This window comes from Medicago sativa, chromosome 2 (genome assembly GCF_051527215.1).
Source record: "Medicago sativa cultivar Bolivia chromosome 2, Bolivia_mono, whole genome shotgun sequence".
Classification (NCBI taxonomy): Eukaryota; Viridiplantae; Streptophyta; class Magnoliopsida; order Fabales; family Fabaceae; genus Medicago; species Medicago sativa.
This window is the reverse complement of record NC_140750.1, coordinates 82,608,411-82,680,499: the sequence shown is the minus strand read 5'-3', so window position 1 is coordinate 82,680,499 and position 72,089 is coordinate 82,608,411. Positions and strand designations below refer to the sequence as shown.

At 33.6% G+C, this 72,089-nt stretch overlaps 3 protein-coding genes, 2 long non-coding RNA genes and 1 pseudogene across 10 annotated transcripts; 3 read left to right on the top strand and 3 right to left on the bottom strand.

Moving 5' to 3' along the window:
• Positions 1 to 34,530: 34,530 nt before the first annotated feature.
• Positions 34,531 to 35,975, top strand: LOC146951554 (transcription factor bHLH18-like). Its single transcript, XM_085747565.1, has 6 exons — positions 34,531 to 34,569; positions 34,739 to 34,902; positions 34,955 to 35,126; positions 35,238 to 35,465; positions 35,526 to 35,606; positions 35,781 to 35,975. The coding sequence occupies exons 1-6, from the start codon at positions 34,531 to 34,533 to the stop codon at positions 35,871 to 35,873; spliced, it is 777 nt and encodes a 258-aa protein (XP_085603691.1). The 3' UTR covers positions 35,874 to 35,975.
• An 11,046-nt stretch (positions 35,976 to 47,021) lies between these two features.
• LOC146951553 (transcription factor bHLH18-like) lies at positions 47,022 to 48,788 on the top strand. The gene is made up of 4 exons (XM_085747564.1): positions 47,022 to 47,210; positions 47,389 to 47,817; positions 47,948 to 48,310; positions 48,474 to 48,788. The coding sequence occupies exons 1-4, from the start codon at positions 47,172 to 47,174 to the stop codon at positions 48,564 to 48,566; spliced, it is 924 nt and encodes a 307-aa protein (XP_085603690.1). The 5' UTR covers positions 47,022 to 47,171; the 3' UTR covers positions 48,567 to 48,788.
• A 784-nt stretch (positions 48,789 to 49,572) lies between these two features.
• Positions 49,573 to 53,625, bottom strand: LOC146951552 (BRAP2 RING ZnF UBP domain-containing protein 2-like; annotated as a pseudogene). Its single transcript, XR_015027939.1, has 11 exons — positions 53,450 to 53,625; positions 53,148 to 53,372; positions 52,731 to 52,845; positions 52,135 to 52,232; positions 51,765 to 51,871; positions 51,402 to 51,636; positions 51,122 to 51,175; positions 50,882 to 51,025; positions 50,585 to 50,649; positions 50,316 to 50,370; positions 49,573 to 50,169 (listed from the first exon to the last, which is right to left on the bottom strand). The product of XR_015027939.1 is annotated as a BRAP2 RING ZnF UBP domain-containing protein 2-like (transcript).
• Positions 53,626 to 54,836: 1,211 nt separating this feature from the next.
• LOC146951550 (uncharacterized) lies at positions 54,837 to 59,097 on the bottom strand. 5 transcript variants are annotated; one of them, XR_015027944.1, is made up of 6 exons: positions 58,625 to 59,097; positions 57,395 to 57,590; positions 57,169 to 57,269; positions 56,942 to 57,065; positions 56,217 to 56,333; positions 54,837 to 54,975 (listed from the first exon to the last, which is right to left on the bottom strand). It is a non-coding gene; the product is annotated as an uncharacterized LOC146951550 (long non-coding RNA). The 5 variants fall into 5 exon arrangements; XR_015027941.1 differs by lacking the exon at positions 54,837 to 54,975 and adding an exon at positions 55,145 to 55,467 and having other exon boundaries at positions 56,942 to 57,068; XR_015027943.1 differs by lacking the exon at positions 54,837 to 54,975 and adding an exon at positions 55,334 to 55,467.
• On the top strand, positions 55,076 to 56,476 carry LOC146951551 (uncharacterized). Its single transcript, XR_015027945.1, has 4 exons — positions 55,076 to 55,212; positions 55,323 to 55,416; positions 55,573 to 55,690; positions 56,240 to 56,476. It is a non-coding gene; the product is annotated as an uncharacterized LOC146951551 (long non-coding RNA).
• A 5,430-nt stretch (positions 59,098 to 64,527) lies between the features above and the next one.
• Positions 64,528 to 71,448, bottom strand: IMD2 (isopropylmalate dehydrogenase 2). The gene is made up of 11 exons (XM_085747563.1): positions 71,212 to 71,448; positions 70,993 to 71,122; positions 70,792 to 70,903; positions 68,854 to 68,929; positions 68,588 to 68,676; positions 68,246 to 68,332; positions 66,984 to 67,100; positions 66,744 to 66,851; positions 66,548 to 66,601; positions 66,311 to 66,463; positions 64,528 to 64,940 (listed from the first exon to the last, which is right to left on the bottom strand). Exons 1-11 carry the CDS (start codon positions 71,420 to 71,422, stop codon positions 64,860 to 64,862), a joined length of 1,218 nt encoding a protein of 405 aa, XP_085603689.1. The 5' UTR covers positions 71,423 to 71,448; the 3' UTR covers positions 64,528 to 64,859.
• Between the last annotated feature and the right edge of the window lie 641 nt (positions 71,449 to 72,089).

Below are 72,089 nucleotides of genomic sequence, written 5' to 3'. Positions count from 1 at the left end.
GGATGATCTGTGGTCAATGGCAAGAATGAAAAAACAGAATGAAAATGAAAATTTGAAAAAATGCAAATGAAAAGCTCGCTAAGTTGAAAACCCGAAAGAGCGACTTAGGCAAAAATGAGCACCCCGCTGATTGACAACCTATGAAGACAATTCAGGCAAAAATGGGGCAATGAAAAGAATCTATTCCCGGTGAATCGAAAACCCGAAAGGACGGTTCAGGCAAAAATGGGATTGAAAAATGAAAATTGAAAAATGAAAGAACGAAAGAATGAAAAGCATTGACCACAGATGCGAACATCCAATGTTTACCCAGCACTGACACGCCTAACAGCGGCGACCTGTATTCAAGAATTTTCCAAGGGTTCCTCCTCTACAAGTTTTATTGCCCTCAGCCATGGTTTTGATACGTCTTTCAACGACGATCTCTCCAAAGAGGATTTTCATGTGTTTATGTTATAGCACGAGCCACTACGTGCCCAATATTCCAATGTTTTGTCTGTCCCTGTGAAACTTCTCTGTCAAACTATAAACCAATCATGCATTTCAAGCATTCATACATGCATAATCATGCATTTTATGTGCTCATACATTTAATAATCTTGTTATACCATACATACATGTTGCATTCTCAATCTCCACTTTCAATCCAGTTCAATCTCCACTTTCAATCCAGTTCAATCTCAACTTTCGATCCAGTTCAATCTCAACTTTCCATTCAACTCAGTCTTCACTTTCAATTCAACTCAATCTTCATTTTCAATCAATCTCAACTTTCAATTCAATTCAATTCAACTCAATTTCAATTTAACTCAATTTCAATCTCCAATTCAACTCAATTTCAACTCTCCAATTCAATGTCTATGTCTCTGACTATTTTCAACTTCCAATGTCTCTTTCAATATCAACTTTCAATTCAATTCAATGTCTCAGTAAATGTTAATTCACTCTCAATTTGCTTTTGGGCCAACAATAATGGTTATGTCTATTTTCAAATCAAATCAATGTCAACTTACTCTCAATTTGTATCTTTTCAAATCAAACTTCCAATTTGTATCTTGCTATATGTCTTGTTATTGGTCAAGTGGCTAGTTCGATCCAAAGAACAGCTTGTACCTGCTTATATACCTATGTTTCCGGTCAAACGGCAAGTTCGATCCAAAGAACAGTTTGTACCCTACTTATGTTTGTTATTGGTCAAACGACAAGTTCGATCCAAAGAACAGTTTGCACCTATCTACATGTTGTGATACTGATCAAGCAGCAAGTTCGATCCAAAGAACAGCTTGTATCAACCTTTTGTCTATGTCTCCAGGTCAAATGGCAAGTTCGATCCAAAGAACAGTTTGTACCTGCCTATCTGTTTGTGTTTTCAATCAAGCGACAAGTTCGATCCAAAGAACAGCTTGTATCTTTCTATATGTCTATGTTTCCGGTCAAGTGACAGGTTCGATCCTAAGAACAACTTGTACCTGTCTCACATTTCTATTCCCAGTCAAGCGGCAAGTTCGATCCAAAGAACAACTTGTACCCATCTCCTGTTTGTATTCCATGGTCAAGTGGCGAGTTCGATCCAAAGAACAGCTTGTACCTATCTTTTGTCCCGTAGTTTGTCTACACTGTCAATGTCTACCTAAATCCCCAGTGATATGACATGCTTTGTAGGCTCCAGTTGTTTGTCTTGCATTCATAATCAAAATGTTGCATGGCATTCATATTTTGAAAATCTGAGAGCGTATTTTTATGCCCAAAAACAGTGCAAATGTTAATATTTAAGTATCTTCGTCCCGTCAAATCAAAGACTTCGTCTCTTGACTCTCCGGACAAAGAAACTTAAATAGGGGCAGCTGTTATACCCTAATTTTGGACCTAAAAATACTAGCTCAATTCTTCTTTTCTTGCACTTCAAGTCACTTGATGTGTCTCTGATCAATTGCATCTTTCTCTGCATCTTATTTCAATGATATTTGTAAAATTCATGAAAAAGGGTATTTTAGTCATTTCCTGCATTCAAACTCATTTTAGTCCTTGAAAATTGTTTGAGTCCTTTCAATTGGTTGGTGTAAGTCCTTGTTTCAATCTCATGTTAAAATCCATTTCAAAAATCACATTTGAAGTCATTTTGAGTCAGTTTAGTCCCTAAGGGCATTTTGGTCATTTCTCATGAAATTTTGACAGAGAGAGGTTACTTTGAAGTACCTCATTTGTGTAATTAGTTCATTTTAGTCCTTTGGTCGATTCTATTTTTAGTTTCACTTTACGTTAATTTTCAATTTACTCTTTTAATCAATTTTAGTTTTAATTGCATTTTAGTCCTCAAAGTCTTGTTATTTGCATTTTGGTCCTTTGTAGTTTGTTACTTTGCAAGTCAAAGTTGGTTAGGGTCCAAGTGCCACATGGCATCATATCATTGGGCAAGCATCCCTTTCATCACCTATAAAGGTCAAACCCATGGGTCAAGGTCAACACACTAATTCTTTTCCAATCATTTTCACAAAAAAATCACAAAACTTTTCCCTCAATTTTCCCTCCCACTTTCATCCCTAACCACCTCCATCACCACCTCTAACAAACTTTCTCATCCTCTATCTCCACCCTAACAAACTCTAACCACCTCCTCCTTCATCCCTAACAACCTCCCACCACCACCAAAACCACCACAAATCACTACAATTCTCCATAACCACTGCCACAACATCCTCCAACCTCTACAATCCTCATCCATAACCGATTCCACCTTCAATTTCGACAATCGCAGCTGATTCATCTATCATTTTTCATCATTCCGGAATCGAATTCACCAATGGTTTCACCTCAATCATCGCCGTAACGCCGGAAAATGAATCAAGCAGCCGTTTCGTGTTTTCAATCAAGCAACAACAAGCAAAGCTGAAACAGATCCCTGCAAGGTAGACTGATTTGTGGTTCTTGAACTCGGATTTGAAGAACGTTCGAAACGGTGAATCAGATCGACAGAAAGAAGGGACGAAACCGAATTCAAGGCACGCCGGTTCAAGTCGAATTACAGAACAGAGAGGTAGAACAAAGTGAACGGGAACGCGAATCGGAACGGAGCTAAATCAAAGAACCGCAGAAAACTTTCCGGATCGGTAACATAAGGTTCAAGCTAACGCACATATTCGTAAAGCCACGAAGAAGAAGCATCAGATCGGTATTTTTTCCTCCCTTTCCCTCTTTGATTATCTCGAATCTGTGCATCTTGAATTTGAATTCAGTTTTCAAAACTTTTCTGAAAAATTGGTGTGAAAATCGGGACTAGGAGGAGAAAAGAGTGTTGGATGTGTAGGTTTTTTTCGAGAAGGTGTTTCTTGAAAGATTCCGGCGACGGCACCGGAGGTTTGGCCGGAGTCCTCGTCGGAAAATTGGAGAAGAAGGAGTGTTTGAGTTTTCTGTTTGTTTGCGTGTTTGTGTTTTTAAGAGCTGTATCCTCTTGTGATTCCATGCATGCCGTCCACCACGTTACCATGCTCCTCACCTTATTGCGACCGTTAGATCACGGGTTGATCCATTTGGATCAATCCGATGGTCCCTGTAACGTTTGGTTTGGACTGGGTATTGCATGTTTGGGTTGGGCCTTGTGTTACTTCTTTTCATTGATTTTCTTGCTGTTTACACACTGTCAATTTCTGGTTGCACCGTTGCTATGCTAAAAACTTTGCAAAAAAAAATCCAAACAAATTTCTCTTGATCTTCTTAATGCTTTTTGATTGTTTCGTGATAATTTTTGAGTGTCAATCTTGGTTAAAAATGCATGAAAAATATTTTGTGTTGATTACGTCTACGTGTTGATTTTGCTAAAGAATTTGTAAAAAAAAAACCTTTTGTGTGAATTTTCTTGCAATTAATTTTGGTATTTGAAATTTGTTTCTATGATATTTTGTATGCTGAAAATTGTTAGAGAAAATACATGGAGAAATTGTTTGAATTTTGTGTTGTTTTGTCCAATTTTGTGAAGTTTTTTGCATGATTTAATTCCAATTGTTTGGTTCATAATAATTGTGGTTTGTTGAATAATTTTGGAGTATTGTTTGGTGATTGATTTGGTGTTTTGGTGCTGGTTTGTGATATGTGATAATTGATTCCTTATATGGCAAGTTACTTGATTCTTTAATATGTGAATTAGTGCGAAATAGGCTTAATAAAATGCCATAGTCCTTGACTTGTGTTTCTCATAACTCTCACATTGGGGCTGAACATAAAACCCCTTTGAAAAATGTCAAAATGTGAGAGTTATGGGTCTCTTGCTTGCTTTGGAATTTTGGTATTTTATTAAGTGCATTTTTGCTACTTTTTTCTTGCATTTTTACCATGTTTTATGCTTTATTTCCTTGCCAATTTTTCTACTATCCTATGCCTATTATTACTAACCATTTGTTCATTGTTTCATAAGCATCTTCCATCACTTTCATCTTCATCTCAATTCTTCATTTCTTTCCCTTTACACTTTTATGTTGCTTTAAATTTCATTTATGTGGGATTAAGCTCCCACAAGGAAGTAGTGTGTATGTAGGGAAATGATGTAATATGGACTATGGACTATGGACACTAAAAACTCACACATGCACACACCTCACTTTAGATGTATGGCTAGGATATGCATGTTTAGATGTATGGTTAGGTAATTGCATGTTTAGATGTATGCTTAGGTTTTACACTTAGAGAAAATTCCAATTTTCCAAACAAAAAACTTGAACCATCTCACTCAATTTTTTTTTCCAAATAAACTCTTGGAACACATTCCAAGTGAATTTTTCTCTTTATTTTCTTAATAAAAGCATCAATGAAACTAATTCCCACTTGGACTTGTTTTTGCAAATAACTAATTCCAACTTCACTTTTTCCTTAATCTCATGCCCTTGGAGGCCTCCTATCTCTTCTTTCAAATTCCATTTTCAAACTTAAAATCAACCAACAAAAACAAAAACGTTTTTTGGAAGAGAACTACGGTGGATTTGATCCCTTAAAAGGGTACGTAGGCAAGGAATCAAAATTCCTTCAATTCAAATAAAATAAAAATTCAAACATCTTCTTCTCCCTCCAATTCTTCACGTAGAAAACTCTTAGGTTTAAATATCATTTTCCAAATAGCATTTAAAAATAAAGCGCGCGCGTAGAAAGTAAAGACGGTTCCTATAGGATACTATAGTCGTTATGGGTGCCTAACACCTTCCCGTAGCGAAAACAACTCTCGGACCTCGATTCTCAAGGGTTTTGCTTATTTTTTCCCTTCCCAAGAAAAAAATGAGATATCAAAGGTTAAAAAGGTTCAAACGTAATCAATGTTTGACACCCGAAAACCAAGATAAAACACTCATGACTGAAAATTTATTATCATTGACTAATCTAACCGATCATGTATTCCTCTCACCTCACCACAAATATTTATTCATCTTTTTTAAAAGTAGTAAAAAGTGTAAAAAAAAAAAAAAAAGTTGACAAATGGACACATGAGTGTTTATCCAAGCGCCTCAGAAGAAAAATAACAACAATATATCTTCAAACAAAAAAGAAAAACTATGTTCTTACACGACCATGACATGTAGAGGTGTTCATGTCCAATCCAATTCAATGCAAACCGTAAAAACCAAACCAAAAAAACCGCAATTTTAAATGGATTGGATTGGTTTTCGGTTCCCTTTGTATAAACCGATCCAATGTATATATATTATTATTATTATTATTATATGAATTTTTTATAAATGCTTCCTTAATTTACAATCTTGTAACTATTTTCTAGACTTGTTCTTTAATAATGTTGATTTTTTTTCTTTCTTTTAAGAAATATTATTAATTTATGATTTTGTAACTATTTTACTTAACCTACTATTTTATTTTCTACTTATTCATCTTTTTCGTAATCTTACATTTTTATGAAATATCATAAAATAATATATTTTCTTAAGAGAAAATGAAAAATTATACAACAATGAAAACCGAAAACCAATCTAATCCAAACCAAAATTTTTTGGATCGGATTGGATTGAATTTGATTTTAAAACCAAACCAACTGGATGAACAAATAACAAAACCGGAGTAATTGGATCAGATGATTTTTCCTCCCAAAACCGAACCAATCCAATCCGCGAACACCCCTAATGACATGTCCAACAAGAACACAATTGTTAGAGAATCCATAATTGAGAAATTCTTTTTTTACTTAAATGAATATAATGTGTACACATCACTCTTTTACAGTTTTTTAATGGTAGTATTGAATAAGCGTTCAATTTCTACAGTTCAGTACCTCACACAATTTTTTTTAAAGGAAACTCATTAAATATAAATTACCTATTAATAACTATATATCGTACATTTTATTTTTTTAATATTAAAATATGTGAGACCCACGATAAAGAAAATGTTTATTTAAGACACTCAACCAATTAAATACTCAAAAAACTCCCTCTAATTGTGGTGTCTAATAGTAATAGGTATTTCTTTTCCCTTTCAAAATAAATAAATAAATAAATAGGTATCTATTTTCATGGAGTTAAGTATCACCATTGTAGAGATTAAGCATGGCAATGGGACGGGGTGGGAACGGGTTTTACCTTCTCCGTTCTCATATCGCACTCTCATATACTTACATGTTACACTACCCATACCCCACAAGAGGTGAGAAATCGAATCACATCCTCGTCTCTGACGGGTTTGGTATCCCCGTCTCATCCCCATCCCCGCGGTGGATAATTGTTTTTAATAAAAATAAAAGTATTTTTCAGCCCCGAGTGAAATGTTGTAATGCATTATCTAACAAATAGATGATGGTAATCGATGACTATAGTGACGGAGAAGAGAGGCCGAGAGTGTGAGATATGGATGGAGAAAAGAGAGTACTTTGATAAGTGAGTGTTATCTGAAATACTGAGATTTTAACTGTGTAAGTGAAATGATTTAGGGTTTGGGTTTCTATTTATATAAAAGGGGTAATAAAATGAATTTTTCTACATTCGAGACAGGTTTGAGTATGAGTTCAGGGTGGGTACTTATATCCATGTTACCCATCCAGTGTCCGTGTTTTTAAATCGGGGAAAACCCAAACTCATACTCAAACCTAGTCAAAACAAAGAAAATATGTCGAATTAAGTTTAATTCGGGTGGTATATGTAGCTATGAGTTTTGTTGTCATGTCTATTGTAGATGATCTAAACTCCCGAGAAGTTAAACACACCACTAATGTTAATCGAAATTGAGACTCTTAGATTTGAGTCAATTCCATTGAAGTTTAACACCTTCAATAACTAACTTGATGCACATTCATTTTTTGTAGATTAAAAAACATATAATTAATTACTTGCTTCCTGTAGAAACCAAGTAGTAGCCGATCAAATAGAATTAATTCTCTCTCATCACCCTACAACCCACCCGCAATCAACCCATCAAACTGTTGAGCACTCTTTGGACCATGATTAATCGAAGCACTAGATATGCCTACCCAACAAAAAACTGAACTGGATATGTATTTGTCACAATAAAAGATGTTTGAAATTTTACAGATATCGTAAAATAGAAGTTAATAAAATCTTGAGGAAGGTTGATGGTAATCCTTCTATTTTTTTTTTTTGTTAAGTAACCTAATAACTAAATTCGTATTTGGGGTTCAAACTTCAACTCCTACGTATAATGTCATTGATAGCTATCAATTGAGCTGCACTTACGAAACAGTGATGCTTCTATTTACTATACTGAAAAAGCGAGTAATGCTTCAGAGTAAACAATTGATAGATATTCTTAAAAAAATATTTTTGTTAAAAAAATTAAACGAGTTATTTTAAACACCTATTGATCAAATTTAAAGAATGAGTAAGTTAAAACTGGGGGAAAAATTCATATAAAATTAAGAAAATGGGAAAATAAACAACGTGCAAATAAAAGAATTTCATTTTAGAAAGCAGTATGGTAGTCTGTATGATAGTGACACTACAACTGCATTGGTGATGGCATGGCCAATGTAATGTTGCCTTTTACCAAGCAAAGTACCACTGCTGCTGAATTTCTAGATGACAACAATGTGACTGCACACTAATTTCATTGCCACGTTTCAATGATTCACGTTCAGCATTATGGTACCACTGGTACTTCATTATAACCAGACATCGATTAGATATATAGGCAAATGTTAGCTTTCAGTGTACATGCATGTGAATGAAAATAAAAGAATCGTTACAAGAAATTTAAAGGTAGTCAAAAGTAAGATTTTTATGTTTCGCTTTTAACCAATCAAAAGATTGAGCCTTAACGTTGTAAAGCAAGTGATGAATAAAATTATGTGAGTTCTTGAAGATTTTGGCATTTATTTCTTTTCATAAGACCCAAGCTGAAGAAAACCAAACTAAACGAGTAATGTCTTTCTTTCGTTTAGAAAAACCACCAAAGGAACCAAACCGAGCTATATGATCTGAAATGATAAGCGGAGTAACCAAGACAAAGCCTAACCAATCGTATACAGCTAACCAAATTTGACAGAAAAAGTTCCAATGAAGAAATAGATGAGCAGCATCCTCTAGATTCCCACAGCCCCACACACATCATTGAGAAGTAACCCGAAGCACCCCCTTCACTTTATTAAATTGCCGTTTGTTGGTAAGTGGTTGAGAAGAAGGCGCCACACAAAAAGATTGACTTTGAGAGGTGCATTTGTGTTCCAAGAAACATGGATGTCATCGACATTGACATGATGAGTAGAAGATTGTTGGAGTAGATTGTAGGCACTCTTGACGGTGTAAGATGTTGAAGTGTGAAGATTCCATTGCCACATGTCAGTAATATCATCCTGCAAAATAATTGAGTTCAAACAAGCATTATGTAACACCCCGTTTTCCCAACATGTAAAATAATACATAATAATCAGAGTATTCGACTTAAAACAGGATGTCACATTTCTTTAAAATATCCTCAAATATAAATAGAGTTAAAATCTACTCTTTATTTCAAACACCTGCTGTCTATAAATTCAAATATGTCGCAGCGGAAAAATTCTTAATATTTAAACAAGTACTTGGCACTAAAAGGCCTCAACATAAGCAACTTATTAAACAATCCTTTGCAAAGGTTCATCAACATAATTCATAAAGACACGTAACAAAAGGAAATAAAGTAAAGAAACTCACATCAACATGTATTCTTGGTTATCTGCACGTTACCCACGTAGAGGCAACATTCAAACAGAAGGGGTGAAATTCACATTCAATAATAATAAGCATATAATCCATCAACAGAATTTAACAACATAAACAACAAAAATTAACAAGGTTAATGCTTCACATAATTCTTCAATAATAACTCATTAATGATATTGACAACTTGACAACACGACAACAACATCGACAACTCAACTTCAACGACAAATGCAACGACAACTTCATCAACTTGACATCAACGACAAATGCAACGACAACTTCATCAACTTGACATCATAATATGCATGTGGTACCAATCAGGGCATCAAGCCCCCAACTCATAGAACATAGGCTCTCAACGTGGTATGAATGATTAAACATTCTTCAGGGAATCAAGCCCCCAACTTTATTTATTAAACAGGGCATCAAGTCCCCAACTTAAAATATTCAACAACATATACATTCACATAATAATTCATCAATCATGAACAACATCATTAACCTCATATTGATCAATCATAAACAACATCATATAATATCGTATTAAACAACAACAATTCATCATACATCTTCGTAAAAACATATTAAATTATCCACAAAAGATATTCACGTCAAACCAAGTTAGATTCATCACAACATAGGTTAAATACTCTTAAACACTTTAATTGAACCTATAGTACACAAGCTTTGAAGTTTGGAGACAATCCATAAGTGTTGCTTTAACTTGGAAATAATTATGTTGAATTTCTATAAAGTTTTACTAAGACCCACTTGGAGTATTTTTATCATAACTCAAAATCTAGAAATCATTTTCAAGCCAAACCAAGACCATTGGAAAGTTAACACAATTATCTAAAACTTTCATGTTTACACCAAAAGCCAATTTGAAATTCTAACGCACTTGTTTTAATATGTTCTGTCAGATATTTTAACGTTTGCGATGTTCCGATTAATGTTTCAACATCATGCGATAAACATAAATAAAACAAGAAAATAAAGTGCAGAAAAGTAAAGAACACAGGAAGTTTGTTGACCCAGTTCAGCACAACACGCTTACATCTAGGGGCTACCAAGCCAGGAAGGAAATCCACTAGTGTAGTCCTTATTCAATAGCTCTCAGCAAACTCCTCGTTTACACTATATGACCTAGGACCTACCCGTCTAGACTTCAAACTAGGAACTCCTAGATCTGAGATCCCATCTCACTATCCTAATGGTCAGTCACTGCCCCAGTGACCTATCAGACCTCAAACACAACAGATTAGAAGTTACCTTCCAACACAAACAACCAAACCTTGTTTCACAACTTCGGTTTGATGCACAAGAGTATCAATACTCAGAAAACCAGTCCTAAACAAGTATCTAACACGACACTAGAAAGAACACACAATAGATTCTAGACTTGCATCACAAACGACACAAGAACAGGATACATGAAGACTCAAACCCAAAAGATCTAAACTTTTTAGTATGACGGCTTGAATGAGCAATTAGGTCTTGAAGTCTTCCTTTTATACTGAAGCAGCTTGGGCTAAATAATCATTGGGCTTCAGTAAACTTGCAGATCGGTTCAGCAAACATGCAAAACAGAATCAGAAACAATTCTGGAAAGTCCTAATATGTCGGAACCTATTTAGAAACATTCCAGATCGTAACAAATATTTCCTAAAATAAAATATCTATTTTAGTAATATTCCACAGCTAATTCTTATAAGATATGCGTGTTACTTGGTCAGTAAGTAAAGGAAAACGATAAAATATGCGCGTACAGATAAGGCAGAAACCCAGGCACACTGAACCGTGCCAGGATGTTGCAACATTGTATCCAACATCTCACAGAGCTGCCTAACCACATGCTGGAACATTGGTTCCAACTTACAGAACAAGGATATTTGTTTTAGCAACACTGCAGCCAACACAAATACCCAACAATCTCCCCCTTTGGCAAATTTTTGGCTAAAACAAATGAAGGCCAATACTTATGTAACAGAGGGATACAAAGATACCATTCCTTCAAGAGCATGAGCACACACCAATGAAGAAACAACTAGCACACAGAATCCAAAGAGACACCATAGATACACTTCCTCAAGTCATCACGAACACATATTCAAGAAGAAGAAGTAGCAGATAGTATCACTCTAGAGAAAGCAGAAAGTGTGCATACATAGAATACCTCACGTATCTTCAATCTCAGCATATGCTGGCAGTGGTATTACACTGGATCAGAGACATGCAGCAGCGGATCAGATCAGTAGCATAGTCTCAAGAGCTGAGGAATAAATTCCTAAGCTACAACTAGGGAACATAAGTTCTTGTACAAAAGATGAAGAGAGAACCAGTTTCTCTCAAGAGCAGAGGAAAAATAAATTCCAATGCTACAGTCAAGGAAGATAACTTCCAACACAGAAGTAGAGAGAAGCAAGATCTCTCAAGAGCAGAGGAAAATCAAGTTCCAATGCTACAGACATAGGATGTTCCAACACCCTTTAGCACATCAGACAGGAGAACCTGTCACACATAGAGGCAAGGGAAAAAATAAATTTCCCATACCTACAGAGTACTGTCACTCACCAACCATAGAAGCACAAAAACCTAAATTCCTACACTTACATGTGACAGACTTGGATGTCTTCAGAGAACTATCACTAGCAGCATGAAGAAGTCAGGAAACACAAATTCCCAAACTTACATGTGATAGATACAGATGTTTAAACTTCTGACTCAACATCCTTCACCCAGCTTGGTTCAATCACAAGCACACATAGAAGTATCACTCCCCCTGAATATAATATCTCATGAATGACTACTTACAGGAATATTCCATTACTCCCCCTGAATACATGCATACAGAAAATCTGAACAGATAAACTCCTAATGCATAAACATAAAAGATTCAGGATCTGGACATAGACATTCAAGGAATATTCACAAGCTAGCAGGCTATCAGCAGATACATGCTAGCAGACCTATCAAAGGTCACACACAACAACTTGACTTTAAGAAGTCATTCAGACATGTTCCATAATATAAAGAAGTAGCAGGAAACATGTACACTGAGAATCCTAAGAAAAGTAAATTCTCAGAATTACACCAAGATGTTGCAGCGAAAGTGCCAACATCTGCACAGAGTCTCACAGACATGTTCCAACCTTGGATAGAGCATTTGCAGGGAACATGTACAGCATCTGAGAGAACCAGAATCTCAGAAGCACAGAGATGTTCTAGCACAAGTGCTAACATCTACACCAATCTTCATAGACATGTTTCAACATATCAGAGAATGTCAGCAAGGAACATGTACAAACCAAAATTACTGAGACAGATTCTCAGATTAACATGAAGACCTAGCAAATCACTAAGATGTTGCAACATGAGGGCCAACATGGTTGCAAAATAAATGCAACAACATAGAACAGCAGGCACAGTAATAAAACGGGCATATAGATACATGCAAAAAAGTGCACATATATATAATGGGAGTATAGTCAAAGAAACATCAATTTTTCTCCCCCTTTTTAACCACAAAATATGCCAAACAGAGAGGAATATCACCAGAGAGAGACCAGAAGAATGATTTCAGAAATACAGAGTACTAGTAGAATACCAACAAAGACCCAGAGTGGTAAGGTATTACAAATCAACATAGGCATACACAGGTGCACAAAAATTCAGGGCATAGCCCACAAAATAAAGATTGACAAAAAAAATCATTCAGCAGTTCCATAACTGCTATCAGAGTCCCTTTTGTTGTGCTCATAATCATTATCTGCTTCATCTGCTCCTTCATCTTCCTTCAGTTCATCTATATCTGCACTTTCTCCTTCCAGGGAGTGAATCATCAGTTCAAACTGAGTTTTCCTTTTATCCATCATGACACAAGTGTCTTTGAGAGCAGCTATAATCTCTTGTTTTGTCATCAGCCCTGCAGTAGGTACATTCCCATATGTTCCAACAAAGTCTGGAACATGACTGGACTCAAACAACCTAGAGTCAATAGTAAGAGGAGATTCCCTCTTCTTTGGAGTGTCAGCAGCAGTTACCAAACTAGGATGTTGTTCTATCATAATATTGCATAACAAAGTGGGAAAGGCTATACGAAAATTAACAGCATCAGTCTTAGCATGCTTGACAGTTTGCTCAAAGACATATTTTCCAATGTTCATTCTAGTTCCAGTGCCCACAGAGTAAATGAATTTTCCCAATCCTGTAGCAACATCAGAGGTGTGGGTGGTAGGAACCCAGTTCACAGCCGCAATCCTGTTCAAGATAGCATACTTTACTGACAGTTTTCCAGATGAGATTTTTTTCTTCTTTGGCCAAACCAGAATCTGATTTGCAGTGATCTCCTTACACACTTGGCTGTCTGTTATCTCTAGTTTAGGAACGTTGGTTTCTTCAACACCAAGAAATTTGTTAATAATGCTTGGAGAGAAGTTGACACATTCTCCTCGTACAAACACTTTTTGATATTCCCTGCTAAGGGGATCATCACAATCATCAGAGATGTTCACCAGGAATTCCTTTACAAGCTTCTCAAAGCAATCATCAAGATGGCACACTGACTTTATTAGACCTGCTTCTTTAATGAGCTCCATTACAACCTTAATTCCTAGAGCCTTTTTACCTAGTTCTCTTTCCAACGTCAGTCTCCTATGATAGATAAATTTCCATCTTAGTGCATTTTTCGGCAGATGAAAGGAAACTTTGTCAATAGGTACACTTGCCACGGTCTGCAGAGTCTTTTTCCCAGCTGTCTTCTTATTTTTACAGAGGGCGATGTTTAGAACATCCTCCTTAACATTGTATTCAGACTCACTTGATGACACAACCTTCCTCTTCCTCATCTTTCCAGCAGTAGAGTTCACTTTTACTTTACTCCAACCTTTCTTGGGGCCTACACCATCAATCTTTTTCTTAGTTTTGTGAGTTTCTACCTTAGTGGTAATTGCCTTTCCTGTATTACTCCTTAGCCTCTTGGCTGCACTCACTACTTCTATCTCAGTAAGTGAAACATCTTCAGAGACAACATCATCAGCCATCACCAAGTCTTCATCACTTTTATTTCCATTCACATTTTCTTTTGGATCAACCTCAGCATTAGTATGTCCCTCTTCCTCAGGAGATGATTTCTCAGTTGAATGTTCAGAAGAAATTCCCTTTGTAGAGTCAGTCTCCTGCCTAGACTTATCTTCCTCTACGATTACATCATCATTAACCTGTTTGTTTTGTTGACTTTGGGATGTTTCAACATTCGGTTCAACCTCCTTTTGTTCATCAGTCTTCTCAGAGGTGTATTGATTTGAGTCAGCCTCAGTGTTAGGATCATCCATATTTAAGTGTCCTGGACTATTTCTCACAGTATTTAGGTCCTCTATTCCTAGATTTTTATCGGATTCAGAAGTAAGAGATTTTAAAATTTCGCCAGGGTTACCTTTTTCAACCTCAAAAGAGGAAGCATCAGCAGTAGTTTTGACGATCCCTTCAGCATCAATACTGTTAGCATCCTTCACAAAAGTCTCAACTTTGGGTTTGTCAGCAGTAGTAACAAAGGGAGTTGCTTGGTCAACCATACATAAGGTTGTCACAGGTGTTCCCACATTAGATTTCTCACTTTTCTTCTTCTTTGGACTGGATTTAGTGGGTGATTTCCATTTAACCTTTCTGGGCAGAATAGTAGTGATTGGTTCGACCATCATAGGAACTGAAGTGTTGGTTTCTTGGTGTTCAGAGGCCATGGCTTGTTTGAGTATAGGGCGTGAGTTTTTGCTGGTCTGAAGTTGTTGGTTCTGATTGGTGAAGATGTGTGGATGAGCTGTTTGAAAAGGGTAAAATGCAAAAGGCTGTATGTGTTTGAACTCAAGAGGATTGAGAGAGAAGGCAGTGATAGGAGAGGAGTTTTTGTGTGTTGTTGTTGGCGTGTTTATGTGGGTTTGGGACAGAAAAATCGGATTAGTGTGTCCTAATGAGTGTGGAACCATGTGCACCAAGTTTTTCAACTTCTTATGTGGACAGATTTCAAATTTATCATTCAGATCAACAGGTTGCCTTTCTTTCAAGTTTTTGGCTGCAATACTACTTGATTGTTCCTTATGAGTACAGAAGAACTGATTAACCTTCTTATCATACATTCTATCAGGATGTGGCCTATTATATTTATTGAAGGTGATTAGATGTTCCAACATCATGTTCGATGTAACGCCCTCCTTTTTATTTAATTATTTTAAATGAGTTTTAGAATATATTTATATGATTAGTGTGATTTATAAGATTGATGTGATTGATATGATTTTAGAGAAATTTATGAGACGTTGTGACTTATTTTATTGTTTAATAAAATAAGATTCGAAAATAAAATAAATATTAAGTTGTGGGGTTATTTTGTGTAGAAATATATTTGTTATTTAATGAAGAGATATATTTGTTATTTTGTGTAGAAATATATTTTGTTATTTTGTGTAGAAATATATATATTATTTGGTGTAGAAATATATTTGTTATTTTGTGTAGAAATATATATGTTATTTAGTGCAGAAATATATTTGTTATTTTGTGTGAAAATATATATGTTATCTAGTGTAGAAATATATTTATTATTCAATGAAGAGTTATATTTGTTATTTGGTGTTAAAATATTATATACATATATATTTTGATGAAATATGCTATTATTTGTTATATGGTGTATTATTATATATTTAGTGGAAGACTATATTTAGTAGATAAATATTATTTATTAGAATATGAGGATTATTAGTGTGAGTGGATTTGGGGGTTAGAATATAAAGAAGAATAAGTTGTTGGGACTAAATAGATTTGGGAAGAATATTTTAGTATTATAAATAGAGAAGCTTAGGTTAGAAAGAGTTTACCGGAAACCGCTTTTTGGAAAAGAGGAGAACAAGAAAGAAGAGAAGAGGAGAGAAAAGTCAAGAGAAGAGGAGAAGACCTTAGGAAAGAAGAACGTTGCCGCTGATTCAGGAATTAATCTAAGGTGAGGGTGAGACTATCTTGCATTAATATTAAGTTGTTAAATCATTAGATTACATCTAACAAGTTGGGGAGAGTTTGTGAGAATTTGAGAATTAGGGTTTTGAGAGAGATTTGATGATTAGATGATGAAAACTTGTTGAATTGATGTAGAAATTGTATACAGTCCTTAGATAACCCATAGGATGATTATTGGATGTAGTTTTGAGGTTAAAACCATGGAATTGGATGAGATGTTGGTGAGTTTAAGAATTAGGGTTTAATAATTGTAATAGGTTGTTAATAGATTTGAGAACCCTTTGAATTTGCATACAGTAAGTTGATGAATAATTAGTGTTCTAATGATAGGGCAATCATAGGGTAATGATTAGGGTCAAGTTTGGAGAGTATTGGATCGAATAAAAAGTGGAAAAGATTTCCCCAAAGCGAAATCGCAGTTGAACTGCGATTTTGCTGTCAATGTGCAAAACGCGTTTTTATTGTCTCAGTTTGACAAGTTTTAGTTCCAAACTGGGTTTAGGTGTAAACACGAAAGTTGTAGGTATGGATGTTAGCTTTCTAATGCCATTGGTCTCACGTCAATAGGATTTATAAAACTTGAGTTATGGTCAAATTACTGCACGTAGATCACAGTGAATTTTTATGGACTTTCAGCACAACTTTTCCGAATTTAAAATAAAAACTGGTATTGATCGGTACAGAATTGGTCTTAGGAGTAAACATGAAAGTTTTAGATAATTTTGTTAGCTTTCTAGTGGCTTTGGTTTGACGTGAAAATGATGTTTGGTCTGTGAGTTATGATGAAAATACTACAAGGAGGTATTAGCAAAATTGTACGGTGACAGCATTCTCTGTTTCTTGTTTTTGCGTTTTGTTCATATGTTTCTGTTTTGAATTGATCTTTGTTGTAAACATGAAAGTTGTTGATATTTGTGATATCTTTCCAGTAGCTTTGGTTTGACATGAAAATAGGTTGTGGATAATTTATTATGTTTTTACAAAGATACATAATGAATTATTGTCGATGTTTAAATACGATGTTATATGAAGTTGTTTATGATTGATGAATATTATGTTTTAAGATGTTGTTTATTATCATTTGATATTGTTATATTATGATATGACATGAATTATTTATGTGATCCATATGTTGTCAAGATGCTAAGATGTTAAGATGTTAAGACGTTAAGATGATAAGAGTTGTTAAGTCGTCGAGTCGTTATGAAGTCATCAAGTTGTTAAGATGTTATGTTGTCAAGATGTCAAGATGTTAGGATGTCATAGATGTTCACGTTGTTGTTCAAGTTGTAGGAAGAGTGTGTCGTTGCATAGTCAGTGATGGGGGCTTAATGCCCGACAGGTTCTTTATGACCTTAGCGATGGGGGCTTAATGCCCGACAGGTTCTTTATGACCTTAGCGATGGGGGCTTAATGCCCGACAGGTCCAAATATGACCTTAGCGAAGGGGGCTTAATGCCCTGGTGGTACCACATGCATGTTGAAGTTGACTAAGTTGTTGTTGAAGTTGTTGTTGCATTGTAGAGTCGTCATAACTTATATTTAATGATGATTTAATGATGATATTCGATGATGGTATTTGATTGTGATTATGATTTAATGATGATGTTGTTTATGAAGTTGATTATTGAACTTGAATATGAAGTTGTTATGATAAGATGCTATGTGATTTACGATATGCTGATATGTGAATTATGATAAGATGTTACGTGAGTTATAATTATGTGGGTATATGGAATTGATTACGAATTTGATTATGAAGTTATTTTCGGTAATGCTATGTTTTGATAATGATACTTATGTGAATTACATGATTATGCTTATGATTGATATTGATGCTATGTGATGATTGTTGGTGACTATTATTTGATGTTATATAATGATGTTTAAGATTAGTAATTGATGATATATGAAAATGTTTATGATTAGTGTTATGATAGTTTATGACTAATGTAGGAAGATTAATGATACTAGTTAAGGAAGTTTAAGTTGTTAGATATGATTAATGAGTTATAAGATGTTTAAGTTGTTGAATGTACTTTATATGATTTATATGTTTAATATTTTTTGTTTTGAGAAATCTCACCCCTCTGCTTGGAAATGTTGCTCTTCGTATGGGTAACTTGCAGGTAATCAAAATTAGAGGCGTCTTGAGTAGACTCCTCACATGTGTGTCTAGGTGCTCTGATACGTAACGGGATGGGACTTGACTTTACTTCTATTCCTTATGTATTGTTTATGAACTTTTATGAATAAATATTGAACTAAGACTTATGAGATTTTCTGATGAGGCCTGCGTGCCAAAGACTTTTTATGTTGAATGATCTAATTCCGCTGCGAAGTTTTGAATTACTTATGTTAAATGATTTTGAAGAATAAATTGTTATTTATTCAGTTTATGAATTTTTAAGAAGTGTAGCATTCCGTTTAAAGTTGAATTACTCTGATTTTTAAGTATGAAATTTTTATGTTGGGAAAACGGGGTGTTACAATTGGTATCAGAGCAGGTTGGTCCGTCCGGCCAAGTAGATGAGTCGTTGTGTCGTGTCGTTATGTTTTCTAGTTAGTAGTTATGTTTTTTTTATGTGATCATGTTTAACTGACTAACTTGATGTGGTTTTTGTGTTTTGTTTGAAGAAGTAATGACTAAATTTATTTTCTATTGTGCTTGAATTTCGAGGACGAAATTCCTTTAAGTTGGGGAGAGTTGTAACGCCCTCCTTTTTATTTAATTATTTTAAATGAGTTTTAGAATATATTTATATGATTAGTGTGATTTATAAGATTTATGTGATTGATATGATTTTAGAGAAATTTATGAGACGTTGTGACTTATTTTATTGTTTAATAAAATAAGATTCGAAAATAAAATAAATATTAAGTTGTGGGGTTATTTTGTGTAGAAATATATTTGTTATTTAATGAAGAGATATATTTGTTATTTTGTGTAGAAATATATTTTGTTATTTTGTGTAGAAATATATATATTATTTGGTGTAGAAATATATTTGTTATTTTGTGTAGAAATATATATGTTATTTAGTGTAGAAATATATTTGTTATTTTGTGTGAAAATATATATGTTATCTAGTGTAGAAATATATTTATTATTCAATGAAGAGTTATATTTGTTATTTGGTGTTAAAATATTATATACATATATATTTTGATGAAATATGCTATTATTTGTTATATGGTGTATTATTATATATTTAGTGGAAGACTATATTTAGTAGATAAATATTATTTATTAGAATATGAGGATTATTAGTGTGAGTGGATTTGGGGGTTAGAATATAAAGAAGAATAAGTTGTTGGGACTAAATAGATTTGGGAAGAATATTTTAGTATTATAAATAGAGAAGCTTAGGTTAGAAAGAGTTTACCGGAAACCGCTTTTTGGAAAAGAGGAGAACAAGAAAGAAGAGAAGAGGAGAGAAAAGTTAAGAGAAGAGGAGAAGACCTTAGGAAAGAAGAACGTTGCCGCTGATTCAGGAATTAATCTAAGGTGAGGGTGAGACTATCTTGCATTAATATTAAGTTGTTAAATCATTAGATTACATCTAACAAGTTGGGGAGAGTTTGTGAGAATTTGAGAATTAGGGTTTTGAGAGAGATTTGATGATTAGATGATGAAAACTTGTTGAATTGATGTAGAAATTGTATACAGTCCTTAGATAACCCATAGGATGATTATTGGATGTAGTTTTGAGGTTAAAACCATGGAATTGGATGAGATGTTGGTGAGTTTAAGAATTAGGGTTTAATAATTGTAATAGGTTGTTAATAGATTTGAGAACCCTTTGAATTTGCATACAGTAAGTTGATGAATAATTAGTGTTCTAATGATAGTGCAATCATAGGGTAATGATTAGGGTCAAGTTTGGAGAGTATTGGATCGAATAAGAAGTGGAAAAGATTTCCCCAAAGCGAAATCGCAGCTGAACTGCGATTTTGCTGTCAATGTGCAAAACGCGTTTTTATTGTCTCAGTTTGACAAGTTTTAGTTCCAAACTGGGTTTAGGTGTAAACACGAAAGTTGTAGGTATGAATGTTAGCTTTCTAATGCCATTGGTCTCACGTCAATAGGATTTATAAAACTTGAGTTATGGTCAAATTACTGCACGTAGGTCACAGTGAATTTTTATGGACTTTCAGCACAACTTTTCCGAATTTAAAATAAAAACTGGTATTGATCGGTACAGAATTGGTCTTAGGAGTAAACATGAAAGTTTTAGATAATTTTGTTAGCTTTCTAGTGGCTTTGGTTTGACGTGAAAATGATGTTTGGTCTGTGAGTTATGATGAAAATACTACAGGGAGGTCTTAGCAAAATTGTACGGTGACAGCATTCTCTGTTTCTTGTTTTTGCGTTTTGTTCATATGTTTCTGTTTTGAATTGATCTTTGTTGTAAACATGAAAGTTGTTGATATTTGTGATATCTTTCCAGTAGCTTTGGTTTGACATGAAAATAGGTTGTGGATAATTTATTATGTTTTTACAAAGATACATAATGAATTATTGTCGATGTTTAAATACGATGTTATATGAAGTTGTTTATGATTGATGAATATTATGTTTTAAGATGTTGTTTATTATCATTTGATATTGTTATATTATGATATGACATGAATTATTTATGTGATCCATATGTTGTCAAGATGCTAAGATGTTAAGATGTTAAGACGTTAAGATGATAAGAGTTGTTAAGTCGTCGAGTCGTTATGAAGTCATCAAGTTGTTAAGATGTTATGTTGTCAAGATGTCAAGATGTTAGGATGTCATAGATGTTCACGTTGTTGTTCAAGTTGTAGGAAGAGTGTGTCGTTGCATAGTCAGTGATGGGGGCTTAATGCCCGACAGGTTCTTTATGACCTTAGCGATGGGGGCTTAATGCCCGACAGGTTCTTTATGACCTTAGCGATGGGGGCTTAATGCCCGACAGGTCCAAATATGACCTTAGCGAAGGGGGCTTAATGCCCTGGTGGTACCACATGCATGTTGAAGTTGACTAAGTTGTTGTTGAAGTTGTTGTTGCATTGTAGAGTCGTCATAACTTATATTTAATGATGATTTAATGATGATATTCGATGATGGTATTTGATTGTGATTATGATTTAATGATGATGTTGTTTATGAAGTTGATTATTGAACTTGAATATGAAGTTGTTATGATAAGATGCTATGTGATTTACGATATGCTGATATGTGAATTATGATAAGATGTTACGTGAGTTATAATTATGTGGGTATATGGAATTGATTACGAATTTGATTATGAAGTTATTTTCGGTAATGCTATGTTTTGATAATGATACTTATGTGAATTACATGATTATGCTTATGATTGATATTGATGCTATGTGATGATTGTTGGTGACTATTATTTGATGTTATATAATGATGTTTAAGATTAGTAATTGATGATATATGAAAATGTTTATGATTAGTGTTATGATAGTTTATGACTAATGTAGGAAGATTAATGATACTAGTTAAGGAAGTTTAAGTTGTTAGATATGATTAATGAGTTATAAGATGTTTAAGTTGTTGAATGTACTTTATATGATTTATATGTTTAATATTTTTTGTTTTGAGAAATCTCACCCCTCTGCTTGGAAATGTTGCTCTTCGTATGGGTAACTTGCAGGTAATCAAAATTAGAGGCGTCTTGAGTAGACTCCTCACATGTGTGTCTAGGTGCTCTGATACGTAACGGGATGGGACTTGACTTTACTTCTATTCCTTATGTATTGTTTATGAACTTTTATGAATAAATATTGAACTAAGACTTATGAGATTTTCTGATGAGGCCTGCGTGCCAAAGACTTTTTATGTTGAATGATCTAATTCCGCTGCGAAGTTTTGAATTACTTATGTTAAATGATTTTGAAGAATAAATTGTTATTTATTCAGTTTATGAATTTTTAAGAAGTGTAGCATTCCGTTTAAAGTTGAATTACTCTGATTTTTAAGTATGAAATTTTTATGTTGGGAAAACGGGGTGTTACAATTGGTATCAGAGCAGGTTGGTCCGTCCGGCCAAGTAGATGAGTCGTTGTGTCGTGTCGTTATGTTTTCTAGTTAGTAGTTATGTTTTTTTTATGTGATCATGTTTAACTGACTAACTTGATGTGGTTTTTGTGTTTTGTTTGAAGAAGTAATGACTAAATTTATTTTCTATTGTGCTTGAATTTCGAGGACGAAATTCCTTTAAGTTGGGGAGAGTTGTAACGCCCTCCTTTTTATTTAATTATTTTAAATGAGTTTTAGAATATATTTATATGATTAGTGTGATTTATAAGATTTATGTGATTGATATGATTTTAGAGAAATTTATGAGACGTTGTGACTTATTTTATTGTTTAATAAAATAAGATTCGAAAATAAAATAAATATTAAGTTGTGGGGTTATTTTGTGTAGAAATATATTTGTTATTTAATGAAGAGATATATTTGTTATTTTGTGTAGAAATATATTTTGTTATTTTGTGTAGAAATATATATATTATTTGGTGTAGAAATATATTTGTTATTTTGTGTAGAAATATATATGTTATTTAGTGTAGAAATATATTTGTTATTTTGTGTGAAAATATATATGTTATCTAGTGTAGAAATATATTTATTATTCAATGAAGAGTTATATTTGTTATTTGGTGTTAAAATATTATATACATATATATTTTGATGAAATATGCTATTATTTGTTATATGGTGTATTATTATATATTTAGTGGAAGACTATATTTAGTAGATAAATATTATTTATTAGAATATGAGGATTATTAGTGTGAGTGGATTTGGGGGTTAGAATATAAAGAAGAATAAGTTGTTGGGACTAAATAGATTTGGGAAGAATATTTTAGTATTATAAATAGAGAAGCTTAGGTTAGAAAGAGTTTACCGGAAACCGCTTTTTGGAAAAGAGGAGAACAAGAAAGAAGAGAAGAGGAGAGAAAAGTTAAGAGAAGAGGAGAAGACCTTAGGAAAGAAGAACGTTGCCGCTGATTCAGGAATTAATCTAAGGTGAGGGTGAGACTATCTTGCATTAATATTAAGTTGTTAAATCATTAGATTACATCTAACAAGTTGGGGAGAGTTTGTGAGAATTTGAGAATTAGGGTTTTGAGAGAGATTTGATGATTAGATGATGAAAACTTGTTGAATTGATGTAGAAATTGTATACAGTCCTTAGATAACCCATAGGATGATTATTGGATGTAGTTTTGAGGTTAAAACCATGGAATTGGATGAGATGTTGGTGAGTTTAAGAATTAGGGTTTAATAATTGTAATAGGTTGTTAATAGATTTGAGAACCCTTTGAATTTGCATACAGTAAGTTGATGAATAATTAGTGTTCTAATGATAGTGCAATCATAGGGTAATGATTAGGGTCAAGTTTGGAGAGTATTGGATCGAATAAGAAGTGGAAAAGATTTCCCCAAAGCGAAATCGCAGCTGAACTGCGATTTTGCTGTCAATGTGCAAAACGCGTTTTTATTGTCTCAGTTTGACAAGTTTTAGTTCCAAACTGGGTTTAGGTGTAAACACGAAAGTTGTAGGTATGAATGTTAGCTTTCTAATGCCATTGGTCTCACGTCAATAGGATTTATAAAACTTGAGTTATGGTCAAATTACTGCACGTAGGTCACAGTGAATTTTTATGGACTTTCAGCACAACTTTTCCGAATTTAAAATAAAAACTGGTATTGATCGGTACAGAATTGGTCTTAGGAGTAAACATGAAAGTTTTAGATAATTTTGTTAGCTTTCTAGTGGCTTTGGTTTGACGTGAAAATGATGTTTGGTCTGTGAGTTATGATGAAAATACTACAGGGAGGTCTTAGCAAAATTGTACGGTGACAGCATTCTCTGTTTCTTGTTTTTGCGTTTTGTTCATATGTTTCTGTTTTGAATTGATCTTTGTTGTAAACATGAAAGTTGTTGATATTTGTGATATCTTTCCAGTAGCTTTGGTTTGACATGAAAATAGGTTGTGGATAATTTATTATGTTTTTACAAAGATACATAATGAATTATTGTCGATGTTTAAATACGATGTTATATGAAGTTGTTTATGATTGATGAATATTATGTTTTAAGATGTTGTTTATTATCATTTGATATTGTTATATTATGATATGACATGAATTATTTATGTGATCCATATGTTGTCAAGATGCTAAGATGTTAAGATGTTAAGACGTTAAGATGATAAGAGTTGTTAAGTCGTCGAGTCGTTATGAAGTCATCAAGTTGTTAAGATGTTATGTTGTCAAGATGTCAAGATGTTAGGATGTCATAGATGTTCACGTTGTTGTTCAAGTTGTAGGAAGAGTGTGTCGTTGCATAGTCAGTGATGGGGGCTTAATGCCCGACAGGTTCTTTATGACCTTAGCGATGGGGGCTTAATGCCCGACAGGTTCTTTATGACCTTAGCGATGGGGGCTTAATGCCCGACAGGTCCAAATATGACCTTAGCGAAGGGGGCTTAATGCCCTGGTGGTACCACATGCATGTTGAAGTTGACTAAGTTGTTGTTGAAGTTGTTGTTGCATTGTAGAGTCGTCATAACTTATATTTAATGATGATTTAATGATGATATTCGATGATGGTATTTGATTGTGATTATGATTTAATGATGATGTTGTTTATGAAGTTGATTATTGAACTTGAATATGAAGTTGTTATGATAAGATGCTATGTGATTTACGATATGCTGATATGTGAATTATGATAAGATGTTACGTGAGTTATAATTATGTGGGTATATGGAATTGATTACGAATTTGATTATGAAGTTATTTTCGGTAATGCTATGTTTTGATAATGATACTTATGTGAATTACATGATTATGCTTATGATTGATATTGATGCTATGTGATGATTGTTGGTGACTATTATTTGATGTTATATAATGATGTTTAAGATTAGTAATTGATGATATATGAAAATGTTTATGATTAGTGTTATGATAGTTTATGACTAATGTAGGAAGATTAATGATACTAGTTAAGGAAGTTTAAGTTGTTAGATATGATTAATGAGTTATAAGATGTTTAAGTTGTTGAATGTACTTTATATGATTTATATGTTTAATATTTTTTGTTTTGAGAAATCTCACCCCTCTGCTTGGAAATGTTGCTCTTCGTATGGGTAACTTGCAGGTAATCAAAATTAGAGGCGTCTTGAGTAGACTCCTCACATGTGTGTCTAGGTGCTCTGATACGTAACGGGATGGGACTTGACTTTACTTCTATTCCTTATGTATTGTTTATGAACTTTTATGAATAAATATTGAACTAAGACTTATGAGATTTTCTGATGAGGCCTGCGTGCCAAAGACTTTTTATGTTGAATGATCTAATTCCGCTGCGAAGTTTTGAATTACTTATGTTAAATGATTTTGAAGAATAAATTGTTATTTATTCAGTTTATGAATTTTTAAGAAGTGTAGCATTCCGTTTAAAGTTGAATTACTCTGATTTTTAAGTATGAAATTTTTATGTTGGGAAAACGGGGTGTTACATTCGACATACCAGTTAAGTTACCTGTCAGACCTATTCCTTGTGGTGCCCGCAAACAGTTATTTTCCTCAGAGTTTACACCCCTTGGTGCTACATCTTTTTCAATATGGGGCAACATACATTCACCAAAGATTGGAGTTATTTTACCAGTTTCCCTTTTTACATGCTTCATAGCTAGACTAAGATGAGAGTTCAACAGAGTTACCTTGTGGTTTAATTCTGAAATTTTAGCTTGATGATTGATCCTATCATTCTCCAATTTACTAGTGATATTTCTCTGCTCCTCAAGTTGTCTGCATGCGTTGTAGTTTCTTTCAGTGAGACATTTGTAGGATGCAATGAGTTCAGCAACACCCAAGTCTTCTACACATGAGTTAACATCAGGAACAATTTTACTAGTCAAAGCTGCTATGTGCTTAGCAGATTCTCTTTCTCCATCTTCTTCAGATTCATCATCATCAGACCAGGAGGCAGTCAGACTTTTCTTCTGCTTCTTCAGAAATGTGGCACATTCTGTTCTGATATGTCCATACCCTTCACATTCATAACATTGAACTCCTTTGTAGTGAGAGTCCACTTCATCAGGTCTTGCCACCTTCTCTTTACTAGACTGATTGTCAATGTTGGGGCAGATGTTCTGACCATTTGGCCTGGACCTTCTATCAACTCTTCTTAATATCTTCTTAAACTGTTTCCAAAGAAGTGCCAGAGACTCTGCCATGTCTTCATCATCTTCAAAATTTGCTTGTTCATCATCAGAACTCACACTGGAAATAAAGGCAATTCCCTTCCCCTTTTTGTCAGTCTTACTGTTTACAGTAATTTCAAAGTTTTGCAGTGAACCTATTAATTCATCAACCTTCAGGCTAGAAATGTCCTGAGCCTCCTCAATAGCTGTAACTTTCATGTCAAATCTCTTAGGTAGAGATCTGAGAATTTTCCTCACAAGCTTTTCATCAGAGATTTTCTCTCCAAGGGACTCAAACGAATTTGCAATGTCTAGGATATTTAAGTGATAATCCTGAATGCTCTCATCTTCTAACATTTTCAGATTCTCAAATTTAGTGGTAAGAAGTTGGATTTTAGCACTTTTTACCTTAGTTGTGCCTTCATGAGCAGTTTTGAGAATCTCCCAAGCATCCTTAGCCACAGTGCATTGCTTGATCAGTCTGAACATATTTTTGTCCACACCATTGAACAGAGCATTCAAAGCTTTTGAGTTTCCAAGAGCCAATTCATCTTCATCAGCACTCCATTCTTCTTCAGGTTTCAACACATCAGTCCTGTTGCCATCAGCATCAAGTTGTACAGGATGTTCCCAACCTCTCAGAACTGCCTTCTGTGTTTTGCTGTCAATAGATTTGAGGAAGGCACTCATGCGTGATTTCCAGTAATCATAGTTTGAGCCATCCAACAAAGGGGGCCTGTTAACAAATCCACCTTCCTTGTCCATAGTGCTAGAATATAACTCCCTGGAGCTCACCCTAAAACAGGCAGGGTGCCTGCTCTGATGCCAATTGAAATTCCGGTAGACTAGCTTTCATGTGTTTTATACGATGTTATGAACAGAATGTCAAGTAAGATGTTTTAACATCGAGCTAGCAGAAAACAGACAGATCAAGACAAGTATAACAGATGTAGAATTTTAGCACGTTAATTATAAGATGTTTTTATGTGATGTTTCAAATTCAGATGCGCAGAAGGCAGATGTTCCGTTTAATGTTCCAACATCGTGCAAGCAGTAAACATAAACAAACAGCAAAATAAATGACAGGAAAGTAAAAGGCACAAAGAGTTTGTTGACCCAGTTCAGCACAACACGCTTACATCTGGGGGCTACCAAGCCAGGAAGGAAATCCACTAGTGTAGTCCTTATTCAATAGCTCTCAGCAAACTCCTCGTTTACACTATATGACCTAGGACCTACATGTCTAGACTTCAACCTAGGAACTCCTAGATCTGAGATCCCATCTCACTATCCTAATGGTCAGTCACTGCCCCAGTGACCTATCAGACCTCAAACACAACATATTAGAAGTTACCTTCCAACACAAACAACCAAACCTTGTTTCACAACTTCGGTTTGATGCACAAGAGTATCAATACTCAGAAAACCAGTCCTAAACAAGTATCTAACACGACACTAGAAAGAACACACAATAGATTCTAGACTTGCATCACAAACGACACAAGAACAGAATACATGAAGACTCAAACCCAAAAGATCTAAACTTTTTAGTATGACGGCTTGAATGAGCAATTAGGTCTTGAAGTCTTCCTTTTATACTGAAGCAGCTTGGGCTAAATAATCATTGGGCTTCAGTAAACTTGCAGATCGGTTCAGCAAACCTACAAAACAAAATCAGAAACAATTCTGGAAAGTCCTAATATGTCAGAACCTATTTAGAAACATTTCAGATCGTAACAAATATTTCCTAAAATAAAATATCTATTTTAGTAATATTCCAAAGCTGATTCTTATAAGATATGCGCGTTACTTGGTCAGTAAGTAAAGGAAATATGGTTTCCTTAAACAATAAAATACGCGCGTACAGATAAGGCAGAAACCCAGACACACTGAATCGTGCCAGGATGTTGGAACATTGTATCCAACATCTCACAGAGCTGCCTAACCACATGCTGGAACAATGGTTCCAACTTACAGAACAAGGATATTTGTTTTAGCAACAATGCAGCCAACACAAATACCCAACACAATTCAAAATAGAAACATGTGAAAAAGACGCAAAAACATGAAACAAGGTATGTTGTCACTGTGCAATTTCGCTAAGACCTCCTTGGAGTATTTCCATCATAACTCAAAAACCAAAAATCATTTTCACGTCAAACCAAAGTCACTGGAAAGCTAACAAAATTATCTAAAACTTTCATGTTTACACCAAAAGCTAATTCAAAACATAAACGTGTGAAAGGATGCAAAAACATGAAACAGGGTATGCTGTCAGAGGTAGTTCTCGGGAAAACTCCATTTTTCACCCAAAAACCCAAATTTCATCTACCCAAATCCCAAATTTGATAGGAAACTTAACCTATGATTATTCTACAACCTGAACATCAATTATACACAAATTCAATGGATTTTCTACTCTATTAACAACCAATTACGACTTCAAAACCTAATTCCCAAATTCACAAATTCACAAATTCACAAACAACAACATGCTAAACTCAATTTCAGAATTATACAACCTAAAATTAGAGAAAGTTAATCCCACCCTTACCTTAGATTGATTGATTGCAAGGTTTCTACAGACTTCTCTTCTCTGACTCTTATCTTCTATAGGTTTCTCCTCTTTCTCTAGGTTTCTCCTCTTTCTCCAAAACAGTTTTGCACGTAATATAATTTTCTAACTCTAGCTCTCCTTTTTATATAAACCTTAACCTATTTATTTTTTCTTAATTCCAATTCTGCCCCAAAGTCTCTTTATTCTAAATAATTATATTTCTCCACTAAATATATTCTTCCACTAAATATATTCTTCCACTAAATATATTTCTTCCACTAAATATATTCTTCCACTAAATATATTTCTCCACTAAATATATTCATCCACTAAATATAAAAATAGGGGCTACTAATAAATATCAACACGCAACAAAATATCACTAATCAAATATACCAATTAAATTATAAAAAGACTCTAAACTCAATCAAATAAATAAATAATAAAATAGGGCGTTACACACTACACTCCCTCAGTTGCTCCTCCTCCTATGCCCTTTAAAGGCATGCGTCACTTCCAAGCCTCTCCACTCTCACCCCACCCTAAGTGCTCCATTTCAACCACCATAGTCATCTTGGTATCAAAAAGCTCAAAAAGGCGGTTGAACCTATATTTCAAAGTCACCCTTTCCATCCAAGGATCTCACCAAAATAGAAAGGAGTTGCCATCACACATCTCACCCACACGGTTATCGTCAATCCAACTCCCTAAAGTTGTACCAACACCTCAGCCATTACTTCCTAAATTACGCCACCACATCGAACCCCTCCCACCATCCTTATGAACAAAAAGGCTATCTTCTCCAAACCTTGCTTCCAACACTCTAAACCACAAACTATCTCGCTACATGTTATACCTGAGGATGAGCGGGGGGTCTATTTATGGAGACCCAATGGCAGCCCATATTAGGATACATTTCCTAGTTCTATAGAAATTGTGTTGCAAAAGGAAGAAAGAGATCATGATCAAATCTTGCACGTTCTTAGCTATTATTCAAAATAAATAAAAATAGACAATTAAGATTTCTTATAGAATGGTTTGGTGTGAGGATAGAGAAAAGGGAGGTGCATCTCCAAAATAATTTTTTTACCTAGTAATAAAGGAAACCCAATTTATAAGCTCACCACTTTAGCTGGTTTACTATTTATAACCCTACCTATGAATAATTAACAAAAATTGACAACTTCTAAATCAATTAAATACTTCAAAGTCAACCCACAGATCACACTCAAATAAATAAAATAAGGAATATGTTATTATAATTTAAATAAAATATAGTGTATTACAATAGTGGTAGCATAACTAGTATTGAATATACTTTGATACCATATTATATATTTATATTGTGTTTAACTCATTCTTATAAAATCGAATTGCAAAATGATTCGTATATATAAACTCATTTCTAGGTCTTATCTTATAAATTGTGAAACTCTTAACATGTTGATACAAATACACATATTAGACAACACATCATTTGTTCAACTCATAAAATTTAAATATTTTTATATGGGTTAAATTTAATAATATAATTTTGTAGCAACAACCAAAAACCTTGAACCTTCCTTAAAAAAAATAAACATCTTTGATCCTATAATATAAATTTAATTTACAAATAAATATGTTTTTTTTTGACAATACAAATAAATATGTTGTCACCTCTTTGATGTATTATTCTACAAATACATTTTTCATCACTCGACACTAATATATCTCTTTTGGTATTTTCCCCTTGTCTATCATGAAAGGCTGTCTAAAAGTGAAATAATTTTTTTCAACAAAGTTTTTTTTTTTTAGTCAGGTAGTCTAATGGCTAGAATTAACCTTATAAGGTGAATAAGTGGGGTGTCCGGGTTTAAACCCCGGCCCCTGCATATAATAATGCATTGTCCTACCAACTGAGCTATGCTCACGGGACTTTTTCAACAAAGATTTAGTTAAAAAAAGAATAAATTTTGATGTCACCAAAAAATTTATATGAGATATTTACTGAATTAACGTTATCAATTGAGTGAGCTTTAGAGATAAAAGTGATATGCCATTGTATCCAAGAGACATTTGATGATAATTTTAATTATACAAATGGTTTCCTGCAAACCTAAAAAGAGCTAAAATAATTTAATTTAAATTAACAAAACACGGGGTGTTTTACTTATAAAGTGATCAAATAGTTTTTGTTTGTTACACAATCAACGAGACAAAAAATATGGGTCAAATTCAGAAATTTATTTCTTCTTTGATCATCATTATATTCCTAATTTTGGTTGTAACATGCAACTGTAAGTTATTTTTTTACAATAACTCCAAATTATTGTTTATTATTTATGTTTCTTCTAGTCATACTCATTTATCCTTATTTTACATCACAGGTATAAAAAGAGTTGTTCCCAACTGCCGAACAATAGCGGATTGTCCAGATAATATGTGCAGCCATCCTAAACAGGTGTATTGCATAGGATATAGATGTTATTGCCTTAAGTAAGCATAACAATTAATTAAGTTAAAAAATGTTTTTACGGTACTTCTATGCTTATAATTTGTTTTATATGTAATAGCTTTGCTACTATTTTTTTTATTTATAATAAAAAGCTTTACTAGCATTATTATTTTTCTCGCACTTTGATTCATCGTATGCTTCTGTAATGTATTTTTTGACAAAACTGTAATGTATTTTAATGTATTTTACAATGTTCATTTGCACTTTGATTTATGCTTTTGTATACAATCAATTTCTTTTGACAAGCTCAAAAGCGTGTTATTTTTTTATGTTTTTGAAAGGAAAAAACTTGTTGTTATATTATGCAAGTGTTGTCCTTATCTTACAAACAGGTTTTGTAGAGTTGTGTTAAACTTAGTCACAAATTTTAAGATGTTATTAGAGTCAATCAGAAATTTGTTTGACCAATGGCTATCAGCTTTTCCCTATCGGACCACTTGGGTCACGCTCTAGATGTTCAATCCAGAGTATGAGAAGTGTGGTAAGAGTCTCACTCTGAAAATGGTATAGCATGAACAAATGTTTATAAGTCACGTCAGTCTTCCCACGTGGGTACGGGACAGACACAAGTATCATATTCATCATGATGTCTACTTCTTCATAATTTTTTCAGCCAAAGCAATTGCTTGAAGATAAGCAAGGATTCAAGAATTAATGGGGAAATATAATAAGTTATAAGTTGGAATTTATTTGTTTTTATGTCTTTGTTTGATAGGTTAATTTAGTATGTTTCCTTTGGTTTCAGTTCTATTTTAATACCTATTACCCAAAAAAAAAGGTTATAGTTTACTATCTTTTTGTTTTAGATCATATTGCTTCTAACTTCTACGTTAGATGTTTTAGATCATACAAATATTGCTTCAAGGTAGATGCCTTGTTTCATATAACTGCTGTTGGCCTAAATGTTCGACCTTGTAAAATTTGTGGCGTTGTTGATCATATGATTGTTGAATGCCAAGTTGGAATGTCTTCAAATGGACAGTCTAGCAATGTGACGAGTTTAAGAATCAAAACCAATCAATGAATGAAGCTCTTAAGCAATTAACATCTAAGGTAGATTCCATAATCTCAAGGCTTTAATCTTATTGCAAATTGTAATCCAACAACTCTATCAAGAATCATCGGTTTCGTGAATAATCACATTAAAAATAGTTCATCGGTATTCATAACAAAGTTCTCGTAGGAACAATGTTATATTACGAGATATAATAGTGCGTTTGCGGTCTCATGGACGTTTGACAAGTGTATCAAATTGTTCAAGTAATAATAGTGATAAATACGATTGTCTCCACTAGGATTGTGATTAATTAAATAATTCGGCAATCATGATTTTACTTAGGTGATAGAAAATGGGGCTTTGCAAATTAAATGGAATAATGGTTTTTGGCTGGATTTTTCATTATACCCATTATATATACCATTCATTTGAATGATTAACCGTTGAGAGAGAGCGATTAACCGTTGAGAGAGTGAACTGGAAAATTGGTGGAGACCATTCAAAAACTTTGTAAATTGGAGTTAAATTAGTTTCTCTGTTAAAAAATACTATCAAACAAAGTGACTAACGCGTGTCCCCGTATAAAAATGTTAGAGATTAATTTGAATATTATTTTTTATTAATGTTAGATTAATTTAAATTAGTTTCTTTCATATTACATTCTAATAAAACCCCATTTTTCTTCTTTTCTCATCTTCTTCTCTATAGATCTGTACTGTTAACACCACTAGTGCATCATGTAGTTGCATATATGCTTGTGCATGGCATTGTAAATCGTTCAAGGGTTAGTAATACTCCAATTACAATTTATCTTCTCAAAATGGAACTTCTAACAAACATGGAATTGGTAATAATGATATAGTAAAGTACAAAAGGTAGGAATTTTACAGCACACAAAGAATGCAAAAATCCATGTCCCCACTAAAAAAAGAATTTTTCATATCCAAGATCTTGGATCAAATCAAGAGAAGATATCATGTGCACATATAGTTACTGCTCTAAACATGTACTTTATAGAGAATGCCTAAATAAGCTTCTTCATGTGGGAAATATGGCCCGATATATTCAAAAGCTGTTACAACTAATTAACCATGCATGCAATCTATCAAGTTTATTTCCTCGCTCTATACTATTGAATGTAGCGTGTCATCATCATTCATAAATTTAGTAATCGAGTCTCCAACAAGACACTTATACCATAAGTTCATCTCTATCGTTCAATTGAATTTGGTTATACAATTATAATCGAAGTGATGATAATTTGTTGTGTCATTTTTAATAGGAAAATGCTACTTCTCAATAAAAATAGCTTCAAGAATTTTTCAAGAAATAGTTGGCAAATTTTAATTGGATGATTTATTTGTCCACTTCCTATTTTTCAGCTACACCTCCTTCAATTGTGGCAAATAGTGCATTGTGATTGACTATTCTTTATTCTTGAAGAATTCTTGATGTTATTTTTCTAGAGATATAACATTGCTCTAATAATGGTTTTGAATCTCATTCCTAAAAACTAGCTCAAGTGACACGTACCTACATTTAACGTTGCCATCTAACATCACAGGAATCTTGACTATGTAGGATTGTAATTAATACAACTTAAATAATACTATATATAAATGAGATACATGATTTTGGGATGATTTTTACACTTTCATTTTTATCCTTTTAACTATTATAATTACAATGTTATCCCTTTTACTTTTTATTTAAATTATTAATTAAAAAAGGAAAATGCTACTTCTCAAGAAAAATAGCTTCAAGAATTTTTCAAGAAATAGTATATCCGATTAAAATGGAAGGAACACTACAAATTTAAATTATTAATTAAAAAAAACTCCATTAAAATAGGAACAACACAATTGCAATATGAATTATATTTGATGACGCTATTAAAAAAACTTGTTTTAATCTTATTTTTTAAAATATTTTGGCATAATATATGTCAAAATTGTGGATAGACTGACATGTTAGTGTCCCTCTTTACACTGGTGTGTTATAAAAGATATGAGACAAGGATTTTTTTATTCAACCAGAATTTAAGCTAGGGCATCATAGCTCCCTTCAGAGAGAATCTGCTACAGCATCAAACCTTGATATCCTAATCCAAATAATGGAAGAGAATCCATGGGGGAATTGGTCTTACGATTTGGTAATAGTACGTGATATGCAATAACAAGCCTTTTTTTTTTTTTTTTTGGCAACAAGCCATATTGTACATTGTATATTTTATGTATATATAGATCATTGTATGAACTTCTCTACTAACTATAAAAACTACCACTTGATTAATTATTGTTTTACAAATTAATCGTTCTTAGGAAATGGAAGAACATTTGTGTCACACAAACAGCACATTTGATGAAGAGTTCCTCAGAGATATCCTGTATCAGACTCCACAAGATCAATTCAGTGTCCCTATTGCCACAACTGGCCTAGTAAACAACTCATCCATCTATGTGTCACATTATTCAACTCAACATGCTGAAGAAAATCCAACCAACTCATTATCAATATTCAATACCAACAATTGAACAACACCATGATTCTTTGCCTTTGTCATCATCAACGGATAACCAAAGGTCGAATTCAAAGAAGCCTCGAAGCGCTTCTGAGACATTAGATCACATAATGTCGGAGAGGAATAGGAGACAACTACTTACAAGTAAGATCATAGAACTTTCGGCCTTTATACCTGGATTGAAGAAGGTTAGTATATAATATATATTATATTAAACCTGGATGAATGAGTAAATTTTTATAGTAGTTATCATTGGATAGAATAGAAGCTACAATAAAAATTATCTAATGGCTGTGTAGATTGATAAGGTTCATGTGGTAACGGAAGCTATCAATTACGTGAAACGACTTGAAGAACGTTTGAAGGAGCTAGAAGAAGACGTTAAGAAGAAAGATGCAGGATCATTGAGCACCATAACAAGATCTCGTGTTCTAATTAACAAAGACACTGCAATCGGTGAAATGAACACTGAAGAATGGCGAAATGAATCACTTCTAGAGGTTGAAGCTAGGGTTCTTGGGAAGGAAGTGTTAATCAAGATTCATTGTGGGATGCAAGAAGAGATTGTGGTCAATATAATGTTGCAGCTTCAAATTCTTCATCTCTCCATAACAAGTACCAATGTCTTGCCATTTGGAAATACTCTTGACATCACCATTATTGCCCAGGCAAGTAATTACCAAAAAACTATAATATATATATAATTTCATGGAAGAAATTTAAGAAGCATGGTTCTAACTCAAGTTTGATTGTTATCCAAATTTTTATATATATATATATATATATATATATATATATATATATATATATATATATATATATATATATATATATATACACAGATGGGTGATAAATACAAGTTGACCGTGAAGGAACTAGTGAAAAAACTAAGAGTAGTGGCTACGTTGCAGGCATGTGGTGATGTGCAACAATGAAGTGTGCATTTAGTATTTGGGATTTGAGAAGGTTCGATTAAAGCCATTGCTAATCAATTTGGATTTTTGGTGTGCAGGTTTAGGCTATGCTCTTGAATAAATTTTGGCAGATTCAAAAGAAAATAATGTGTGTTCATCGTTTGATGCTTTGTAGTTTGTTGTAATATGTACTATCATCGTATTGGATGAAGATCGTCAAATTAAATAATAAAGATTTTTTAAGATTTGAAAAGTAATTGAACATTTACAGAACATGACGTGGGGATCCCTTTCTGTATAGAGGAAGCTAGCTGCATGGCCCATGCTGGCGACGCAAGTGAAAATTCATGTACTTTAATGCAAAGGAAAGTAAAACATGAACAAAATAATAGAGTATTAAAAAACATGTGTTTGTATAGGCTGGTCATATATATCTTGCAGATGTGTGTTTTCTTTTTCTTCCAAGCACATACATAATTTAAAAGTAGCCTCTCCCACCTATTCAATTAAAAAAAAAAAAACTCCAGTAGTATTTATCTCATGCCTGGGGGTAGAATAGCAAGCTAATCCAATCAAACTATAAACTTGTAGTAAAAAACATTCTTTTTTTTTAAGAAGCCAAATGCATTATATAATTAAGCACAAGATGTGCCTACAGAGGACCAATACAATGAGTCAAATCAACAAACAAAATATAAACAAAAAGAAACATGAGCGACATCTACCAAGAGGAGAACCCCATGCAGAGGGACGGCGCAGAGCACCAAATATGAAAATCAAAAGAAATACTTGGCTTATTCGCCTTCAGTCACCACCAAGAATGAAGCTTGATACTATCAAGAAGTTGATCAAGAGTCGCCATTGTGTTGTTGAAAACTCTCGAATTGCATTCTTTCCAAATGACCTAAAGACAGACCAACCAAACAACCTGAAAGCAAGCACGAATGTTCTTATTGAAAGCATGTGCGCCAAAACATTGTTGCACGTGACACCCAATATCTGAAGAAATGACCGTTGAAATGCCCAACCAGTGATGAACGAGATGCCAAATGCGACCAAAGAAGTCACACTCCAAAAAAATATGGTTAATCGATTCGTTTTGACTGCAACCACCTGAGCACATAATAGAATTAGCTGGAAGAACTCCTTTACGCCTGAAATTATCTTTTGTATGTATTCTGTTATTAATTGTCCTCCATGCAAAAAGTGACACCTTGAGTGGTACTAGTTTACTCCAAATTAACTTTGAATGCATATTAATAGGAAGCTCATTAGTAGGCGTAAGAATACGATAGACACCATTTGCTGTGTAACCTTCAACTGGATCATGTTCCAAGTCTACTTGTCATTTATGTTATCCTGCAAAAAAATGTCATTAAGTAGCCTAGCACAATCTGCCAAATGATCCTCCTCCCACGCAAACAAACTCCTTCTTTACCTCCAACCTACCCCCATTAACCCCCAACCTGCCCTCCACATATCCGCTACAGATCACATCAGGATCCACACTTAACTCAAACAGATGCCGAAATCAAGATCGCAACACCCCACCATCCAACCACGGGTCACTCCAAAAAGAAGTGTTTTCACCATTACCAAGTTTACGACCCACCCCATTTATGAACCACCCATTGCCACTACCTCCCACCCCCTCAAGAATATCACACAAGTACTTCCACTAGATAGAGGACAACCTTCCACCTCTTCTAACCTGACCTCCCTCAGTCCCATATTTAGCTGCCAAGACCTTAAACCACAAACCCCCTTTATCCACATACAAACGCCAACACCAATTCCCCAACAACGCTAAATTAAATTCATTAATCCTCATAACCCCTAACCCTCTATACTCCTTACTAGAACACACCTTGTCCCTATTTATCCAGTGAATTTTGCGAGCTTCCTCACTCCTTCCCCCATAAAAAAGATTTAAAAAGATATTCAATGATAGAAATTATACCTGGAGGGGCTTTGAAGAAGGAAAGAAATAAACTGGTAACGATGACAAGACAGATTTTCTGACCACAAGCTGACCACCCATGAATAGGTTCTTACTCTTCCAAACAGATAACTTTTTATGCACTTGTCAATTATCGGATTCCAAAATGACAAGCGCCGCGGATTCCCTCCAATAGGAAAGCCCAAATACATAAATGGAATATGACCAATCTTACAATTCAGAACAACAGACGCTTCCACCAACCAAAAATCCAACACATTAACACCAACCAAAAGACTTTTATGAAAATTTACCTTTAACCTTGAGATGAGTTCGAATAAAATCAGAGTTGTCGATAATCTAAGGCTTACTAAGACAAAACCTTCTGAGACTATTGATAATAGCAAATTTTAAAATAGCAAGTACTCTCAAAAGTGTTTGAAAGTGTTTAAGTTTGTTTGTGTGTTTAGTGTAGTGTACTCTCAAATCTGTCTATGTGTTCAGTGCAGTTTATAACCTAACTTTTGATCCATCGATCGGTTTGCAACTCCTGAACAATGGATTTGGCGTAAGAATTCTACTATTTACCCAAACGGTTCTGCTCATTCTCAAAGTAAAAGTCCATAATGCCCCTTAACATGTGTTAGTGTATCTTGTACGTATGTTAAGTCACGCTACGTGACTCAATATGCGTTAGTGTAATATGAACGTGACTTAAGTCACGCATCACTTAGTACTAGCGCAAATTAACTCACGCTAGTTGGCCGATGAAGAACAAACGTTTTTCCAACTTTGGTCAGCTTTTCAACATTAAAGAAACACGTTTTTTTACCACTTTCACACGTTTTTTTTGACCATATTTATGTTAGATACAACCTAGGTTCACATTTCTACCTATAAATACCCTCACATACTTCCCATATTCCTCACATTATCTCCTCCCACTCTCTCCCTCTAATTCTCTTCTTTCTTTCTTTGTTTTTTTTTTTTTTTCAATATTCTCTTTGGGGTAAAAAGTGATCAAAATTCGTCGGCGTAAAATAGTGAGTAGCCGACTTGGGGAAGTGATCGACCCGTGGGATAATTTTAAATCTGCTTTTTTAACCGCAGAAACTTTTTACCGTGGGTAAAAAGAACTTCATGTGGTAAAAAAAAACAAATTTAAATTTTGCCCAAGGGTTGATGATGTATTTTCCCCAAGAAGGTTGCTCACTATTTTACCCCACGAAGATTGTTCAATTTTTACCCCAAGAAGGATAAAATAAGTAGATTTAGTGAATAAGTTCAAAATTACTGTATGAATAATTGTAATGTATGAATTATCAATGAAATGAGATATTGTTATATTTACGTTTATTTATATTTAGTCCATTTGATTTTATTTATATTTAGTCCATTTGCTTTTATTAGTTTAGTCCATTTACTTTTATTTATATTTGTATTTATTTAAAGAATAATATCGAATCAATAATGTAGAATAATGTTAACAAAATAATTTCGGAATAATGTTAATAAAATAATTTAGAATAAAGTTAAGAAAATAATTTAGATTAATGTAAACAAAATAATTTAGAATAAAGTTAATAAATTAATTTAGATTAATGTAAACAAACTAATTTACAATAATATTAAGAATATATTTCAGAATAATGTTAATAAAATAATTTAGTATAAAGTTAAGAAAATAATTTAGATTAATGTAAACAAAATAATTTAGAATAAAGTTAATAAATTAATTTAGATTAATGTAAACAAACTAATTTACAATAATGTTAATAAAATATTTCAGAATAATGTTAATAAAATAATTTAGTATAAATTTAAGAAAATAATTTATATTTAATGTAAACAAAATAATTTAGAATAAAATTAATAAATTAATTTAGAATACAGGCCTTAAATGTAAAAAAAAAAAAATGAAGGCCTAATTGAAAATTATTTAGTGCATAGGTATTATATGCACTAAATTCAGTAAAAAACAGTAAAAAAAAACGTGTAAAACACAATAAAACCATGGTTGAATAACCGACCAAAGTCCAACAAACGTGTTATTGAGTTGTGACCACCGGCCTAACTAGCGTGAGTTAACTCACGCTAGTGTTAACCTGTGCGTGAGTTAACTCACGCTAGTGTAAATCCTGGGCGTGAGTTAACCCACGCTAGTGTTAATCCTGGGCTCAAGAACACGTTTTTTTGACTTTGTTCAATGCATTTTAATTGATTTTACACGTTTTTGATAAGTTTTTACACATTTTTGGACCCTATTTATGGTAGATATAACCTATGTTACAATCCCCCCCTATAAATACACCCCTAAACTTCCCCATTTCCTCACACCATCTCTCATTCTCACTCTCTCCCCCTATGAATCTTCTTCCTTTCCTTATTATTTTCCTTCTTTATTTTGGTGTAAAAAGAGAGAGAATGATAAGTAGTGGGAATGTTGGGGAAAATATAAGTAGTGAGCAACTTTCTTGGGCAAAAAACCACATTGGGTAAAACTAAATGTGCAGATTTAGTTTTACCCCAGGAATGTTGGTTTTCTTGTGGTTTATTTTTAGTTTTACCCCAGGAAGATAGGTTTTCTGGTGGTTTTTATTTTTTCGCAGTTTTAGTTTTACCCCATTGCAAATGTAATAAGAATTATATTAATAAAATGATATTTTATATTTATTATTTTTGTTTCTTTATTTTTGTTCATTGTCGCACTTATTTTACGATTGCGTATTGAATTAATAAATTCAAATAAAGTAAATTAGAATAAAAATTGCGATAGTTAAGTCACGTTCATCTTATAACTAACGTGACTTAAGTCACGTAGCGTGACTTAAGTCACGTTCACCTTATAACTAGCGTGTGAGTTAACATGCGTAGGGGCATTATGGACTTTTACTTTGAGAGTGAGCAAAAACATTTGGGTAAAGAGCAGAATTCTTGGCGTAACTCCTTAACATGGGCAATCAAACGTAAGTATCAATAGGAACAATTTTTTGTTTTCGAGGTGCCTGTGAGTATTTCAAGGTACTTAAAGAGCAGATTTCATAATAAACATACTTAAAATCTTTGTCCAATTCCTATTTTTTGTATGAGTTTTAAGAGATTAGTCGGGCGACACTGGCCCACTTTACTAGCTCTAGATTTTAGTGGTATAGGATTTCGAATTCTGCTTTTTACTTAAACGGTTCTGCTCATTCCCAAAGTAAAAGTCTAAAATGCCCCTACGCAACTTAACATGCGTAGCGTGAGTTAACATGCGCTAGTTAGAAAATAAACGCAACTTAAGTCACGCTGCGTGACTTAAGTTGCGTTGCGTGCTGTTATAAGCCCAGGCAGAACCTCATTCTGCCTCATTATCTAACACCACACACTCAAATCTCAATTCTCTCTCAAATTACCCAACTCCAAAATTCCTTCAACTTCAAATCAAACAACACTACAACAACAAGAACAAGTAAGCTTTCACTTAAATTATGTTGGTATGATAGATTTTTTTCACTTAATCTAGAATTTTTTTTGGTTTAGTGTTTTGTTAAAATTTTAATTTTTTTTGCAAGAAATGATAGAATGCTACATGCAAATGACTTATAGTGCTTAATTGTTATGATGTTTAGATGTTTGCATGATTATGTTAGATTTTTTACACTTAGATTAGATTTTTTTAGATTTAGGGTTTGTTTAAATTTTTTTTTTTGCAACATATGATACAATGTTACATGCAAATGAGTAATATTGCTTAATTATTTAGATCTTTGCATGTTTATGTTGTAGTTATTATTTTTAGGGTTTATGTATAATTTGCACTCCAAGTGTTTGATGAAATGTTTGAATGAGTTTTTCATTGATTGTGTTTAATTTGTAATTGTGTAGATTTGAAGCAATGGCCGGGTGGATCGACGTTCATGCACAATTCAACAGCGGAGAACCTCAGAGTTGAAGGTTCGGTGCCTTGATGTAACGTTAAGAGGTCTCAAGGATCAACTGAATGAATTCAACCAAGGAGTCAACCCCAGAGACACAAGGAGGGTGCAAAACGTTCGATATAAACGTCCAAAGCTCGACGATCGGAGGGTATCATTCACTTGGGTGGAGTTAAAGAACGACGAAAACGTGACGAGCATGTTTTGGGAGCACACCAAGTTCCAGTGGATCGATATGCGGGTGACGTTGAGATCAACTGAAGATATCATCAACAGCTTGATCCCGCCAGAAGATCGTCGTTAGTTACGGTAAGGTGCATTCCAACTACAACAATTGTCTTACCTCTGAAATGGGGTAATTCAAATTTGCCAAACGGTGAGGACTCAAGCATTTCGCTCGGCATTCATGTTTTTCCTTTGAAAAGATTAAATTCTTGTTAGGTTGGTTTAGATGAAGGTATTAGGTGTCAAGGAATGGACCTCATTTCGGTGGCACTTGAATACCTTAATCTAAATCAAGCCTAACAAAAATTTATTCTTTTCAAAGGAAAGCATGAATGTCGAGCGAAATGCTTGAGTCCTGTTGTTTGGCAAGTTTGAATTTACCCCATTTCAGAGGTAAGATGATTGTTGTAGTTGGATTGCACATTCCAACTACAACAATTGTCTTACATTGGATGAGGCAATTCAAACTTGTTAATCGGCAGGACTCCAACATTCGATGAGCATCTTGAACGATGGTATTCAAGTGTCAAGGAATGGACCTCATTTCGTTGGCACTTGAATACCATCGTTCAAGATGCTCATCGAATGTTGGAGTCCTGCTGCTTAGCAAGTTTGAATTTGCCCCATTCAGTGGTAAGATAATTGTTGCACTTGGAAGGTACATTCCGGAATGTAATGTAATTGTTGACATACATGTCGTTTATGTAATGTAACGATACCTCTATCGCAATTTTTATTTGAATTCACGATATCGCAATTTTTATTTGAATTCACGATATCGCAATTTTTATTGGAATTCACGCTATCGCAATTTTTATTTTATTCGAATTCACGCTATCACACTTTTTATTCGAATTCACGCTATCGCAATTTTTATTGAAATTCACGCTATTGTACTTTTTATTTTATTCGAATTCACACTATCGCACTTTTTATTCGAATTCGCGCTATCGTACTTTTTATTTTATTCGAATTCACGCTAGCGCACTTTTTATTCGAATTCACGCTAACGCAATATTTATTCGAATTCACGCTGAATTTATTCTAATTCTTCAATACGCAATTGTAAAATAAATGCAACAATTAACAAAAATAAAGAAACAAAAATAATGGATATAAAATATCATTTTATTAATATAATTCTTATTACATTTACAATGGGGTAAAACTAAATCTGCGAAAAAATAAAAACCACTAGAAAACCTATCTTCCTGGGGTAAAACTAAAAATAAACCACAAGAAAACCAACCTTCCTGGGGTAAAACTAAATCTGCACATTTAGTTTTACCCAATGTGGTTCTTTTCCCAAGAAAACTGCTCACTACTTATCTTTTCCCCAGCATTCCCACTACTTATCATCCTTTCTTTTTTTACACCAAAATAAAGAAGGAAAAAGAGAAGGAAAGGAAGAAGATTCATAGGGGGAGAGAGTGAGAATGGGAGATGGTGTGAGGAAATTGGGAAGTTTAGAGGTGTATATATAGGGGGAGATTGTAACATAGGTTATATCTACCATAAATAGGGTCAAAAAATGTGTAAAAACTTAACAAAAACGTGTAAAATCAATTAAAATGCATTGAACAAAGTCAAAAAAAAACGTGTTCTTGAGCCCAGGATTAACACTAGCGTGAGTTAACTCACGCCAAAGATTAACACTAGCGTGAGTTAACTCACACACAGGTTAACACTAACGTGAGTTAACTCACGCTAGTTAGGCCGGTGGTCACAACTCAAGAACACGTTTGTTGGACTTTGGTCGGTTATTCAACCATGGTTTTATTGATTTTTACACGTTTTTTTTTACTGTTTTTTGACTGCATTTACTGCATATAAAAACTATGCACTAAATAATTTTCAATTAGGCTTTTTTTTTGTTACATTTAAGGAATTTATTCTAAATTAATTTATTAACTTTATTATAATTTTTTTTACATTAATCTAAATTATTTTCTTAACTTTATTCTAAATTATTTTATTAACATTATTCTGAAATTATTTTGTTTACATTAATCTAAATTATTTTCTTAACATTATTCTAAATTAATTTTTTAACTTTATTCTAAATTATTTTGTTTACATTAATCTAAATTATTTTCTTAACTTTATTCTAAATTATTTTATTAACATTATTCTGAAATTATTTTGTTAACATTATTCTAAATTATTGATTCTATATTATTCTTTAAATAAATACAAATATAAATAAAAGTAAATGGACTAAATTAATAAAAGCAAATGGACTAAATATAAATAAAAGTAAATATAACTATCTCATTTCATTGATAATTCATACATTACAATTATTCATTACAATTATTCATACAATAATTTTGAACTAATTCACTAAATCTACTTATTTTATCCTTTTTGGGGTAAAAAGTAATCAATCTTCATGGGGTAAAATAGTGAGCAGCCTTCTTGGGGAAAATACATCATCAACCCTTGGGCTAAATTTAAATCTGGTTTTTTTTTTTTACCACAAGAAGTTCTTTTTACCCACGGTAAAAAGTTTCTGCGGTTAAAAAAGCAGATTTAAAATTATCCCAAGGGTCGATCACTTCCCCAAGTCGGTTACTCACTATTTTACCCCGACGAATTTTGATCACTTTTTACCCCCAAAGAGAATATTGAAAGAAAAAAAACAAAGAAAGAAGAGAATTAGAGTGAGAGAGTGGGAGGAGATAATGTGAGGAATATGGGAAGTATGTGAGGGTATTTATAGGTAGAAATGTGAACCTAGGTTGTATCTAACATAAATGTGGTCAAAAAAAACGTGTGAAAGTGGTAAAAAACGTGTACATTGAATGTTGAAAAGCTGACCAAAGTTGGAAAACGTTTGTTCTTCACCGGCCAACTAGCGTGAGTTAACTTGTGCTAGTGTCAAGTGGTACGTGACTTAAGTCACGTTCATACTACACTAACGCATGTTAAGTCATGTAGCGTGACTTAACATACGCTCATAATACACTAAAGCATGTTAACATGCGTAGGGGCATTTTAGACTTTTATTTTGGGAATGAGCAGAACCCTTTGGGTAAAGAGCAGAATTCTAGGATATCATCAGCTAACTAATTATGCTAGCTCACCTCGAAAAACTATGTTAGGTACTCAGCACACTCTCCAGTCATTATTATAAACAAGATACATCAATTACTCAATGAATCTAAAAAGTCAAAATTTTCTTATAAATAGGACCGGAAATAATTGATGACGGTAATTTTTTTTTAGAGTGCCCCGGGGGCACTCGTTAACATTTTCCTATAACTTATTAACCATCTAAAAGGCATGCTTGAAAATGATGATGCATAATGAGCTATGTCATGAAAACAAGATACATCAATTACTCAATGAATCTAAAAAGTCAAAATTTTCTTATAAATAGGACCGGAAATAATTGATGACGGTAATTTTTTTTTAGAATGCCCCGGGGGCACTCGTTAACATTTTCCTATAACTTATTAACCATCTAAAAGGCATGTTTGAAAATGATGATGCATAATGAGCTATGTCATGAAAACAAGATACATCAATTACTCAATGAATCTAAAAAGTCAAAATTTTCTTATAAATAGGACCGGAAATAATTGATGACGGTAATTTTTTTTTTAGGGAAACGGTAATTTTCTTTGAACCCGCATGTATTTTTCGTAGATAGGACTTTTTGACATTAACATGCTACTCTCACTACTCCTTTATACTTGTCGTTCTTGGTTTTTTTTATGGAAAATGCTTATAAGTGTCTTAAAGACACTTGTTAAGAAGTCTTAAATGAAAATTTTGTCATGGAATGGCACATTCAAAACATTGAAATTTTAAAATGTAACTTTTTTTACATAAAACTTATAAAATATTTTTATCTTTAAATCTTTAACAAGTGTTCTAAAAACACTTGTAAGCAAAACTCTTTTTTTATTTACTTATCTTTTTTAAAGTTCAATGTACGTTATTGTTTTGTCGACAATTCCTTTAAATATTTAAGGCAAACAGATAAATATATGAAATGAGATTAAGAAATACTTAAGGGTGCTATAGAAGAAACAAAAAAGAGTAATGTTCTGCTAGACAATGCCATTGTTGGTGGCAAACCACTTATTAGACAATATCTCCTTAATATTATATTGAGGAGATAATATTATTTTTTTGTCAAGTGACTATATATTTAGGGTTTTGCTAGAAGACACTCATGAAGGTGTCTTTTAGCAATCCACACATCACGGTGTGATTATCAACTTTTTAGTTATAACTTGCTAAAAAACACCTTTTAAACTCATATTCATACATATATATATATATATATATATATATATATATATATATATATGTGTGTGTGTGTGTGTGTGTGTGTGTGTGTGTGTGTCTATGTGTGTGTGTGTGTGTGTATATGTGTGTGTGTATATATATATATGTGTGTGTGTGTGTGTGTGTGTGTGTGTATGTATGTATGTATGTATGTATGTGCATGGTATGGTAGATCATTTAAGGGTTAGCAGTGGCCGTAATTTGGATGTTCTCCTAACAAGCGATTAGTCTCAATTACAAGCTATCTTAGAATTTGTGTTGAGTGATGGATGATCATTGAGTTTTCACAACACATGGATTAAGTTGACATTAGTACTTTTATCTCCTCAAAGTGGAACGTCTAACAAACATGGAATTTGGTAATAATGGTAGTAAAGTACAAAAGATGTGAATTTTTACAACACATTAAGTATGTGTTTGGTTTCACATCTGCACCAATAGACTCACGTTTGTATACACTTCCCAAGATATTTCCAACGTACAAGCCACAAGCTCAAATTTGTATAGTTTGGATTTCGCACGTTTGAGAGTGTTGGAACACAAATCCAAACAAGCAATAAGAAGAATAACAAAAAGCTACGTGTCATTTGGTTACCTTAATGAAAGAAAAAGAAAACACAACACAGAATGCAAAGATCCATGTCCCCACCAAAAAAACGATTATTCACATCCTAAATTCACATCGTTTGTTATTGATCGTTATCAAAACCATCCACATCTTGGACCCTCTTCCAAAAAAACCAAGACCAGCTATGTGTACATATAGTAATTGTTCTAAGCATGTACTTGATATATAGAGGCTATTTAATTATAATCTTTTTCTTCCTTTTATGTTATAAAATTGTGAGACATTGTTCAACTAGAAAGCTAAGGCCTGATAGGTGTCTACCCTTTGGAGAGAATCTTCTACGTTATCACCTTGGTCTCTTAATCCAAATAATGGAGGAGAATTCATGGGGGAATTGGTCTTATGAATTGGTAATACAATAACAAGTCATATCGTATATGATATATTATAAACTGTATATTTATATTCTTACTTACAATATGATGATATAATATGTATATATAGATCATGTATGAACTGTGAACTCCTCCACTAACTATAAAAACTACCACTTGATTAATTATTGTTTTACAAATTATTCGTTCTTAGGAAATGGAAGAATGTTTAAGTCACACCAACAACATATTTGATGAAGAGTTCCTCAAAGATATCATGAATCAGACACCACAAGATCAGTCCAGTGTCCCTATTTTCACAACTGGCCTAGTCAACAACAACTCGTCCATCAATGTCTCTCATTCAACACAACATGCTGCAGAAAAGTTAACCAGCTCATTACCAATTCCAACAACTTATATACTGTCTTATGACAAATCCACTACATTGTTACCACCAACTGAACAACACCATGATTCTTTGCCTTTGTCATCATCAAAGGCTAACAACCAAGGGTCGAATTCAAAGAAGACTCGAAGCGCTTCTGAGACGCTAGATCACATAATAACAGAGAGGAACAGGAGACGCGAACTTACAAGAAAGTTCATAGAACTTTCAGCATTTATACCTGGATTGAAGAAGGTTAGTCTGTAATCTCATACCTAGATATGTGAACCAATTCCTTTCTTAATTTTTTTTCTGGACAATTCAACTTTTATAGTAGTTATCATTGGATAGAAGCTATAAAATGACTTATCTAATGGCTGTGTAGACGGACAAGGTTCATGTACTAGGAGAAGCTGTCAAGTACGTGGCACAACTTCAAGAACGTGTGAAAGAGCTAGAAGAAGACATCAAGAAGAAAGGTGCAGGATCATTGATATCTCATCTCCTTAATTACAATGACAGTGCCATGGGTGAAATGAACACTAAAGAATGTTATGGCCACAATGAAACATTTCCAGAGCTTGAAGTGAGGGTTCTAGGGAAGGAAGTGTTAATCAAGATTCGCTGTGGGAAGCAAAAGGAAATTGTGGTCAATATAATGTTGCAGCTTCAAATTCTTCATCTCTCCATAACAACTACCAATGTCTTGCCATTTGGAAACACTCTTAACATCACCATTATTGCTCAGGCAAGTAATTACCACAAAAAAGAAAAACAATTCATTGAAGAAAATTAACAAGCATGATTCCAACTCAAGTTTGATTCTTATCCAAATTTAATTACTATAATATAACCATATATTACAATGTAAGTTTCTATTTGTGTCTAAATTTTTGTAATTGATTCTACAGATGGGTGATAAATACAAGTTGACCGTGAAGGATCTAGTGAAAAAACTAAGAGTAGTGGCTACGTTGCAGGCATGTGATGATGTGCAACAATGAAGTGTGCTTAAGGCCAGTAATTTAGTACTTGGGATTTGAGAAGTTTCGATTAAAGCCATTGCTAATCACTTTGTTTTAATTCTGCCCTTGTATGGGATATAATCGATGAAAAGCAATAATGTGTGTTTGGCTTTGGCATATGAGTTTATCTCTTGCTTTGTTGTAATATGTATCATCATATTGGACGAGGATCGTCAGAATAAATAAAAGTTTTTTTTAAGACTTCAAAAGTAATTTACCATTACAGAAAAGAAAATTGACTTGAAAATACAAATGATTTTTTTTTAGAACACGATAGAGGATCAATCGGTTTGCTTTCCAAAAAAACGTATAGTTTTTACTAGTATATAGTAGACTGTAATATCTAATGAGTCGCTGCCTAGAAATAGAAGTCAAACACTTGTAAAGGTAATAGGACACTCTTTTTTTATACAAATGCTCCATTTTTTGTTACTTAAACAATGTCCTAATGACACTTGTTAGTATTTTCCATATCTAATAAACGAGAGGATAGAACTTTCCGACTTGAAAAACTTCAGTGCTAGCCAGATTATTTCTTGTTTACAAATACAAACTTATCTCGTATCATTAATAATGGCATAAACAATACAATCAGGCATCAACTCAACAAGAGCATTAGCCGTGTATGTAGCCTCTCTACTCACTAGCTAACCATAAGCAGCTACTACATTAATTTGCCTCCTAGAAAACTCTACCGATGAATTTGGACATAGCTCATTCAACAAAGCAATACAATCATTAAAACCAAAAATAAGTTAAATCAACAGAAGGTTTATTAAAATAATCTACTACTATTTGTTGGTTGCTCTTTTGTCCCCTCTATTTGCTCTTTATCTTGAAAAAAAAAAAAAAAAACATTCGAAAGTTATCTCCCAAAGCCTTTAAAACAGAAAAAAATGTCATTCGAAAGCTATCTCCTGAACGGTTTGCGGCTTTGAGCATTTTTTGGGCATCCTACTATTTAGCATCTAATTCGAAGACAACATTTTATGGGCCCAACTCTGTGATCCAGTTATAAACATGTTCATCTCTCTATTTATTTACAAACATGATACATTAAAGTTTTAACAGAAAAAAAAATTCAAGTGGAAGCATCACAACTCGTGTCTCCATCCGTCAGTTTAGTTTGTATAAACTTGTAAGTATAACAGTGGTGCAGGTCAGCCTAACCAGTGCTTGTTTAGAAGATGATTTTAGGAGCAGAAAAGAGAAAGGACTACGATGAACTCTTCCCTTGTTTCTTGATAAAAAAAAATAAAAAAAACCATTCCTTGTTTGTTTGCGAGCATTTTAAAACAAGGAATTTAAAATCTTCCAAAGCCTTTCCCTTTACCTATTTTTCCCTCGAACTAGCAGTGGTGTGTTTCCTTACCTCGTTCATGTCCCTCTCCTTTCCCGTTCAACTCCCAACAAAGTCTAATGAAATGATTCCTTTTTCTACCATGCTTTTCTTCCCAGTAAGAGCTACAAGTTGACTGAGGATACTTTTGAAATGTCAAGAGACAGTTCCATCATTTGCATTTGACAATGGCGGGTGTTCTTCCGTCTTCCCACCCTCAAGACAAACCATGAGGTTACTAAGCTGTACAGTTTGAGAACAAATCAAACAGTGGTTTGGTTAGTTTAGTATGAATATTCTTGAACGGCAAATCAAACTTCCCCTGCACCCCGCAACAAAACCCCTTCCAGGATTAAAAATACGAAAGAAATAAGTGAAACAGTGTTCACCTGCTTTTCTAGGTCCGTTACCCTATCAGTAGTCAGCTTTAAAGCCTTTTTCTCCCTGAAAAAAGTACATCACCCATCAGTTTGCAAACATCTGGACCAGATTTGCAATTACTTCAAGACATGGGAACTTAGAGCATATGACAATTACAAAGTGGAGAAAAAGAACATCACTAAAAATGACACATTAAAGCAGCAACTTTTTACATTTAGTTTCATGGGACAAGGCATCTTGAATATAAATACTATTTTGAGAACGGATAAAAGCACACCTCTCTTCAATCTCAAGTAACTTGGCTTTCCAGATCTCCTCGTTTTTCAAAAGATTGTCATTAAGCTGCAGAAATAAACACAACATAAATATTTGCAAAGTTGCAAGAAGTATTCATGTCCTTGTGATATACTACTTTTTTTTAATGGCAAAAAAAGACCTTGTGATATACTACTATTAATGAGAACACAAAATCCTATGACATGGCTATAATTATTATTCTTTTTGACAAAGACATGGTTATAACTTGGATATATTAATGTGAAAAGAAGATCCCCAAGCATGACTTACAACTTACCTCATCCAGAAACTTCTTCTCTTTGTTACATCGATCGATCTTCGCCTGAATCTTATGCTGTTTGAGACTGACAGCCTTCTGAACTGCTACGGAAATTTTTCCTTCAGTTTCTTGTTCTACTTGTTGTAATAAGGATTCAAAATACTACAATTAAAAAAAGGGTTTTAAACTTTAATGTTTATACCAGACAGGAGGAAATTTTGGAAGATATACTGCAAATGACAAATGGAATACACTCACCAATTTTTGGTTTTCAAGTTGTGTAGCAAGCAATTCATTGTATTCATTGACAATCTGTAAAAGAAAATGGATACATTAATATAGTGAATATAGTTTATTAAAAATCAAAACTCATTATATAGATACATCAAACTATGTCCTCGTGAGCTTAGCTCAGTTGGTTGGACAATGCATAAAAATATGCAAGGTCCGGGGTTCAAACCCCGGCCACTACCAAAAAAAAAAAAAGATACATCAAACTATGATTTCAGAAAACTATTAATGAAAATTGCAACATTACCGCTTCAACTTTACTATTAAGTATAGCCTCTCTCATGGCATTATCTCCACAGCTGCCACTGTCTGCATGCACACAGTGAGAGTTCAGCTCAACTAACTTCCCATCAGTTTTGGACTGAATAAGTCTATGGACATAGTTGTCTCCGACATAATCCCAGACACGCTTAGTTTCCACTTCTAAGGAATAGCAATGCTGCGTTTCTTTCCAGTGTATTATGGCATGTCCTCCTTTATATCTGAATCAAGACGATAAGAACTCCAGATGATACATATGGTTGCAACCAAATACAATTAAAAGAGAAAAGAAAGGAGTACAAGCAATGAAAGAATTTAACAAAAGGGTTGGGGGACAAAAATTTCTCACCTTCCACAGCCAACAAACCCACATATAACACATATCCAAAGGTTCTCAGTGGTTTGACAAACGAAACATATAGAATTTTCAGCTTGTTGTTGGCAATAGCGGCATACCTGAAAATATAAGCAGGGGACTAGTACTGAATACTTAATTAACCAATAGACTGATTCAAAAAGAAACACTTGCTATCAAACAAACCAAGAAATCCCAGCTGACAGTAAGTATAAACATGAAAATATTTAATTTGTTCCGACACCCCAATCCCCATAGTAGCTCACACAGTACAGTTACAGTCAGCTATTGCTCTCGGGCATGCCCTATATAACATCATCTTCTCATGCATACATGGAAAAACAGAGGCAGCAGAACCACTTACAGGACAAGAAGAATCTGCCCATTTCGAAATACAGGAGCAATGGAAAGAATGATTGCATATGGTTGTAAGAATTCCACTCGTGTCTTGATCTAATCGCTCTGCAAAATAAGAAACACAAAAGCGACTAAGAAATATTTCAAACTGCCTATTTAAACGCTTAGTGTATGCCAATGAATAGTTCACTTCAGAATGTTCCATACATGCAACACAAATCATAAACTAACACCACCCCAACAACAATAATAACAATACTAATGACAGAGTATATCTAATATAGAAACTAAACATATATGAATACTACCTTAAGAGCAAGTTTGGTAAATAAATTCTCCAAAAGTAGTTATAGGGAAAAAAAATTGCAATGACAAGACAATGAGTTCTTTGGTAAACAGACAATGAGTTTTTTAATCAAACAGATTGTCGTATAATTTGAAATTAGCTTCTACATTTCAATATTTTAGTAAGCTCTCTTATTTAACATCTTCATAGATACATGTATAAACCCTTTCTCAGCTTGCATCTATAAACTACATTACATTAGAAGGTAAGCTGTAGTACATAAGGCCTAAGGCGGAAAAAAGGGACATGCAATGTACCAAGGCAAACTGGACATGTAGGCTGTTCAGTTGAAGTAGCATTGGATGGTTGTGCGTGTTCAATTGACCCAGTATACTGCACATCTAACGTGAAAACAACACGGCACACCTCAACCTATATGCATCAAATCAAACACAAGAAAATTACTCAATAAACTGAAAAAACAACAAATGCAAATCATATTATTATCATAAGAGTAAATCACCAATTCACCCCTAAAATTGTAAGGGTCGGACATTTACACTCATGAAATTTGCAAATAGGCAAAAGAAAACATGGCTTTGAATGTCGTTGACTAATTCGGTCCATCTGTTAACTTGTAAGGACTATTTAGACAAGAAGTGATATAATTCAGAGAGTAATTCAAATTGATGATTTACTAATTACCATAAAATAGAATAAATAAATATAGAAACCTCTAGAGACGAAAAACGTCGACCATTGTAATGAGTATAGAAAGCATCCGTAGAATCTTGTTCATCGAATCGAATCAAAACACTGTAACGATCTTCCATGGATTCCATTCTAACAATACGCATTTCAAGAATATGCTGAATAAAAGAACCACAAAACTGACAAAAATCCGCATAAGTCATGTGATTTGGTACTCCCAAAACACACGCCAGTGGTTTCCGTCCAACCTAATTCACAAAAACAAAAAATTCAAGAAGAAGAAGAAGATTGAATTGGAAAATTGAAATTGAAGATTGGAGGTTACCGGAAGAGAAGGAGGGGTTTGTTCGGGGAAGACATGCATGAGGCCGCGAGTTTCTTCGATTCTAGGGTTACCAGAAGAGAAATTGAAAAGAGAAGTTGAGAAAGAAGAAGATTCAGTTTGTTCTTCTTCGGAGACGACTCTGCTTGAACTCCACATCGCTACGCTGCGCTCAACTCAATTCTCATCAACTTCTCCCAAACTTTTAACCTTTCGCTTGTCAAACTTCACGTCAAATCAAATTAAGTTTTCTAACTATTCTTTTTTTTTTTTTTTAGTTTAATAATACTTATGCTTTTAATCACATTAAATATTTATTGATGACTATAGGAAGGGTTTTTTATTTTTTTATTTTTTTAAAGAAGGTTGAAAAGTGGGCTTTGCTTGCATGATGATATTATTTTTGTGATATTGATGATATTCGTGCATTTTAGTCGAGAGATAATGATGCATGAAAATTAAAATAAAATATTGACTAAAGTGTATTTTTTGCTTCCTAAGTGTCAAAATGTTGCGATTTTGACCCTCTATTAAAAAAATTAAAATCTTACCCCCTTAATTTTATAAAACGTTGCAAAGTTGCTGAGAAAATGTCATGTGTTCTAAAACTGGAGGCCAAAAGTAAGGTGTAATGAATGTATACCTTACTTATGAAGATGAAATTCCTCTTATTAGAAAAAAAGTGTTTCTCATGTGTGTGTGCGAACGCTAACACTATTCATTTGATCTAATGACCAAACAAGATTAACTCGAAAAGTGACATTTGACATCAAAAGCCTTGAGAATTTAAAAATGAATGAATGCTTTGATCCCAATAGTATGTCATGGACCATGGCTACCAACAAAGGTCCACCTGACGGATTAGACCAACATTCAATCTCAATATCTTGGATCATTGCAAGAAAATTTGTTGGTGATGAAAAAAAAAAACAGTTGACAACAAAATTATTTGCTAGCTGGCAACATATTGTTTCATTTTAGAATCACTGCACTTAATAGATTAAAATCATTGAATAGCGATCAAAATTATATCATGATTTGATGCATGTTTGTTAATACGATGGATGGATAGATTGAATTAAAACACCTATCTTTACCCTTAAAAGTTTCACACTGTTGAGCCATAATCAAGAATGGAGGATTAAAGTTGATTATAATAATTAGAAAAGTTTTTAGTAGGGAGTGGCCCACTTAAGATGCATTCATTGCTAAGACAATAGCTAAGTACACCTATTTAATATATTTAATTCTTGATTTGGCTCTTTAAGACCATGCGACATCCATCTTCCATCAAGTAGTACAAAGCTGAAAGCCCAGCCCACATATACCTTCCTCATATAATACAAGATTTTGTTAAATAATAGTAGTTTAATTCAAGATACATCCAATATAGTAAAAAATGGTCAAATCATTATAAGATTTTACATTTAATATAATATTGAGCAGAATATAATAATAATATTCTTACATCTATATATAATAATAATATTCTTCCGAATGTCATAGGAAGATTACATCAGTCATCATTCCTACAATAGAGATAAATGTGCATCAAGGACATCAAGTGTGTAGAGGAAAGTAAAGATTGGACCCATTGCATTTGATGAACAAATAACCCAACTAAAGTAGCTGCAGAAGGTGGAGTACGAACATTATCCATCAACCAAGGTGCAATTTATTTAACATAAAGAAGGTAGATACTAACACTACACGTTATCCATTTTGTACCTTAGAAGGTGGAGTACGAACACTATCCATCAACCAAGGTGAGTATTTTTTTTTTTTTCATTTTACATGTTGTAGTTGTATAAGTTTGAATGTTGGTTTTGTATTAATAACTGGTACCTGATGTTATTTTTTTCACTGTCTTTATCAGTGTACAAGTGTAAGGCACACATGCTTGAGTCTTCCAATGTCAATCGAAATTCTGTCCAACCTCCAATTTGTAGTAAGCAAAGATCGTGATGCAGGTACCATGAAAGATTAGATATGAGCTCTTGCCATGAAATGACTTGCTCTTTCTACAACTTAAAAAAATGAAAGTATTGGCGAGATTGCTTACTACATCTAACTATACTATTTAACCTATTTAACATCTTAATTTTCTGATTTTCGCATATTCAAAGCTATTCATCAAATATCAGATATACATCAAATTTCAATTATCATCCTATTCATTTTTGAAGATGGAAGCCCGTATTATGAAGGCATATGATAGATCCTCTCTCAATTGACAAGTTTAAGGTATAACATCTTTTTTGGACAGAATGGACAGAAACTGTTAACTCTCTCTTGGAGATTGATTTCACATTTCTCTTTTTTTCCTACATGTTTCCTCCCCCGAATAACCAAATCACCTAAGACAATACTCTACCATCTTTTCAACATTAAGAGTTACCTCTATTTCATCTCTTAATAATTATATTTCTAATTATACTTTTAACACTTTATTGTCCTATGTGCAAAGACTCATCATTCATAACATTCTTAGTGCAAAACCGAGTTATATGGCTAAATATGCATGTGTGTGTGCGTGTATGCGTATATAATTCAATGCAAAAACATGACATGCATTATCCTATTCTCCATAAAACAATTAAAAACCATATGCAAGCTAAAAATAATAAACTTTCTTTAAATTCGTAAGAACAACTTAAAGTTGAATGATAAAGTGAATGAATGAGAGAGAACTCAAAAGATGAAAGCCAGTATTTTGTTTATCTAAACAAGAGATCAAGTTTTACACAATTGTTTTCATTTTTTTACTTACGGTGATACTGTGTATTTGGACAGCAGCCCAACACCAAACACTTTGACAGTTTCTCAAAGTGTTTAGATAGCAGCCAGGCAAGCATGGAAGCAAGCATGTCAACAGGAACATGATCACCTGCAAATTTTTATAGATTAAGAAAGTATTATCAGCCATAAGATGGCTCCAGAAATTATGATTTAAACGATGTTACTAAATATGTATCTAAAATAAAATTAATTTTTCAACAAGCAATTATAACATACGGCGTTAACATCTTACTTATCTTTGTAATACAAGCAGCACAAAGCCAAGAGCAAAACAAGTATAGTATTAACAAGACTTTTAAAAAACAAAAGCAGCACAAAGCCATATATCAAAACAAATCAAAAAGCATATCAAGTTATTCACAAGTTCTATTTGTCTTTATAATTTTCTTGAAGACCAAAAAATCTCAATTGATAAAACGATTTCTACTTAAATCAAGTACAACTTAGATACGCATATTAATGGAAAAAAAAAAGAGAAGTAAAAGGTTTGACATGAAAAATGGTTACTTTGAACACAAGGAATTCACCCAACTGAAATTTACAAAGGAATTAGAATATTCAACATGTCATATCGTAGGTTTAACCATTTCTCCCACATCAAAAAAAAAAGCAAAAAAAAAATTCTTCAAGAATATCGCAACAAAGAAGAGAAAAAAAAACTTAATATGAGGGTAAATCATTATCATAAATACATACTAATTCATTTCCAAGTTCAATGACAGTATCTTGATAGCTACTCTCCGTGCAAGGACTACTTCCACAAAAACACCCACCCTCTTGAACTATGTCTCATTATTTGTCCTCATTCGTATTTGATAACCTGCTAAAAGTTTCACAAAACAAAATTTAGAAATACTCATGGTAAAAAAATTCTAAATGTTTTTAGCCAAAAGTAATTGAAAATAACACAACAAGATTTTTACCTCATGAAAGTACTTCACTTAAATTGTCGAGGTCAAAAAACTCTTCATAAATGGCAAGCACATCTACCAAAACAATATGATCTGGCATGTCGTAATCAGATCTGGCATGAATTTATTGATTGAACAAGAGTTTGCATGTCATATTTATATATAAATGGTGTTGTATTGCAAGCTACAATGCACTAACTAACATCTAATGACTATTAAAATATTGTATGGTACTTACAGTTTAGGAAAAACACAATGAACTAGCTAGCTAAGACCATATCCTCCTGCCACACACACACACACACACCATGAATGACACAGTGGACAAAATGGTGATCTTCCTAGCAAAGCGGGATGGCATAGATAAGCTTGTGAGGACATTCCAATATGTTTCCAAGCTTACAAACCCTGGAAGCCACTCACCCAGATATATCCTAGAGGTTCACAAGCCAATTAGTTAAGTATAAAATTCAACCCTAACTACATAACCTAAATTGAATCAAGCATAAAGAAATACATTTCATCAACAAAAAGTATGAAATGCATACAGTGAGTAACTCAATTTTCCACCTACCATTATTTTCATTCTACAGATTTATTAAAAAAAAATTTGAAGATTAAATCAATTTTTCGATGCCTCTCAAATATCCAATAACAAACCAAAATACAAGTCAGTCAGTAAAACTTGCAAATCATAAGGTTGTTTTTAATATTTTCATACCTAAATCATACCAAAAGTTATATCTAAGTCAGTGACTAACCAAAGTTTGACATCATTACTTTTTCTTACTAATAAAATTTTCACCTTTTTTTCCCTTTCTATTATATATTGTAGTGTTACATAACCCAATAATACTCATAGATTGATTAAGGCATTGAGTGTCATATAATGTACCCTCTTTTTTCTTCAGCGTTCTGTCTCTGGAACATCAATTGTGCCAAGAACAATATCAAAAACTTTATCTTTATAGCCAATCCATAATCTTGTTACAGAACAAATAAATCAGACGCATTATACTCTTTTACAATTTTAAAAAACTAGAAAATAAATTTTGAAATAGAGGTTAATTTTTTTATTGATGGATTATCCTTTCCCTTCAAATTCAAAAATCAGTGAAGACACAACATAAATTCATCAAGAATGCGTTTTAAAGTGACCCTTTGAGTAAAAAATCTACACTACTAGAAGATTAAACGGGGGTTGAGACTGTGTTACAAACAAATTTACAATTAAAAAAAAATTAGTAGATCACAAAAAAAGTATTTTCTGAAATAAAAAATACATACATACTACTTTTCTACAATGAAACAAAAAAAAATCCGCATGAAAAATCTACAGATAAATGAAGATGATACTTTGCATTAGACAAATTTAACATTTTTTAAAAAATAAATAAAAAACGATACATCTACAAAAATTAGGGAAATGGAAACACAAAACCTAAAATTAAGCAAATATAGTCAACACCTTTATATTTGTTGTCAACGGTGGTGACGGTAACGAAGTCCAAAGTTGATGAAGATCGAAATAGAGTAAGAAGAATATGAAATCAAAACTGACGGCGGCGGTGATTCGGACACGGTGGTTGCCGGAGGCGACGGTGACCAGATCGTGAAATAAAACAATTGGCAGAGAGTTTATTTTAAGGGGATCGCAGATCAATACTCAAATCCACTAAAAATAGTTTGGAGGTTGTCTGAAATGGTGTTTTTTTACGATAACGGTTCGATAACAAAGTCACTATTTTGGAAAACTAATGGTAGATGATGTTGATCTTGCAGTCAACTGAGAGGAGGAAGATGATGTTGATCTTGCAGTCAACTGAGAGGCTTATAGCAACAAAGGGAGGCCACAAAGGAAGAAGTGTGGCTGCTAGGGTTTGAAGGAGTGAGGAGTGAGGAGAGATGAATAAATCAGTTAATGGTAAAAAAAAGTTGAATGGGTGAAAATCTTTCTTTAAAAAAACTAAATAATAAAATGGATGAAATTTTATTAGAAAAGTGAGAGGTGCTGAGTGTCTACGGAAGTCTCGAGAACAAGGGGAAAAAAAAGTACTATCGTTTTTTGGTTACAACAATGCTTTGTTTATATCATTATTATCACTATAATATTTTTTTTTATTTATAATCGCCACTTTCCCATGTTTATAGGTCTGAGTACGGGTCTAGATAATACCCGTAAATTTAAATAGGTACGGACACGGGTAAGGGTACTATACTGCTCAGTCTCGCAATTTCGCATATACATATTTATATAATATCATAAATAATTTATTTACTTTTGGTGTATGATTAATTTACTTAATACAGCAACAACTTCATCATGCCGATGTGCAATTTTTTAGGGATATTTTGGATGTTTTTTATTTGACTAAATACTATGATTCGTAACATTTTATGAGTTAATTTTAAAAAATTTGGACCATAGTTTTATTTCAATTGTGATGTTTTTATCATCTTTTCATATTTGAAGTGTTGTTAATGGGTGTGGGTATGGACACTTAGGTACCTATAGGGTATGAGGAATGACACTCAAGCTGTTGCCCACTATGGTACGGGTACGAGTATTTTTTACAAATGCGGGTATGGGGAAGGGCACTGTAGTACCCTATCAATCGACATCCTTACATGTTTTTGTTGAAAAAAAAATCACTATAAAAATGTTTTTTAAAAAATCACTATAATAAAAAAATGGAAACGATGTATTATAAGATATGTACCCAAAAAAAATATATCTAAAATAAATAAATAAATACTTTTGATTCATAAGTGTAGTTCAATTTGCAATTATCAGAGATATTATGTGCAGAGTCTTGGGTTGGAGCACTGATTCCTCACTTCTCCACGCGTGATGTGTGTGAATCCAACCACTAGACTGCTCAACCAAAAAATAATAATTTAACCCTCCAATTCTAAAAAATTGTCTCCACTAATTCAGAGTTTGACTAAAAGGTAATTAAAGTTCAATTATAAAAAGATGACTACTAAGGAAGGTTTTATCTAAAAATAAATTAAATTAGGAGTTAATTGTTGGTAAATTTTAGAATTGCCTACATGAAAAGCTAATTTGGGAAACGATATTAGTATGTCTTGGGAGATTTTCTAATTCAAAAATATTTAACTAAGTGTTTGTTTGGTTAAGTGTTTTATGCTGCTAAAGAATGTTACGGAAAAATGGAAGGGAGACGCAGCAAGAGAGAGGAAAAATATTTCATTTGATTGTTTTTTGTTATTTTTTTTGCTATCGTGTTGGATTATAATGTTTCTTTACATACAATTAAAAGAATAATTTAATCATTACACATTTAAAATTAATTTTTATTCAAACTATGCAAACACTAAAATTAATTTCAATTTTTTTATTATTGTCTTGGATTAGAATGGTTTTGTCTTTTTATGCATCCACTTGCTATATCTTCCCACAGTTCCGTATAATTTGGACCCATGCAAAAATTGGTCAAACGTGGACCAATTTTTCCCACCCTTTGATTAGATGGTTCCACAAATCTTATCATAGTCCACCAACACTAAATCAACCCTACATCACTTCCCCTCTCTGTGTTCCTCAGTAATTATATAGTATATATAGACATAATTATATTTTTTATTTGTAATTTATTTACATGCTTTATATTTAACTTATTACAATTTATAGTTTCTTTATCTATATCTAATGAAATTTTATGTTTATAAATAAATATGTTTAGTTCCTATAAAATCATGACATTTTTAAGTTTACTCTGGAATTTTAAACTGTTGCATGACTATTCATTTGTTTACTAACAAATCTGTGTGGTATGGTATTCTCCTAATATAATTTTTGGTATGCTTTTTTAATTTTATAATTGAAACTATGGTTCCCTTACTAAATCAATCAATGTATGGTAACTGGTCTGTTCGGTGAGGAATTGATGGAGGCAACGATGGTGGAGAGTGTTCCGGTACGGTGGCGACGAGTCTTTACGTTGGAATGGAATGTGCATGCAGGCACGTTAGCACTCCGACGCTCAAGTCAGTAGAGAAACAAATAAAATTAATAACTCTTTTTTTCTTCACAAATTAATAATAACTTAAAAGGCCTCATTTTGGATTTCGCCTTGAGCCTCAATATGTGTTGGGCCGGTCCTGGTCTTAGTCTGGTGGACGTTTAGTCCACGCGTCATCAATGAATTGGCCTTCTGACCGATCCATAACAGTAACATTTGTTTTCTATGTACTGTTGTGAATTGCTGTAACTTTTGCTTTTACCTTCGTCTCAAACATTTGGTGGTTTATATTTTTTGATGCAATTTGAAGTCTATTTTGGTTATATTGGATTGTATTTTGCTGATTTTATTTTCATCCCAATCATCTTTATGACAATTAATTTTCTTAGCTAATTCGTCGAAATCCGTTGTTTGTTGTTTGGTTTGCTTTGCACATGTGCGTGAGATACATGGCTTGAATTTGGACTATATTTTATTTTCGGAGACAATATATTAGTTTTAGAATTTTAGTTTTGGATTGTTTTTGTCGTGTGAGTATTGAATTAATGGTTGGATTGTTGGATGATGCGCTGCTGGGATTAATTTAAAGTCAACCAAATGAAAATTTTTAACCGTGCGACGCACGGGTTAGGTCACTAGTAAAGTTACATTGAAATTGTGATTTTGTCAAACTTATAGCGATACCAAACAAGCATGAATCAAATGTATTTACTTCACTTTGTCTCTTTTCTTTTTGCTAATCTTCATTTTGTCTCTTATATACACACACTCTTGTCCCTATTTGTATAGAGCAAAAATTCTCTAATTACGAACCCCGCAATTTGAATGCCCCAAAAATGATATATAAGAAATACCAAAACAAAAAAATATAAGAAATATCCACCACCACCCTAGAAAACGGTAAATAAATTCAAATCAACCATGGACCAAAAAAAGACTAATTAAATTACCAAACATAACAAACCAGTAATTAATTTCAGTATAACTTTTCATTGTTTTTCCATGATATGACCCCTCAGGCCAAGAAACATATCCTTCATTCCACTTACCATTTTTCCCATGTAAAACACATATAATAATAATAATAATAATAATAATAATAATAATAATAATAATAATAATAATAATAATAATAATAATAATAATAATAATAATAATAATAATAATAAATTATTATTATTATTATTATTATTATTATTATTATTATTATTATTATTATAGTATTTTATGATCCTTTGGCAATGAAACACATAATTTTTACATGCATCAGAACCCATATTTACAATAGCACAATGCTAGCAACTATACCAATCACACTATCCAAGCGTATGACTCCTCTTTTTTGGTTGGTCACACGCTTGCATATGCAAATTACAACAAACAGAACACTTAACTTTTAAAGAGTAAAATATGGATTCATTCAATCACCACAAGACAAAACAACGCAGGAAGTTGTGTTTATGTTGAAACTCTATTTGAATTTGTCAAGCGGCGGCGCAGAGATCGAACATCTTCACCTGAAGAAGATGGGATTTGCGTTGTAGAATTTGTAGGGTTGGAGAACGGTGAAGAAGAAGAAGAAGCAAATGTTTGAAACCGACCAAAATCATCAGCCAAAAATTTCATGTATGAATAGGAAAATGAGGCGACGCAGAACAAAGAACCAATATTAGAACTTTCTTTGTCATTCTTGTATTGCACTACGGTTGTGTACTCAGATGCAACAAGACCCTCCATTTTTAAGAGAAAGTGTTTTTTTTTTTTTTTTTGGTTTGTGAATTAGATGGATTGAAGTTCAAAGGAGAATAAGAGGGATTTAAAGGTGTGGGAAGGTAAGGGTATGATGACGTGGAGTAATAGATAAAACTTGTTTGGAATGCATCTTTCTGAAAATAGTTTCTTAAAACAGCTTTCTGTTTTTAAAACTAAAAAATCAAAATAGACCTTAGGTGTTCTAATTCTCAATTTCGCCTTCTATTAGAAAAAATAAAAAAATTTGACAATGGAAAACAAACGGAGAACTACCGGTATTCTATCTCAACCGTCTAATGTAAATGAATGTTGGAAAACAATGGAAAATTTGACAATGCCGGCCAGTTTTTGAAACATACTCTACTTCTGTTTTCCTATATTTTATAGGGTATGGATAAACCTTATAATTGGTTGAACAAAATAAGTATGGTGTCTTGAAAAAGATTGCTTAATTAGTAAAACAATAACAATAACCAAATTTAGTTCAAAACAATCAAAGCAACACATTACATTTTAACAAAGACCGCGTTGTCATCATATTAACAGGTTTCATTTTAACACATTAATCAAACCAAATGAGGGGTAACAACCCATTAATCATACCACATTAATCATACCACTTGAAGGGGTAATAACCCATTAATCATATTGTTGAAGAGGTTACAAACTCCTTAATCAGGCCACTGAAAAGGTAACAACCCATTAAACATACCGCTGAAGAGGTAACAACCCATTAATCAAACCACAAGCAAAGACGCCATTAATCAAACCACAGACAGAAGCCGTCATTCATCATACCACAGGCAGAAGTCGCTATTCATTAAACCACAGGCAGAAGTTGCCATTTCAAACCACTGGCAAGAGTCGCCGTTAATCGGGATAAAACCCATCAATCAAACACTTGGCAGAAGTCACCATTTCTCGGGATAAAACCCATCAATGAACCAATCGGGCAGAAGTCGCCATCAATCAAACCATAGGCGGAAGTCGCCATTCATCGAACCACAGGCTAAAGTCGCCATTTTTCGGGATAAAACCCATCAATCAAAGTCTGGCAGAAGTCGCCATTTGTAACCCAACACCAAGTGCATTCTTTCCATTTGATCCACTTGAACTGTGATGCCTCTTGCCAAATATGATTATACTAAATATGATGCAAAAATAAAGCATACCAAAATATTAGATCATGACCCAAAAGATTTAGAAGAACATTACATACGAAAACAAATACCAACTAAAATGCATGACATTAAGTATATTAAAAAACATGGAATGCGAGTTTTGAAAACAAACATTAAAGCAAAATTAACCACAAGATGCATGTTAATAGATACATCTCATTAAGTATAAACTATAAAATATGGTCTTAATAGATACATCTCATTAACTAATAAAATGGATCTGTCGTAAAAACACAAATTTACACGCAAAAACAATCTCACTGTCAATTTGAGATCGAACGACTCAAATTACACAACAATAAAATCAATTTTAAGCGATCTCCAACATTCATTTAGATTAGACGGTTGAGATAGAAAACTGCCCAGCATTAATAGTGCAGGGAATCCATGTTTGTTATATTCATATCAACTGCAAACTATTCTACTAGACTAGATACTTGTGCAAGACAAAATACAACAATTCAAATCACATTTTAAATTTTGGAATATCCCCATGGATTTGTCACAAGTAGCTTCTATCTCAGAATGGGAGTGAAAATTTCCAACCTCTACATATCATTGTTCCGCTATTATATAACATGCGTCGTGAGGGGACCTAACTAATAATCCCCAGGTTCAATTCAAGTTTGGAGAGTACATGGGTTGGGTGTTGAAACCAACATACAAAACCGCATATGAAAGCCAAAGCTCTAAAAAAAAATAGGGATAGCTTTTCAACTTTAGATACTCATATTGATCTCCAAGACAAACAAAGCCCTAAAAATATATTGAGTTGGTCTTAAAATCACACTGCTGCAGCAGCTGGAACATGAGATTCAACCGACTTCAGTATCTCTTCACCTAATTGTTTGCATCCTACAAGCTTCTGCATTAACACACAATCCAAATATCAAGTTTATTCAGAAAAATATGTAACCAACACACATTCAAAGCACTCGTTATGAGAACGATCATTATTCACTATTGAATATTGAGAGCATTTCTGATAGGAGTTGTTGTTTTTAGGGTTCTTAAACTTAAGAATAGGTTCTTAAAGAGTATCACCGTCAGGTTAAATCTAGTTGCCAGCCATGTATAAAAACTGTTGATCTCAACATTAAATATAAGAGTCAGGATCCGTTGACACCAGGTGTCAACGGATTCGTTGACACCAAATCTCAACCATTTATTTTTTTAATCTAAAGGTTCATAATTGTTTGTTAAATTTACAAAGCTGCTCTTTTCTCACTTGATTCCCAGCTTCATCGTCTTCAATTCTGCCAAGCCTGAAAGTGTGTATTCTCCACCGATCTCAAGTATCAAATCACAACACAATTCATGATTTTGTTGTCAATACGAGGGTTGACAGCAATTCAATTTAAAGGTTCCCTTTTACCAAAAACCATAAAATTAGTTTCTACATCCAATTGATTTTGAACGATATTACCCTGAGATTATTTTAATTTACTTTTCAATGCTGGTTAAACACCTAAAATTCTAAAAAAATGGAAGCAATCACATCCAAGATACTTTTATATTGACTACCTTCTTCTCCAATTGGCATCGTTATCACAAAATTTGAAAGACAATAGTAACAGCAACAGGTGTGTGGGGAAGGCCTAACAAAATTTCCAAAAGAAAATAAGGAGTATCACGAAGCAGCCATGATTAACGATCTGAGTTTTTTATTGATCAAGTGCAAATACTAATGTATGATTCGGAGAAAGGATCCGCACAAAATAGAAGGGTGGATTAATTATGGACCTTTAGATTAAAAAAATAGACGGTTGAGATTTGGTGTCAACGAATCCGTTGACACCTGGTGTCAACGGATCCTGACTCTAAATATAATTTTCAAGAGTTGCACCGTTTTAAATTGTAGGACCCATTCTAGGTTTTTAAAAAGTTGTGTCATTGTATGGAAAGTTGCTTGAGATGTTAAATGAATGCTGTCAAATAGCGGCTATAGTATAGGCGTTGCGGAATTTTAACAAACTGTTATTGTTCCACAATACGCAATTTAGTACAAAATGTTGTCAAATAGCAGCTATAGCAGTGCTACAGCACTGTAGCATAGCAGAATTTGAACAACTCCCTTTTTTCTGCAATAACAATGTGTTAAACTTTATGAAACATGGTAAGACCCATCAAAAAGAAGTTAAGCAATGCTCTAATGGGAGTTATAATGAGTAAACGACCATTTCTAATACCAGTTTTTATAATCAATGAACCAAATATAAGGAGGTAAATGCTTACTGTTCCATCAGAATATATGTCAGCAGTTCGAAATCCTCTGTTCAGTGTCTCGAGAACTGCACGCTCTATTCTTTCAGCAGCCTCTACTTCTCCAAGACCATATTTCAAAAGCATAGCAGCACTAAGAACAGTGGCAAATGGGTTTGCTTTGTCCTGTATATAGATACAGATAATAAATATGCAGTTGTTCGCATGTTACCTGAAGGAAATTAATGAACAGAAGTAGAAGAAACCAACCTGTCCGGCAATATCGGGTGCAGAACCATGTATAGGTTCAAAAAGTCCAGGTCCCTGATCCAATAATAATCCAGTAAACTTTTAGCGAAATCAATAATACTGCATGGATCTAGCATAACACAAACTATTGCAAGCAAACTTGAGAAACATGCTCATTATTTGTATTATAACTTATTATGATTATTCATTTTCGTACCGAATCCCCAAGGCTAGCAGAAGGAAGCATCCCAATACTTCCGGTGATCATTGAAGCCTCGTCAGATAATATGTCGCCAAAAATGTTGTTCGTTACAATAGTGTCAAACTGCAAAATTTCAGTGTTACATATTTTAGTACTTGCATTTCCATCCTTGAGACAATTTCGTCTGAGTATAAATTAGCATAGCCAAATATAAAATCAAAGAGGGGGTGATGTTAATTTATTCAATAAGCGGACCTGTTTTGGATAGCGAACAAGTTGCATTGCTGCGTTATCGACATACATGTGTGAGAGCTCAACATCAGGATATTCTTGTGCTAATGCCACTACTCTTTTCCTCCAAAACATGGATGCCTGGTGAATTCAGATGTGGTTAGCATGCAGTAAATGGATCTAAATCTGTCAAAAGTATCTTCTTGTCCGTTAAAGAAGCCAAAACATGCACAAGTCTTAATTATTCAATGGGTATGCATTTTTCACATAAAGGTTACAAATACACAAAGACCTTTATACAATTTCTGTTGATCAATTATTGATTTTCTTGAATAAGTACTTAGGACTAACTAATGCCTATCACAGTACAGTATCATCAACATTAGTCTTGAGGCACAAGTGAGACATCTACGAAGATTTTTCTCAAGTATTGCCAAGCTTTTGATGAATTGATAGAAGTGGCTTAGAAAAACAAGACTTACTGAAAAATAAATATCATATACATTCCCACCATGGGTTAGTTATCAACAGAATAATTGTGTTTTTTTTTTTTTTTTTTGAAATATCAGAATAATTGTGTATTGTAGAAAAGCAAAGCATTAGAAATCATACTACATTATCATACTTTAGAAAATAAGCCACCGGATCTCATGACCAAGTGGTTATCAAGCAACGACAAAAAAACATAAAATCCAAGCTAAAGGCTGTCATATTTACAAGCACAAACAATCCACAATTAGGAAAATGTCAATTTGGATGGTACAAAAAGTAATTTATACCTTTTTGGTCTCATTTGTAAAGGAATTTTTTTTTCTCTCCACTGATTACTGTTTTTTCTCTCTCTTCTCATGCATTCGCACCACTTAACTTTGTATCAAGTAGAAAAACTCTGATAAAAATAGATCTATAAAAATTTGCATATCTTGGTGACACAAAAACATCAACAGAATGAGTGTTGTAGCTTCATAAAGAAGTTGCCTCATCATAAGGTCTACGGACCACCCAATCTAAACAGAATATCAAACAAGGAAAAAACAAATAAGAGGCATTCTCTTGCAGCATGATTCGATTTTCACAATTACAAGTTTAAGCACTTCAAGGCATACAGCTCAGTTCTAATTTTTGAAAATGTAGATTAACACCAATCTTTACAGGACATCAAACAAGGGCAGATTCATTTGGAAGCAATCGCTATGACTTTTTTTTCTATACACGAGTCAATGCAGTAGCAGAAACTTAGCAAAATTCTACAGCAAGTTTTCACAGCTTAATCCAGCGATAATTACCTCTAGAACATTGGCTTTGTCAACAGAGCAAAGTTTCCCACCACGCTTCCGAGCAATGTTAAATGCAACACGGGCAATGCGGTCAATCTGGTATACAAATGTCACTCATCAGATAACCATACATACAGAAATAATATAGAAAGTAATTATAGTCGATACATAAGCAACACTAGAAAACAAGAAAAAGTTCATCACTACCAATAAAACAGTGAAATATGCATATAGTAATTTCTCTTATTCCCCCTCCTAGACAATGTTAATTCCATAAAAACAATATCAAAAACAAAAATGGGACTAAAGATCCTATGGAAACCCATACCACCATTTGTAATAGCAAGATACCTCATGTGCAGCATAAATCTCAGTATTAAATCCAATCTCTTCGCCATTTTCATTGGTACCAAAGCCCCTTGGCTTTCCAAAATAGATACCTGAACAACAAATAGGATCGCAACAAGACTCGGTCAGGTGAATCATCTTCCCATATTAACAGTCAAATGAAATGAACGAAAAATTAATATTCAAAATTTTAATTATTAAGATCATATGACATTCTTTAAAAAATAATCCAGTGCAACAAAACTAGAATGAGTCAGAACACGACAGACCTCCAGTTAATTCCCTTACAACCATGAGATCAACCCCCTCAGCAACCTCTCTCTTCAAAGTTGAAGCATCAACTAACTACAAAAGAATAAACAAACAAAAATCAAAAGCACACTAGAGACAGACTGAAAACCGTTAAAAAATTGTAAGAAAAAAAACCTCTCAAACCATTCTATTACTATATCCTTAAGGTTCTGTTTGAATTGACTTATACTGACATAATCACTTGTGAGACAGTTTAGGAGAGCTCATGGAAGCATATGATGACATGCCCATAAGTTTAGTTTTTTTTTTTTTTTTTTTGAAAAAGCAAAACTGAAAGCCGAAATCAACAATATCTAGGAGAGCTAAAATCAGTCACTAGATATTGTCAACAGCCAGCAACATAACAGAAAGCCAACAATAGAATACAAAAAGCATCGAAAATACTAAAACGCTCCAAACCCAAAGACTGACACATGCCAAAGAGCACTGCACAAATCCAAATCAGCTCACACCCAATCTGTATCCTCGCCACATAACCCTCAATCAAATTTTGACTCATCGTTAACTCTAAAAGTCAACTAACCAAGAGCTAAAATACCTCATCCGAATTTGAGTTAGCACAACAACTTCCTGTTGGCACCAGCAAACTCAAAAACACCCCAGAGAGAAAACACAACCTGCAGAATCAGATTTCACCTCGACCATTAGCACCAGAAAATATATTCAACTACTCATAATCAGCCCCAGACAAATTAAAGGTCATGCATTCCACTCCAATATGCCATAACCCCTTAACTCTAGCTTTTATCCACCTCCACACCATCGCTTTAGTTTCCTCCACCACTTTATAATCCATTCTGATGTGAAAACATGGAATCTGCAGAAGTCATTAGAGTTAGCAGCTAAGCTGCACCAGCTCAGAAGGTTGGGATTTACATCTCAAACAGCACGGGTTGATCCCCAAGCAGAACAACAGGTGGTCATTCCGCTCCAAGATACCGAGGATAAACCCTCCACACCAGACCCTTTAATCTGCCAATAGCATCCGTTTCCGAGATTCGGATAACCACTACATTAAACTGAAACAAAATTCTGCACTGTCAAAAGAAGGTCCACCTCATGCCCTCGCCTTGAACCAAACACTGTTATGGCAAATTTACTCTCCTGATCTGACCTTGCAGCTCAAAAGAATCCCTATTCCCTCTACTACCTGCACTCCCAAATTCACTGCTGCTACTGCCTCGACTTCAAAGCACAGAGAAGAAGAGGTTGCACATTCTGCACAGCCTGACCTCTATCATGACTGTACTTAAGATACCCTGCTGCCATTATACTGACACAGCCACCATTGGATTAAACGCAACTGAACCGCGATATTGGCCGATACATCTCGACTCTCCCCTACAATAACTCTTCCCGCACGACCAGAAAAACCCAACAAACACAAAAAACAACCCCTGTACAAAACAATTCTCGCTAGTATCTCTGACTTGTCACTTTGCTATCAACCCACTATCCATGGCCTCTCCTTCCTACGTACAGACCTTTTACAACTCCCCCACGATACCTAAGCATGCTAAAGTATTTGCCCACCACTGTTCCATTTCTTATTTGAAGCTTGTTGATTTTGACCATAACCAATTCGGTGATAATGTTTTGACTTGATCTACAATCATATAAGTTGTTCTCAACTAATTTTTCTAAGAAAGTACTCCAGGATAACTTATCAAAACAGCTTATAGCTTAAACATTTCGACTTCAATTTATCTTTTGATCATACATAAGCACTTATAAGCAGTTATGCTGTAAGCGCTTAATTAGACTGTTTATCAAAGTCAAAGCATGCTAAAGGACAAGCCTTTACTTACCTGTTTATCAAAGTCAAAGCATGCTAAAGGACAAGTCTTTACTTACCACAACAAGAATGATAAAATGCAGTAAGATAAAAAATTTACCTGTGGAAACACCGTCGCTGGTCTGAGATTAGCAAAAACTTGAAGCCCTTCTCGTAACTGAAGCAATCCAGTCTCTGGCTTCAAATGTTTCTCATTTTTATCCCATTTATATCTTCAAAAATATTAAACACAACAATTACACAAACCACATAAAAAAAAACCAAAAAAAATTGAAATTGATAAGAAAGATAAGTTAAGTACCCTCCAATGGCACCAAGAAGAACAGCATCAGATTGTTTAGCAGCAGAAAGAGTGTCATCAGGTAAAGGAACACCAGTAGCATCAAGTGCAGCACCACCCAAAAGCTTCTCTTGAAACTCAAGCTTAATCCCTAATTCAAAAACAAAAGATAAATAGAGAAATGAGTACCCAATTGAAAAAAGAATGAAAATTTGGAAGCAATGAATGTTGGGTACCTACCGTGGAGGGATCCAGTGAGAAGAAGAATGTCTTTAGCGACGGATACGACTTCAGGACCTATCCCATCGCCGGGAAGGAGAGTGATTTTGTAGGAACGTTTTGAAGAAGGGACGGTGGCCGAACATCTTACGGAGGTTCGTTTTGATGATAAGTGGGTGCGAAAATGAAAGGGTTTTGGGTGGAAGAGTTGAGTTTGCAAAGAAGTTGACATTTTTGTGTGTGAGTGATTTGGTTTCTGCGGAAGAGAACAGTGGTGTGGAAGTGAATGAGTCAGTGAGAAGGGTAAAATTGTAAACTAAAAAAGTACTTTTTGTTGAATTGAATATTTGAATGTGTGTTTATTATGTGTGTTTATTGTACGTGTTTGTTTTCTCAATCAACACACACACACACACACACACACTGAAGGTAAAGCTAAAGCTTGTAGCTACTAAAAATTGCAAATGGATTAGACCTTTGCATGTGAAAATTGGTACTCTTTTGTCTTGTCTCTATATAAATTGGCTTGGCTAAGCATCCTTCAAATTATTAAGCATGTGTTTGATGGTTAGGCATCTTTTCAACTTATTAAGCATGTGGTTCGTTTTATAGCGGTGATAATTGATTTTGATAGAATTATTTTTATACTATTGATTTTAGTTAAAAGTGATTTTGATTAAAAATAATTTTTATTTGAGATACATTTATACCTAAAATAAACACTCTTACATAAATTAAGACATTAACTACAACATCATAAGAGTCTGAAAAACAAAATGTGCTTATATAAGAGGACGGAGGAAGTATATCATAGTCAAACCAAATATTTAAATATTTTAAATATTAGAGGAAATATTTGTTAATGATTATAATGATGGGGACAATATCTACTTATATAT

Excerpts from the sequence above, each read along its gene's own strand:
- LOC146951554 (XM_085747565.1), top strand. The coding sequence starts at position 34,531 with ATGGAAGAGAATCCATGGGGGAATTGGTCTTACGATTTG. Across the intron at positions 35,127-35,237 it reads TTATACCTGGATTGAAGAAG|ATTGATAAGGTTCATGTGGT; the intron begins GTTAGTATATAA and ends ATGGCTGTGTAG. Across the intron at positions 35,466-35,525 it reads CTAGGGTTCTTGGGAAGGAA|CTTCAAATTCTTCATCTCTC; the intron begins GTGTTAATCAAG and ends ATAATGTTGCAG.
- LOC146951553 (XM_085747564.1), top strand. The coding sequence starts at position 47,172 with ATGGAGGAGAATTCATGGGGGAATTGGTCTTATGAATTG. Across the intron at positions 47,211-47,388 it reads GGAATTGGTCTTATGAATTG|GAAATGGAAGAATGTTTAAG; the intron begins GTAATACAATAA and ends ATTCGTTCTTAG. Across the intron at positions 48,311-48,473 it reads ACATCACCATTATTGCTCAG|ATGGGTGATAAATACAAGTT; the intron begins GCAAGTAATTAC and ends TTGATTCTACAG.
- IMD2 (XM_085747563.1), bottom strand. The coding sequence starts at position 71,422 with ATGTCAACTTCTTTGCAAACTCAACTCTTCCACCCAAAACCCTTTCAT. Across the intron at positions 68,677-68,853 it reads TGTAAGGGAATTAACTGGAG|GTATCTATTTTGGAAAGCCA; the intron begins GTCTGTCGTGTT and ends TTTGTTGTTCAG. Across the intron at positions 66,852-66,983 it reads TTGTTCGCTATCCAAAACAG|TTTGACACTATTGTAACGAA; the intron begins GTCCGCTTATTG and ends GAAATTTTGCAG.